General features: G+C 43.5%; 6 protein-coding genes and 1 pseudogene across 13 annotated transcripts in view; 6 read left to right on the top strand and 1 right to left on the bottom strand.

Annotated features, from left to right (window-relative positions):
* Positions 1-6034, top strand: part of sf3a3 (splicing factor 3a, subunit 3) — a 6375-nt gene extending 341 nt beyond the window's left edge. Inside the window, exons 2-17 of one of the 2 annotated variants that reach the window (XM_027009787.3) lie at positions 294-341; positions 458-510; positions 622-727; positions 890-962; positions 1071-1162; positions 1251-1333; positions 1648-1786; positions 2036-2104; positions 2302-2369; positions 2520-2627; positions 2706-2775; positions 2937-3101; positions 3306-3416; positions 4972-5062; positions 5390-5445; positions 5733-6034. In XM_027009787.3, the coding sequence (XP_026865588.1) occupies positions 294-341; positions 458-510; positions 622-727; positions 890-962; positions 1071-1162; positions 1251-1333; positions 1648-1786; positions 2036-2104; positions 2302-2369; positions 2520-2627; positions 2706-2775; positions 2937-3101; positions 3306-3416; positions 4972-5062; positions 5390-5445; positions 5733-5810 (1410 nt within the window). In that variant the 3' untranslated portion in view covers positions 5811-6034. The remainder of the gene's footprint in view (positions 1-293; positions 342-457; positions 511-621; positions 728-889; positions 963-1070; positions 1163-1250; positions 1334-1647; positions 1787-2035; positions 2105-2301; positions 2370-2519; positions 2628-2705; positions 2776-2936; positions 3102-3305; positions 3417-4971; positions 5063-5389; positions 5446-5732) is intronic. The other variant, XM_081716286.1, reaches the window with a different exon arrangement.
* An 8706-nt stretch (positions 6035-14740) lies between these two features.
* maneal (mannosidase endo-alpha like) lies at positions 14741-22476 on the bottom strand. 3 transcript variants are annotated; one of them, XM_027009750.3, is made up of 4 exons: positions 21098-22476; positions 20749-20877; positions 16675-16774; positions 14741-15814 (listed from the first exon to the last, which is right to left on the bottom strand). In XM_027009750.3, exons 1-4 carry the CDS (start codon positions 21603-21605, stop codon positions 15178-15180), a joined length of 1374 nt encoding a protein of 457 aa, XP_026865551.2. In that variant the 5' UTR covers positions 21606-22476; the 3' UTR covers positions 14741-15177. The 3 variants fall into 3 exon arrangements, with proteins under 3 accessions (XP_026865551.2, XP_026865552.2, XP_026865553.2); XM_027009751.3 differs by having other exon boundaries at positions 20761-20877; positions 21098-22475; XM_027009752.3 differs by having other exon boundaries at positions 16675-16751; positions 20768-20877; positions 21098-22475.
* Positions 22477-29516: 7040 nt separating this feature from the next.
* lin28ab (lin-28 homolog Ab) lies at positions 29517-38115 on the top strand. The gene is made up of 4 exons (XM_027009789.3): positions 29517-29553; positions 30407-30582; positions 35061-35239; positions 37392-38115. The coding sequence occupies exons 1-4, from the start codon at positions 29523-29525 to the stop codon at positions 37606-37608; spliced, it is 603 nt and encodes a 200-aa protein (XP_026865590.3). The 5' UTR covers positions 29517-29522; the 3' UTR covers positions 37609-38115.
* A 3500-nt stretch (positions 38116-41615) lies between these two features.
* On the top strand, positions 41616-52672 carry pdik1l (PDLIM1 interacting kinase 1 like). 3 transcript variants are annotated; one of them, XM_027009782.3, is made up of 4 exons: positions 41616-42070; positions 42348-42443; positions 43780-44076; positions 47595-52672. In XM_027009782.3, exons 2-4 carry the CDS (start codon positions 42348-42350, stop codon positions 48333-48335), a joined length of 1134 nt encoding a protein of 377 aa, XP_026865583.3. In that variant the 5' UTR covers positions 41616-42070; the 3' UTR covers positions 48336-52672. The 3 variants fall into 3 exon arrangements, with proteins under 3 accessions (XP_026865583.3, XP_081572410.1, XP_081572411.1); XM_081716284.1 differs by having other exon boundaries at positions 41616-42443; XM_081716285.1 differs by lacking the exon at positions 42348-42443 and having other exon boundaries at positions 41618-42070.
* Positions 52673-53191: 519 nt separating this feature from the next.
* On the top strand, positions 53192-55799 carry LOC113577231 (replication protein A 32 kDa subunit-like; annotated as a pseudogene). The gene is made up of 9 exons (XR_014124098.1): positions 53192-53224; positions 53313-53382; positions 53637-53698; positions 53849-53950; positions 54040-54320; positions 54477-54596; positions 54811-54900; positions 55147-55241; positions 55502-55799. The product of XR_014124098.1 is annotated as a replication protein A 32 kDa subunit-like (transcript).
* Positions 55800-56143: 344 nt separating this feature from the next.
* Positions 56144-62563, top strand: ppp1r8a (protein phosphatase 1, regulatory subunit 8a). 2 transcript variants are annotated; one of them, XM_081716283.1, is made up of 8 exons: positions 56199-56243; positions 56727-56787; positions 56930-57052; positions 57182-57335; positions 57634-57848; positions 58191-58335; positions 58672-58736; positions 61173-62563. In XM_081716283.1, the coding sequence occupies exons 5-8, from the start codon at positions 57705-57707 to the stop codon at positions 61533-61535; spliced, it is 717 nt and encodes a 238-aa protein (XP_081572409.1). In that variant the 5' UTR covers positions 56199-56243; positions 56727-56787; positions 56930-57052; positions 57182-57335; positions 57634-57704; the 3' UTR covers positions 61536-62563. The 2 variants fall into 2 exon arrangements, with proteins under 2 accessions (XP_026865597.1, XP_081572409.1); XM_027009796.3 differs by lacking the exon at positions 56930-57052 and having other exon boundaries at positions 56144-56243.
* A 5824-nt stretch (positions 62564-68387) lies between these two features.
* foxo6b (forkhead box O6 b) overlaps positions 68388-68748 on the top strand; it is a 27843-nt gene continuing 27482 nt past the window's right edge. Inside the window, exon 1 of the mRNA XM_035525747.2 lies at positions 68388-68748. This exon is cut by the window's right edge and continues 1038 nt beyond it. The gene's annotated coding sequence lies outside the window, so the exon portion shown is untranslated.

Genomic DNA, 68748 nt, shown 5'->3' with positions numbered 1-68748 from the left:
CGCTTCAAGGCATGGCTTGTTTTTATAAAAGTAATGTCGATTAATTAAGAATCTTAATGTAGTGGACCGTGACGCAGTGGTAGCTAATAGGTTTTTGCAGTCATTTAGCTAACCTAGCTAGTTAGTCATTGAGTAATGGGATTCACACCTAAGTTATATCTGTCGGCAGCTAGCCATGCAGTCAAGTTAGCCAAGATATGCTGTTTCCAGTAGACAACGGAGCTGTTCGCAAATAGTAATTTTAACTTAGACGATCAATATACTATTATTTAGCTCGTATCCCTCTCTTTCAGTTGCGCGACCAGATTAATTCCGATCATCGAACACGAGCCATGTTGGACGTAAGTTTCTTTCTGCTTTAGCTAGATAACATTCATAATGTATTTGTATTTATTAAAAAACGAATGTCCTAATTTTATTGAATAGGTTAATTGTTAACGCTGTTCTACTTATATAGAGGTATATGGAAGTATGCGGAATCCTCAGAGACTCCTACGAGGACAAAGATGGGTAAGAGGTTTTGTTTTTTTTCCCCCTTGACCGATGATTTATTTTTATTCCTGTTACCAAAAAGTCTAGCACAGCATATGCAGTGTATCATTTTATCTCCTTTTGCATTAGTATGAGAAAGGAAGAGCTCGGTGCCATATCTGGTCCAAATGAGTTTGCTGAGTTCTACAACCGACTGAAACAGATCAAGGAATTCCACCGGAAACATCCCAATGAGGTAATGCACCAGCTGCTTGCTTGTACATTAAAAAAGTGCTCTACAGCACTGTAAATTCCACACACTCCTGCAAAATAACTGTTGAAAAGTACGCTGCAGGTTGTGGAGGTTCACGTTCACCTTTTGTTTTTCTTGCTTGTGTTCACCTCCTCATGCACACAGATCAGTGTGCCCATGTCAGTGGAGTTTGAGGAGCTGGTAAAAGCCAGAGACAACCCCAGTGAGGAAGCGCAGAGTGAGTCATACTTGCCTGAGTGCTTAGAATATTCTGTTTAGGTATCTTTTGTCAGGTAGTGCCACCTGCTTCCTGTTTTAACTTGTCAGTTATGTGGTGTCCTGCCAGATCTAGTAGAATTCACTGACGAAGAAGGATACGGTCGTTACCTGGATCTCCACGACTGTTACCTGAAATACATCAACCTGAAAGGGGCAGAGGTAAAGCATCCTTTCCTCTGTGATGCACTTGTGTTTAAGGGAGCCCTGGTGGATGGTTCTTTGACATCTTGCTCTGTTAATCTCTTAGAAACTGGAATACGTCTCCTATTTGTCATCATTTGATCAACTCTTTGATATCTCTAAAGACAGGAAGAATGCAGAATACAGGAAGTAAGTCCAGATTTGATATATAAAGTTTGATTTTTCCTTTTTTGCATAACATACAAAGGGTTATTTATTCCAAGTTCCAAGTTTATACAGTTATCAGAGCAATCAATTGTAACAGCTGAATGGGAGTATTGTGTTTCTGTTTATTTAATGCCCTCTGTGGCCAGTTGGTTTTCTTATTGGTTATCTGAAATGTATGTCATTGGTTATTATTTCTTTTGTGCCAGTCAGTTTTTCATGCCTTCAAGTATAATTCCACCCAGAAGAGATGTCCCGACTGGACTGATTTCCTGAGCTGTATGTTGTGTTCTGGGCAGGTACCTGGAGATGCTCCTGATGTATCTGCAGGATTACACCGACCGTGTCAAACCCTTGCTGGATCAGAACGAGCTGTACGGGAAAGTGCTGGTTGACTTTGAAAAGAAGTGGGAGAACGGGACGTTTCCCGGCTGGCCGGTGGGTTCCCCTCTGAGGGCTCGGCCCTCAGGTCTGCCTGTTTGGCACTTGCCAACATTGTGGTGGTGTATAGCTGCGGAGTGCAGGCGGTGCTGCCCGGTTTTTGATGTGTCTGCAGATGATGTACTACATAAACGTGTCTCTTGAGGTGAAAGAAAGCACTGTGCCCAGTTCTATAATAGCTGTCTGAAATGGAATTTGTGGAATGTAACTATTTTATTTGTGTGTGTGTGTGTGTGTGTGTAATAGAAAGAAGCTAGCAGTGCTCTGACCCATGCTGGAGCTCATCTGGACCTGTCTGCATTCTCCTCCTGGGAGGTAAAGCTCCCAGCCATGAACAGACATGACCCTATTCATCATGCCTGCAGTTCTTCCTGGACAAACCCTCCTTTATTTCATGTTACATTTAGACCCAATGACATTACCCGCACAGATGGACGCACGTACGGATATCTTTAAGCTCATGGCACGGCCCGGTAGGGAGTTGACATTTGTTAACATCTGTCTCTCTGCAGGAGTTGGCCTCCCTGGGTCTGGACAGATTGAAGTCTGCCCTCATGGCTCTGGGATTGAAGTGTGGGGGGTGAGTGTCCGCACGTGAGCGTAGCGCCGTTTGCCTGATCAGCATCCGTTTTCAATCCATAGCGGAAAACAAATTCGGCCGATTTTGGTACATGCGTTTTATTCTCGTGAAGCTGGCGTGTCCCTAAACGGCTGTCGTCTCTGCCGATAGCACACTGGAGGAAAGGGCACAGCGACTGTTCAGCACTAAAGGCAAATCTCTGGAGGCGCTGGATCCCTCTCTCTTTGCTAAAAACCCTAAAGCTAAAGGACCAAAGAAGTAGGTGTCACAAACCTCTGGCATTGTGGTTTAGTTTGACTGGCACTCTGCACTAAGCCCACAATCCTCCATTCACAGAGACACAGAACGCAACAAGGAGATTGCTTTCCTGGAGGCCCAGATTTATGAATATGTAGAGATCCTGGGGGTAAGTGGCCAGTACTGACGGTCATCCTGCTTTGTGGAAAAGCATGGCTGGTGAGGGTGATGGTTTTGGCATGCTCACATGTAAGAGCAAACCCGCAAGATGATCACCTAGGAAGTAGTCGCAAGGTTTGCCACGCTAATGTGGCTCTCCTCCCTGCGCAGGAGCAGAGGCAGCTGACCCACGAAAATGTGCAGAGGAAGCAGGCGCGCACGGGCGAGGAACGCGAGGAGGATGACGATGAGCAGCCCAGCGAAAGCGAGAGCGAAGACGAGGACAACGAGATCATCTACAACCCCAAGAATCTGCCGCTGGGCTGGGACGGGAAGGTAGCGGCCGGCCAGAGCGTTGGGCAGAAGGGACAGTTAGATGGTTGTGAAACGCGTGTACTGGGGGAAACGAAGAAATTTTGTTATAGGATGTTGGGCGAAACCATGTTCCTCAGGACTGTGGGCTGCTGTAGAGTGTTTTTGCTATTGTGCTTGTTCAGTGCTCTTGTTATCTTGAAATTCTCTCTTTTTTTCCCTCTCTAGCCAATTCCATACTGGCTGTACAAACTTCATGGCCTGAATATCAACTACAACTGTGAGATCTGTGGGAACTACACATACAGGGGGCCCAAAGCCTTCCAGAGGCACTTTGCAGTAAGTGCATTACTTCCTGCCTGCCATCAAAGCTTTGCCCCTCTTGTGGCATTTACCCCAAGGAGCCGTGTGTCTGCCGAGCCTTACCGGAGCAGCAGAGCTACTCAGCTCTTAGACTGTGTTTGCGTTCCAGTGAGACAGTGAACTTCTGAAATTTAACTGACAATTCAAACTTTTTATCTTATTCATGAACTTACTGTAACAAATGATCTAGAAATTAAGTGTTTATGTTCATTTGAAATGGCATATCCATATCAATTCTCACATGTCAATATACAGGGATGTTTAGGCAGTAGATCTTTTCTCCCTTATTTTTTCTTTATCAGATCTCACATAGTGGCATTCATAACATTATCATTGTCCTCCATCCTTGCTGATTTGTTCTGGTGATCATTTAAATCACAACACACACACAGTAAAATGTACTGAAGTAGCCCTAAACTAAAAACAAGGACATATTTGCGCTCCACCTCTCAGGAACTGCTGCGTAGCCCATCCAGTGGCGAGACATAGCCATCCTCTCTTCGATGCCAAGAAGCCTGGCAAACACAGCCATAAAACCTTTTGTGAACCTCTCCCTTTCAGTCCCAGCGCTGATTTTCTTTTCAGTGAACACGTGTGCTCGCGGACTTGGTTTCTTAAAGGGGATGCGAATTTGAGGGGTAGCAGAACTGAATGCACCACCCAGCCTTCTTGTCCCCAGCACTTTTCAATGCTGTTAGACCTGTGGACCAACATGACTAAACAGAGTTAAAGCCAATAGACACTTGCTTTGCAGAATTGGCCAAAATGAGTAACCGAGTTTACAAGGGATTCGAATATTGTTCAGCCAAACAGGTCTTGCATGCAGACCCTGGAATCACTTCCCTTGGGTGATGAACAACTTTGAACATTTTAGTCCTCCAACCTTGGCAGTAAATTGGGAAGTGAATAGCCTTCCTTTTTCTTTGATTTTCAGTTGTCCAAATCACAATTTGAAATTGTTTTGGGACCCAAAGTTCAAATCCATCTGTGTCTATTACTTACCACAACAACAACCCCTACAGTGAATCTGATCGTGGCCTGGCTGACAAATGAGATCTATTTTAATGGCTTGTGTAAGGCTGGGTGGCTTGAACTGCACTGTCTGACTTGCTCTGTGCAGTAGTGATTGCACAGCCTAACGTCATGACCATAGAATGCATTCATAACAGGCCTCATATTAAAGTTTAAACAATATAATAGAGAAATATGTGATGGAAATGCATTATAAACATACATGAGGTTGGTGTTGAACTCCTGTCACATTTTAGGGACACTTACCCTTGGCTTTCAGAGTTGCCTCTGCTGATTGCTAACTTAAAATTCTTAATTTTGTACAACTGTATATACAGAAATCCCAGATTTAATGTGCCAATGTTTGGACAGGATTTGAAAACCCATCCATGATCGTACTGTCTGCTTAAGGGTTCACTTTGGCCTTGTTGTGCTGTTAGCAAGCGCTCCTTCGTGCAGTGGGGTAGACTGGCAGACAGGAGCTGTATGGTGATTTCTCCCTCTTCTCTCTGGTACTCAGGAGTGGAGGCACGCGCACGGAATGCGCTGTTTGGGCATCCCCAACACTGCCCACTTTGCCAATGTCACTCAGATTGAAGACGCTGTGTCCTGTGAGTAGCACACACATGCAGCTCCAAATGCTGACAATTTATTTGTTGTACCTCCTTTGTTAAAGGGGTGGGTGTGTGTGTGTGTGTGTGTGTGTGTGTGTGTGTGTGTCAGTGCGCGCGCACACACACACACACACACACACACACACAAAGTGCCAGTGCAAAGGTTATATATTGGACAATCCTTGGCCATGGTAAATTAACATAGATTTTAATTTTAAATAATTGGTTAAAATGGAAACAAATTAAGTGTTGATTGTATACACTAATTGTGGCCATGTAAGAAGATTTTTTTTTTTTTTTCTTCTTCTTCTTTAAATCTCTTAGTGTGGTCAAAACTGAAGTCACAGAAGGCATCAGAGCGCTGGCAGCCAGACACAGAGGTAATTTGTCCTGACGTCAATGCAACCTGACCAGCATATGTTGAATGGAATTTACCTGCATCAGCAGATAGGCCAGTGTTCTGGATTGTGGTAAAAACATCCTTATGAACCAGGCCATGGCAACAGACCACAAGAGGGTCTAGAAGCATCTATGATCACTGATCTCGGTCCTCTCTCTCTCTCTCTCTCTCTCTCTCCCTCTCTCCTCTCCCTCTCTCTCTCTCCCTCTCTCCTCTCTCTCTCTCTCTCTCTCTCTCGCACTTACTTGCTCTCTCTCACCATCTCAGGAAGAGTATGAGGACTCCAGCGGAAATGTGGTCAACAAGAAGACCTATGAAGATCTAAAGCGTCAGGGGCTGCTTTAGGGCTCTGAGACTGAGGCGCCATCTCAAGAAGACAAGTGTGTTGTGAAGCCAGGGGATGTCTGTTTTCCCTTCTCTCCGTTTTGGACTTGTGTACCTTTCTCAGAAAAATAACCTTGTAGATTTTTGTGTTTTCATGACTTGCTTATTTTTCATTAAGCCCTCTGACATATGAGAGAAGACAAGTATAGATTTCGGTATTCAATAAATCTCAACGTTTTTGTCAAGTGTGTAGTTTTTGTGTGGAACATGATTTTAAAGAATTCCAAATTCGCAGTGCTTTGTTTCAGTGTTGGTTTAAGGTTGATTACATATGTGTATTTGCACAATAGTTCTTGCTAGTCTTTGATAGTTCCAAATGATCAAAAAACACTTTATGCTGCCATTTTTCAAAGAGGGAGGGTTCTTGACGGACATTGAGGACTGCGTGTTTGTTCCTGTGAGGTTGTTGTCATTTTTAATGAAGAGTTAGAATTGTTTTATCTTCTTAATGACTAACAATATTTGTAAACAGTAATAAGTGAAACTAGCCTGAAATTTTGCTGCTCACGTCTAAACGACCCTGAGAACTCGCTGTGTCTTCACCCGAAAGACAATGCAATTCTCAAAGTGTAATACTGAATTCTGTTCAGTTTTGTCAAAATGCCAATAGAGCCTTGACAGCTGTCGTTTCTCTTCTGCTCGATTTTAAGATGTAAGCTGGCTATTTCCCCACGGAGCCAAAGCGGGCCAAACTAATGGCGGGTGTACCGAGCGACTGTCTCGCCTAATTACGGCTTCGCACTGGCGGGCATGCAGGAATAAACATATTGGGTTACAGCACACTATCGTCAACGAGTTTTTATTAGTATATACAAATCTCGATTCATGTTGCATAGTAATATTTTTGTAAAGGAAATGCGTTTTCTTGACGTGGAAGCAGCGACAGCTTAACCCAGTGCCAGGAGGTGTCTCTGGCCTCATCAACACGCAACTTGGAAATGCACCTATTAATTAGTGATCATTTGTCGGTAAATTAGCAGCCAGTTAGTTTTATCCATACTTATTTTATATTGTATGAGGGGCATAGCAGAGGGAACATGTTTGAAAGTTGTAAACTACAAGTGAAATGAGTGAAAAACAGGAGGCAGTCGAGTTCAACACAACCCAATGAGCTGGGCTCTCAATTCTGGTATGTCCCTGCGACGTTTACGAAAACGAACTTCTATCATTGTAATAAAAATAAAGTCAAGGTAATCCTACAGCTATAGCTGGGGCTTATGTGCAGGCATCATTTTGTCATCCTCGCTGAATCCTTCGGCTTCGTGGTTTTGCACTAAGCCGTTCGTATCGATTTTGTAAAATACCTTGGGCATCCAAGCATTTCAGGAAAATGCTCTTTTACGACGCGATACAGTGAAGCTGTCAGTTGTCGAGAGCTCCAATACTTCACGTGTCACCCGCTAGCCGTCGCTGTTTTCCTGCTCAGTTTCCAACTAACTTTCAGGATGCTGAATTTCTTCAACAAAACAAATCAATTTATTTGATCGAGCTCTCCTTTAACTTGCCTTTGACTGCTTTGCTTCTCTGTTTGTTTGCCAGTTTTCCTTCGGACGGCAGTGTTTAGCAAAATGAGGTGTGTTGAATGTGGGATGAATCTAAACTATGCAGAAGGGTAGTTCTTCAGGATATGGAAAGACTTCTGCTGTAATCAAGGATGCAGCAACTGCGTCCCCGGTGACTGTCCAAGCCTGATGGAGGTGTGCGTGTGTGTGTGTGTGGGGGGGGTGGGGGGTGGGGGGGTGGGGGGGTGCACGCGGGCTGCGGCAGCGCCTGTGCCGTCACGCGTACCCGCTGCTGACTGTACAATGCTTTGTTTCGTCGGTCGCGCGCATCTACGCTTTCTTGTGACCTCTGGTTTGATGATATCTTGTAGCACTCATCATTCAATTTTGTTTTCCAGCGTAGGCGGACATGTGATAATTCATTGTAAAATATGGGAAGTGAAAATAGGCCCATGCGTATCTGTCAAAAACAAAATATGTGATCCACAACTTGCAAAAAAAAAAAAAAGCCATTGTTTACAGATACACCCAAGCTGCTAAAATTCCCGCGAGGGCACCCATTCATGGCATCGATAGGCTATAATTTATCATGTATATTCCGCAAATGACCTCAGGCATTGGCTACTTCCCTATTGTATGAAGCAGTGCTCATAGCAATAACATCTGTTAGTCATTGAACGTGATGTTTATATTGGTAATTTACACAATTTACTCTTCTCATCCACAACATTAGTTGGCAGCAGCCAAGCAATTAAACTATGTATGACTGCTAACTGCAAAGTAGCTCTGAATTACTCAGTTACTTGGTTACAAACACTCCAGCAAGACATTGTAAACAAAAAAAAAAAAGATAATTAAAAGTGTCTTTTGCGGTGGGGTCCTAGAATCGATCTACTGTAAACATGTGCCGCCTAGGAGAATCTGGGAGGACATCATAAACAAGATTTTCCAGTTTTCTGAAATGAAATTACTATCAGACATGCTAATGTAGTGGAGTGAGGGATTTTTTCTTTCAAAACGTACAGTAGATATACACATGAAATAGATGAAGAAGATGCCCTGTGCATTATAGTGTAACTCCACTGAAAGATAAACAAAGACCAATTCACTCCACTGAATGCTAAGCATTTTATAGTTAAAGCAACTTATCTTGATTTAATTTCTCAAGATTGCTATAGACTAGAACAAGAAATAATGTATTGGGCAAGGAAAATATACATGATGGCATACATCCCTAATACATTAAACATTTATGCATATTCAGGCTCAATTTTACTGATATCAAGTATGTAATGTCAGATTAATTATCATTTGAGGTACTCTTATACACCAGGTCTCTAGGCAGCTGAGTCTCTATAATGGGTTTTGTGGGCTGTTTCCTGGGGACTCCACCATTACAGTCCACCAGCAGGAGCTTTGCATTCAAAGGTTGGTGTGAACCAACCTTTCACAAGTAATAGCTGGTTTAAATCTCAGTGCCACAATCACTGAGTGAATTCAGCTTCAAATCCGTTTTACAGTGATCCATCTACACTATATGAGTGTGGATATTTACATCCGCCCCCCCCCCCCCAAACTCTCTATGTGTTAAATGGCAAACTAATTTCATTTCAATGAATCTTGACAGTTCCACGTAGTTGCTAAGTAACCAGTGATGACAGTTATTTTTTTCTCCATAAGGTGGTGCTATTGTGTGATTATATAGTCTACATTTTCAGCATTTGGCAGACACGTTTATCCAGAGTGACTAGTATATACTTTACAGTATGACTGTGGGTGTAGATCCTGGGAATTTAACCCACGGTCTTGCTAGCACCTTGCACTGTCTCTTCTAGCTGGTGAGCTACAGAGGAAGTACATGCTAATGGGCTTTCGCATGCTTTCACATGGGACAGGTTGAGATTGAAAACCTACTCCATGTCTGAAGTGTTTCTGATTTGCAGACCATTTTTATCCACTCCACTTAACTTTGACGGCATTAATTCATTGTTTATTATGCTACTACACCAACTCACATCACTGCTTCATGTATTCATTTGGTTTAGAAAAGATTGCATTCAATTCCCACATGAGTGAACCAAGTTTATCCACCTCTGTTTCATAATGTGATTTTGAGTAGTCCATGAAGTTATGCTCTAAGACCATAGACTGTATATATTGAATATACAGTCTATGGCTGGTACTCAGAACCTTATCCGCTGCCACCTCTCATACTGGCAGGAGAGTGCAGATGGCACTGTGTCAGAGAAGACTTTTTTTTTTTTTTTACTGTTCATGATTTAATCTAGAATCATGCAGTTAAACCTTTATGTTCCTTATACCTAATCAAAGCAATGGGCCATTCCTCAACTTTCATTGCCATCCAGTGCTTCTACTCAAATTAATAAAACCTATATTGTGTGGCTCCAAGCGCTTCTAGAGGACATCCTTATTCCAGCCTGGGCAGTGCACATCGACTGGCCAATTGATGATGTCCTAATTTCATGGTTGTGCCCTGGCTCTGTCAGGGTTAGTTGTGCTTTAATTGACGAGATGACACGTGGGTGTTGTGACATTCCTCCGGTGAGGCGCTTCCCATTTCCAATGAGTAAGTATGGTGGGAATTGATTGTGTGTCATCTTTCATTCATCTGTGAAGTCAACCACTTCCAACAGCACAGTGGTCAGCAGACAGTTCACGCTGGCCCAGCAGAAAACTGTCTGTCAGCTGCTTTCATTAAGGATGTTTTTAATTTCTGATATCTTTTGTAGTTAGATATATTTATATATGCATATATACCAAAGTAACTGTTTGAGAACATGTCAGCTACAGTCAAACTGTGCAGGGAGCAGTGAATAACAGTTTATTAGTGCACAATGTTAACATGAAAGTGTACATATCAATCACAATCTTATTGAGAGCTTCTGGAAATTTGAGACTTCTGGCTGGTTCATTATCAGAGAGCATCAAGTTAATGTCAGAGTTCATTCATGTGACTGCTGTTGATATTTCATATTTTCTGAAATTTTCTGAAATGTTCTGAAAATATCAATGATGTGGAAAATACCTATTCATAAAAGTCGTCAAATCAGCCAAAAAACAAATTTGGATTGTTAAACTTTACTTAGGTAGCTAATGTTACTTATCCTGATGTAAAAATTGGTTTAGCCATCATCAACAAATATTTGTTTTATATAGATATAGATCTAAAATATATAAATATATATTTAAATACATACATCTACAAAGTTCAATCTAACCACATTAACAATCAAAGGAACTGTCTAATTGCCTGACTGTCAAGAAAAACGAAAAAAGTAATACGAATATCCTCTGCACGATGATATTGCAAGGCATTTTGAATGAAAGAATTTAATCTCCTGCAACTCCCTTGACGCAAATCACATGATTAGTATGTAGGCAATACAAGGGCACTGTTTAGGGACATGCCTATCTTTAGCTCCGCCCACTCTCCAGTGTCCTCCCTGTCGCCCGATCCTCTGCCCGTAAACCTGTTCTCTGTTACTGCCTACATTTAAGTACCTCTCCGGTTCAAGCTAGCATTGTGAAGTCTCTTGTCCACACTTGAATTCTACGCCCTTGTTTCATGCCTTGTGCCGGATCACCGGTAGTGTTTGAGTTTCCCTTCATGTTATTTTTAACAACCAAAACATAGCAAACAGTACTTATGAAAGTGATTCAGGCCACTAAGAGTCAGTATAATGGATGTTTCATAACGTGAATAATTATTAGAAAAATGACTTATTGCTCCTTTAAGTATCTAAATTGTCATTACATGTTGTATGTAATGGCCTACACTGGAATGTTAAAAGCAACTCTGACGGATAATATACAGAGCAAAAAAGTGTTAATTTTCTTTGGACTTTAAATAATCACAGGGTTTATATATTTATTTATTGTGTTTAAATATTATGACGCCAAGAAACATGACTCCCCTTCCATTAGCTTAATAAGCCACATCATTAGTGAATTATTTAAGCAAATGATGTTAATGAAACAACACGCAAAGCCCAGTACGACAAAGAGTATTAGACTTACGGTATTGTAGCTCATAGATGAAGTTATACTGGAGTAGATTAATGTGCTCTCAAGAATCTGCGCACAGCAACCCCCCCAAAACAATAACAAACAAACAAACAAACAAAAACCTTACAGCATCAATATAAGCGCCGTTACGCACAAATGACCAACCGTAATGGTTAACCTGACGCGGTGCCGTGCTCTACGTCCCGACACTCTCTCCCAGTTTAGGGCCTTCGTATTTGACCGCCTCTCTGGCCCATCTATCCGAGACACAAAGCAGCAGTCAGGCCGGATGAGACCATTCATCTGCATCCTGCAAATTGCGATCAACTGAGATCAAACTCGTTTTTCAAACGGTGCTTGTCATTTTTTAGCCTTTGCCGCGTTCCCTCATCACCTGTCTGCCTGTTCTTGGACACGGAGGATGAAAACCGGCCACGAGATACTGGAAGGGCCCGCAGCTGCCGCGAGTGGTAAAGTACGGTGGATGGGCTTCGGAACCAGAAACAATACCGTGTGCTTTGACCTCATGCTGACGTCAGAGCAAAGCAAATTGAGGGTGTTTGAGAGCCTGTATTCATGTAGTCGAAAGCGCAGAACCGACTGTCGTGTTCCCTTAGAGAATGCTCCCTTGGTGATGAATAAAGTTAAGGGAGGGACGAGTATACTGAGCAATTAGTTTTTACCACGATTATTGACATCTAGGCTTATTATAATTGACATTTCTTGAAATGTACCCTAATGAACTACACTGTAAAAAAGTTTTAAATAGCCTAATTTATAGCCTCAGTTGTTTGATCTTTTACCCCGCCCTTCACTGTTGATCTCAGACGTGTAATTCGCTGAAATTAATCTCAGTGACAGAATATCCGTCGTCCTTGCGCAATGAATAAATGACTTATATTGTACTATTACCTCGGACCGAACTGTTCAGGCTTAACCGTTGCTATGGAAACCAGCGCATAGGACGTAGTTTGATGAGATGCGTGCGCTCCAATCTTAGGAAAAAGTCCAAGTCACCCCACGCCTTTCAGATCGCTTAAGCTTTTAGGCAACGTTCATTTTCTCTAGTGATAAATGTGAGGCTTTGGAGTCATAGTTGGCGGTCTGGTTCTGTTTATTTTAGTTAGTTTTGCTGGAAACCCTCAACAGCATCGTCACGTTTAATTAGTGCACGGGAATAGCTTTTAAATCATTTGTAGCCTCGACTCCAATGCGACAGCTCCTGACTTACTGCGGCTTTTAATTAAACAAATCTGCCGTTTTGCTGAGAGATAGATACACTGGAGAATAAGCTATAGTAGATATGTAGGTGTTTTGTGCCGTCGGCACTTCTGACAGGTGCTAGTGAGTCACTCTCACTCTGCGGTAGCCTTAGAAAATATTTAGCTCATAACTGGGAATTGGATAACAGATAGTGAAGGTGTCTTGGTAGTCGAATGAAATGGTGTCAGCTTTTATGAAGGTCGATGGACCTACTTCAGAACTGTATAGCTAAGACATCTAGCTATAAACAATGGACTCCGATAGGGTACGTACCGTAGGACACCAGGTCAGACATTTATGATGGAATGCTTGTGCAGCCTAGACCGGCGCAGGCAGTTTTATGTTCGAGGTGACAATTCATAAATGTTTATATATATTCGTAAATGTATAAACGTACATATGAGTGAGTTATAAAGGTGGAGCTGACCACTTCTACTTCAGCAGTAACAGTGACACGTGGTAAAGCTTCCAACATTATTGCTGTGCCTGGGTTAGGCCAGACCCATGCCAATAGCCCATCAGCAGCTGCCTCGCTATATGTTGAAAGGTCCACCGCCCAAATATTATTCCTTTAGGACGCGAGACTATTGTCCGATCAGAAACTGATCAGAGGTGAACAATGTAGACAGTGTCTAATTGTGCACGGCAGTAGGCTAACTGTGCACATATGAGATAAAAATGCACCTGTGCTACGGGTGTAGGCCTACCTAAATCAGCCGGAGTGTTAGTGCAAGGTAGTTTGACACTTCGATAGACAGAAACAACCAAGAAAAGCAGGCTGAGCTATTTTACTCTTTCACTATTCTATTTTCTGTGAGTCTGTTTGATATTTACATGCATGGCAGGGCCATGTTGAAATTAATTGTTCTGTGGTCACGCCAATCATTTGGTCATGAAGTAGCCATTTTGTTTCTCTGTCTACGGATTCGTTACTATGGCAATACGTTGTCTTTGTTATCAGTCAGCGAGATGCAGCTTTTGCCTTGCGCGTAAGAGAAAGCATTATTAGCCCTGTGGGATTCAGTGGACAGGCCACGTTCTTGATAAAATATTTGTTCCCTGCGTTCTGCATTATTGAACGAGAAAATGAAGAGGAACGTGTGTTTTTTTTTTTAAAGCGCTTTGAAATAATAATAAAAAGACCTTTTTTAAAAAAACAAGGCGTCATCCTTTACAAATGTCCAAAGGTTTTTGGTCTGAAGAAAAAGGACGGTCTGTTCAATGAAACGTGCTGAACTCAAATAGATAGGCATTACATTTAAAAACTGTATTTAAAAAAAAAGGAAAAAAAGAAACAATTTCCTGAGAAAGCTGACCGCGTTGTCCTCATTCGCGGCGTCACCTCTGCTTCACTGCTCCGCAGCAGAAAGTCCTACATTCAGGTCACCTGAAAGAGAATGTCGCCGCGAGCAAGTCGCGCGGAACCAGCACCGTTATGCCGTTATACGCAAACACTCTCCGACGGTGAACAAAGGCTACTATAGCACCCTATTTGACCATATCTGGCCATATCCGTTCTGTCCCATTAGATTTCAGGTTGTCAGAGTTATCATTAAAATGCAGCGGTAGCTTCGGGAAGCTATTCCTAGTTATCATTATAGTCTGGTAATTAGTTAAGGCGCAGAGTGTCGCTTGCTACCGGCTACAGTAATCTGGCCCCCTCACATTTCTGACAAAGCAAGCACAATTGCAAGTTTTATGATTTATTACAGTGTTGGTTTGTACTGAAAATGCTACCTTTTGCGCTCCTGCTCTCACGACTTACAGATGACAGCTTGGTTTATGGTGCTCTTTGCGCCCTTGTTATGCAACCTCTCTAAAGTGGATGAAGGCTTTCAGCGTCTCTTTTGTGCAACTTGGGCTGCCTTGCCGCGCTCAAACTGCTGTGACAGCAGTGACAATCACTCACCCGACAAGGAGCAGCGCCACCGCAGCCAAAACCTGTCGGAACCCAGCTTGATGAATAACTTCAGCTTAATGGATGATTGCGCCGAAATTTAATCATATTTCTATTTATTTATTTATTTATTTGATCAAGCCCAGCAAAAATAGTTCATATTTTCGGTGTGGCCCTTTCAAAGTAACACGCATTTCGGCCAATAAAACACTGCTGCGGTTTAATTCCTTTATCAAACGTTTTGTCACAATAAGCACATGTAAGGTTACAAGAACAAACACAGTAAACACTTCGCGAACCATCCCCCACCCCTCAGGACAAAACACCGTTACCAGAGCTCATAATAAAGTGATAGAGACAGTCTGTCCAATAACAAGGCAGCTCCTCTGTGCCTCATTTGCCCCATGTACTACACCTGCTTATGTCCAGAAACGAACATATGAGCAGATAATGGTCAGACAGAACAACGAATCAGTACCCATGCTGATTACAAAACTAAACATTCCATTTATCGGAACATGTTGATATTCCTTCCTTATATCTTATATGGTGCAATTATGAACAGTGGTAGATATGAATACAAGCTCATTTAAACCTGAAAGTGTCTTAAAATGCGGTGCTTTAAAACAGTTTCTTTCAGTCACATTAGCCACTGCTCCTTCTCCTTGTTAAACTGCTCTGCCCACTTCCTGGTGAGCTCCAGGTAGAGGTCAGGCTCATGGGGTTTGTAGTCCAAATACAGACGGGCTACTGTCTTCTTGGGCACAGCCCTCTCGATCTGCGTGCCCTCGTGCCACTCATTAAATGAAGTCACTGTGATGACGTCCGGCCTGACTGACATTGCTGCCTGTAGGGCAGTCTCATAATAGCGCCCGTTCACGCGGTTCCGCGTGTTATGGTTGTTCCACGGGCGCACAGCTGTGTCCACATAGCCGGGCCCAGCACTTGGCACGAACAGCAGGCCATTGCCGTCGCAGAATGCCTTGAGGGCTTTCCAGTTCTGGTGCGAGGAACCAAAGGAGAAGCCGTTGGAGGCGAAGTATGTGTACATGCCGTCGAAGCCGCTGGCCAGGATATCGTGCTTGTGGCGTTCCTCAACGATGAGGGCAATGAAGATGCCATCGTAGGGCGTGCCGCGCAGGCTGTGCGAGCCTCTGGAGGTCAGCAGCTCTGCCCAAGCTTCTGGGGGGGTCAGGTAAGAGTCATAGATGTAGAACAAAGGGAGGACCTTCCCTGTGCTGGACTTGAACCTGTAGAAAGCGCCATGTTTTCCATATCTGCGTACAAGGAAAAACACTTAATTGAAGCAACACTGAAATAATATTAATATATTGCTACAGTTAGCTATGGTATTAGATTTAGAGGTAAAGGTGTAAGAAACAACAGACACCCATAGATTTTCCACTAAAAAATCTCATTTGTAAATACTGCGTGGTGTACTGATTTTATACAGATATTTGCAGGATAAATCTTACATGTAAAGCTAAAAATATGGTTGGTGTGCACTCAATGCTAATAATTAAACATCACTCTCTTCTTATGTTTGGATTATGTTGAAGGCAGGTGTCATGCATAGAGGGGTATCAAAGAAGCTGGCTCTAATCCTTGATACTCAGCACACGGGTCTCAAAAGATATCATACTTCACTTTGCATAACTGTTGCATGGAAGGAGAACACTTCAAGGACAACTCATGTGAAATGACTAATTAGGGGATTTGCTTGTTACTGCTCTCTTCTCCACATCTTTTCTCGGAGAACTAGAATTGTCAGAGAGGGAATCCTTTGCGTAGAAAAAGCCACTGACCTGGCAACCCCTTCTCCTATCAGCTCATCCTCTGATCTTTTCTGGAAAGGCCTACAGCAGCCACCTCAGGCCCAAAGCCACCCTATTGCATTATGAGTTATGTATCAAATAAAAGCTGTTTTTTAAAACAGCTGTTTCTCTCCTTTCCCTCCAGTCTAACCAGAATTTCAGAGCCCTGTCTTCGAAGTTCAAAGACTGATAGATATTCGGCATGAAAAGTGGAGCTGTTCGTGCTTGATCTGTAAGTGAGTGATGGGGGATTTTCCAATTTTCACCCCCTCGCTGAATGGCTGTAGGAAGTATGAGCCATGAGTGGAGGTGGTTTGACCTACTTGTCAATGATGTATTTGACATTGTCATGCACGCTCAGGTCTGTCCGGCCTCGGTAGGGCTGGATGTGAAACGCCACCTGCAGATGCGGCACAGGATGACCTGAATCCCCTCCACCAATGAGCAGACAGCATTACACACACAAGTTGCACAAGTCTCTGCATGAACATTCAGGAGAGCAAGACAAACAAAGTTAGATCAGCAAGAACAACTGCATGCATTCTGCTGGGAACTTTAGAGGCTTTGTGTTTGCTTATACTGGGAATAGTGTGGAGGTGCCAAAATCCAGTAGAAAGTGCCTGCTGCCTTTAAGAGTGGCTATGAAGCTTCAGGGAGCCATCTGCCTGTATGCCTGAGGTTGTCTGGAAGAATGCCTCTCTCCAACAGAGAGCAGAAAACCTGCATTAATTAGAGTTTGGGAATATCTGGCAACCAACAAATTACCAACAATTCTCTCAAAAGCATGAACATGCCCTCATCGGCCTCTTTATTAGAAACACCACGTAGGTGTACACAGTCTATAACCCAACTGTTTCCAGTCTGCATTAGCCAGCCTCTATATCTTCGTTGATGCTCTATTTACACCACCAGACATCTGATGCCTGTATAATTTTGGGTGGTGGATTACTCTCATCCAACAAGTAATATTCACTTTCCCCCCGTTTTTTCTCCCCACTTTTAGTCGTTAAACAAACTCCCATCCATCTACTAGCTAGGTCTCTCCGTCCTATGACAACTTACTGACTGTTGAGGGTGCCGCACGCAAGTGCTTCCACTGAGACACGAGATGACAAGCACATCTTTTCGAACTGGCAAACTCCCACTGACAGAGTGAACACTGTTCTGTTACGCCACTCGGGAGTCCTAGCGACAGTCACAACAACAACAACAACTCCAGCGACTTTGGTACAGCTTGCTGATGAACTCATCAAGCTCAACCAACCCTACCCTCTGAGTGTTAATGCTGTGTTGAAAATGGTTCACAGCTGTGAGTCCTGCAGACATTAACAAGAAGTGAATAATAAACTGAGCAAGCCAACAGACAACTTATAAATGCACCTATAAGATAGACGTACCTAATAATTTGGTCTGTGCACAGTTCAAATGCACTGTTCATATACACACTGAATCGCTATCACTGCCCGTGCAGTTTGCTTTGCATAGTCAATGAGAGCGACAACCCAGGAATCTATTAAGCATGACTGTCCCTTTTTAGCAGAATAAAACAACTGAGCTGCTGCAACATTTTTGCTAACTGCTTTACCAGTTAAAGAGTACATCATTACATCGCTACACGACACGCACAATTTCAGCCAGGCTGTGATGTTCACCCTTATAAAAGATATCCACGGTGCTTTGTACAGTCTGACCTGCTGAGCTGTGTGCAAATATAAAACCATTCTGAGGACATTTAAAGTGTTTTTGCTCTTGTGGGCTGTGGTTTTCCCTGAGAAGTTGCTGTCCTTCCAGAACAGCAGTTATTCAGGGCACTTGGTTCATTATTGATCCTGTCATACAGAATCTCTTAGACAAACTGGGCTGGGAGGACACCATCAGTCATATCTAGGGCCATCACCTAAAAATAGCACTCCATCAGAAAGTGTTCTGGGTGGCGAGCCAGAGGAAAAGCTTTCACAACTATGTACATTATGAGCTTTTTGTCTTGCTAATTAGCGTCTTAATATTTTTAGTCTTAATATTTTTCTAGAGATTATTTTTAGAGGACACTAGAAATGAGGACATGCTTAAACATGTCAAGTTTGCAAAAAAGTCACACACTTAATATCAAGAAAACATTTTGGAATTGAATGGAAAAAAATCCCCCCACACATTCTACAAAGAATTTCCAGGGTCTCTTTGCACCGGTAAAAGATTATCTGATTTACCAGCCTATCCTCAATGAGCCAACAGAATCCTTGAAGCTCTGTAACAGGTAACACACCTGAAGGGCATTTATAACACAGCCCTCCAGGACTACTGCTCGACAAGGGATGCCTTCTGTATGAAAGCAACACAAAAAATGTCTCGTAGTGCTGCAGCCCCTGACGAGAAAGGGAGACGGCTCCTTGAACTCAGAGGCAGCGCGAGCAGCAGCCAACCGTCGAGCCTTTGGAGCTCGCGTGGCGACACAAGAGACCGGGCCACCCACCGCTTTTGCACTCTGCCAGCGCTGCCAGGCCTTTGCACGCCGTTGCCCTGGCAACGTGGCTTTCGGCGCCGGCACCCAGCGCTCGCCGCCTGCCACCAGCTGCCTTAGGAGTGCCGAGGCCGAAGGGGTGGGGGGAGGGGGGAGGGGGGCTGTTAATGTGGTTTGGTAATCCATGCATCCTGCTCCTCAAAGCCCTAAGGTCTGGATCCAAAGGGTTTCGGGACATTGGCTGGACGTCACGCATGTCTTATTGACAGTTTTTTTTCTGCCTGCATCTCTCTTTGTCTTGCTCCCTCTCCCTCTCTGCCTCTCTGGAGGTGGGAGGCTGGCAAGCTTGTTTTATGATACATGACAGGCAACCCGCACTCCCCTGAGCTGCGCTTTTTTGCTTTGACGTGTAAAAAAATTAGAGCTGTCAATTCTCCCTGCGCGCCTCTCGAGTGGTCAGACCACTTGGCACAGCCGGTCGCCTCTGAGCCCTGGCGGCTCCACGAAACGAAAACGATAGGGGTGGGAAATCCATCACGTCTGTCTTCTCCGCCATGACTATTCTCTGAACAAGCCAGCTGGCACTGCAGTCAGCCAAGAGCCATGGGCTACCAAGCAGGAGGGTTGCCTTTAATCGCTCATGACAAGCCTTCTTTAGCTAAGGACAGTAGTTGTTTGTATGTTACCCCTTTCTTTCGATCTTTGTTGTAATTTCCCAAAGACTGTCAACCGGAGAGCAAAGGCTGCCTTGAACTGTTTCAAAAGCCATACAGGCAGTTTCAGAAGCCATACAGGCAGGGGTTTGTCCACCGAGAGCAACATCCTGTGGCACAGAAGTGCAGTATTTTGACAGAGGCCCCCTGTGGGCGTCCTTCAGAGCCCGGTGAATGGCGGCTAGATTTATGCGCTCGAACGCGGGCAGATCTTCAGAGGAGAGAACCAACCTCACTCCTCTCACAATCAGCATGGGGCACAGAGCAGGCTTCCTCGGGTGGCTCGGAGACACGAAGGCGTAAGCATGAGAGGAGTGAGGTTGGTGAGGTTGCGTGAGTGCAGGGCTCCACGCTCCCTTTCCAGTTGCCCCCCTGTTCACTCCCCTCGGAAGGAAATGAGAGAGTGCTGAGAGAAATGAGTCGTGCGACTGTTCACACACTTCTCATCGTTCCCCACAGAGGCCAAGCACATGACTCGTGACCCCTCTCCCCATGTATTCCATGCCACAGACGTAACCTATTCGTCCGGATGAGTGTGTGTGTCCCTGAAGCGAGGAAAACATCACAGAACCACCCGTCTGCCACTAAACACTGAACGCCACGTCGAGAATATCGAGCGGCACATGAAGGACCGATGGGAGGAAAGAATCAGGCTTCTGGAGGGCTCAACGCCACACACACGCACGCACAGCTCGGCCCTAGGACACAGCCCCGCAAGGAGCAGCATCTAGAGGGTTAAGAGCTGTGAAGAGCTGTGCACTACTCTCTTGCTCTGTCATTGGAGCCGATTAATTTGTGGTTGTTCCACACTCTGCATCATTTAGCCTTCTGCCCGCCACAGCACTTGGCAACTTCGCAAATGCCAAACACAGAACTAAGGGAGGTTTGATGAGCAGGAATTTGGTCATACCAGACATCACCTTATGTTATCATGATTTGAAGCAGCAGTGTTAAAGTGAACATATCATTATCTAATGGAATGTACTGCATTCACTAACAGATTTAACTGTGCTTAACAAAATCCACTGCGATAAACTAATTGTGCTTCACTAAATCCACCAGCGATAAGGGTTAAGAGACAAATCCTATAACAATACATGCAAAGCTGTGTATGTAAACACATTAATGTACACTAATGTAAACACAATAATGAAAACACATATGTTCTTAAAGTGTATTTTTCAGATGCTAGAACAGAAAGAAAGCATTGAGTAAAAAAAGCTCACCATATCTCTCACCAGTTACCTTGATACGATGCCTGTGGGCAGCATCCATAACAGCAGGCACTAGGTCCTCGGTGGGTTCTCCATGTTCATCTGCCACACCAGGTGGGTACCAGGACAGTACCACCACACCTAGTGTCCCAAAAACACAACAGGCGTGTATAGCTGCAAACCTCTCGCTGTTTTAATCAGTTTACTCTCCATTTGAACTTTTGTTTTTTTTCCCCCCTCCCTCTTACATGTTGTACCTACACTTGCCAAAGAAAAAAATAAATTTAGATTATATATATATATATATTACAAATAACTCGCCAACACGAATATATATCGGAAATTATAACTAGCTGCACACCTGCAGCACTAGATTCGATTTGCTCCATGTGCGATTCAAGAACGCTCGGATTCCTGGAGCTGTACGGTCCAAGCTCCGGGTAGAAGCTGGAAGCGATGTCTTCTGGGGGACTGTGCCTTCCTTTGGGGTGACTGGCAGCTATTTTGGGGTCCCAGTGAGGGACTAATACATGGTCCCAGTGTATGTAACCTCTGTCCATTTGAGGCGTACCATACCACAAGTAATAGAAAATGTGAATGTCGTAGAAAATGTTGTGTTCGTGGCCAGAGTTTGAAAAGACTATCTTAGTGTCGCTTGCACCGAGAGCTTGACCGGCCGATGCAACGACGTCGTTAGGCACCGGTCGTCTGTCAACCCTCGCGCCGACGAATGGCATGAGTTCCATTCCCGGCGCGAGGTCCGAGAAGCCGTCGGAGGGTTTGAGGCTCCGTAAGCCCATCATCGTGCCGAAGATAAACAGCGTGAACAGGAAAAGTGCAACACACGCTTTCTTGCGCAGTCTGGTCATTGTCGTTGTCTATGGTCCTGAAAAGAAAACCACGTAAGATAGTGTCTCCTAAGTACTCAGCGTGTGTTATGTGCGTTCATCGCTTTTTATATTTGTACAATCCACACGATCAGCAGAAACATAATCATCCATTGCTCATCCCTGATAGGTAGAATATGGGTTCTTGTGACAGGACATATTAAAGATCTTCTCGTCCACCTTTAACAAAAGTTTTTAACCGATGGAAAAAAAAACTTCACGTCTGTCTTGGTTCATATTCATACGCTATGCTTAAAAATTAAAACAACACCAATACATTTAGCCTTTCAAACAGTTCCGTCAACAGACAACGGTCTCGCTACAAGACATTCGTGCAACTCATCAGATGTTTGTTGCATTTACTCAAATCCCGTGGAAATGCTCTATGGTTTTTACTGTTAAGAAAGCTCATCTAAGATACTCCGTCTTCTAGTGCACCGTTTCACCGAACTAGCCCACGGTTAGCTGCTCGCCCGTTAAATGCGCTCTTCTGCAATATCAGTTCGCAGATGTTGGCCTCCACGCGATGTCCGGGCTTCTCTCAATCGCCGTGCGCTGTGTCACATCTTCAGACTGGTCGTGCGGTCGTTAACTCATCACATGATCCAGCACATTCGTCACCATTGTTCGGTCTGGTTTCCTCGATTAAAAGCATCCCGTCGGCGCTCTCGCCTCTCATCCTCTCCCGCACGCAGGCATTTTTAATCCACCCATGCTGGTGCAAATAAACCAGATCGATCAGGCCACATCGAGTCCAGCTGCCGCGTCTAAAAAGTATCGTAGGATTTGCGTGTTTCTACCCCGGCGTGGCAGTCACCGAAGCTCTCGTAAATCATATTCTTGTTACTGGAAGGAGGAGCCACATCCGGCTGTCCGTTGTGAGACGCGCGCGACAGAGCGGCGCGAACGCGCATAGGATCCTTTATGGAAATCTGGAAACGGGTTTTAAACAGTTTAGCACATGCTAGTTTCAAGTACAAGTAAATCTGGACCTCATAAATATGTCTACGAATAATTCTGGGTATGAGTATTTCATTCTAAACTAGCCTCACCACAAAGCAAACCTGACAAGAAGCATGCACGACTAGCCTACGTTGTATAGAAAGACGTTAAGTTATGTACTGTTGTCAGTACTCACAAGTCATTTGATTGTCTATACTGAGTCTTGTACTCTACAAGTACCTTTTATTCTGACCACATGGAAGGGAAGGTATATCCAAATTCAAAGATATTTGTAAATATTCCTTAGGTAAACGTGTACAAATTTCCCATAACTAACACTTCAACTAAATTTCCACTTTATTAGTTATTACTCCAATTTTAATAGTGTTTCAACAATTGCAAAAGATTGTATAGACAATTATCCCCCACACGCTGTGCTACGAGTATATGCAGTTCAATGGGAGTAAATGGGTTTATTCCTTTCTACATTGGATCATAAATAGTGATAAATCTTTTGCTAGTGACAGCCCCTGACCCATTACTCTCCACGCCCCTAACTACATCTTAGTATAGATGTGTAATAATAAAGGCCTACTAGAAAAAAGGAAAACAAATCTGGTTGACTTTCACCGACAACCCACGGGTAAGCTGGCCATCCACAGAGATTTTTCACATTTAAACATTATCAGCTAAACTCACCATCCTGGCCCTCCTACATTTTATGGGATAAGCACAGAGGGAATTAGACTCATGGGGGTGTTAATCATGGTGAATTTGCTTTACTGAGAGATAGCTTTGGAACCCATAATTGCAGCTTAATGTGAAAGGATTCCAGCTTTGAATGGTTTAAATTTACAGGGAATCGGTTTGGTTTTGGTTAAAATATAGTTACTGAGACACACACACACACACACACACACACACACACACACACACACACACACACACACACACAAAGAAGCAGAAAGAATTTTGCTTATGGAATGTTTTACTTGAGCACAGCTGTATATTTTTTGTAGATGTTTACAGACATTTGCTTGGGATGTTCTTGTCTAATGAATGAATGAATGAATTAAGAAATTATTATTTTCCTTGGCACATGTCTGCACTCACAGACATGCATTTAGCACATTACATAATACTTATTGGTTGTTTTTTTATACTAAAAGTGGCCTGAAGTCATTCTCTATTGCACTGACTGTCATATGGGGACATCTAGTGGGAACACAAAGCAAGGATTTTTTTTTTATTTTTATTTTTTTTGGAGTCTGTTTATAACCACTCAGCATCATAACTGAATCACACTCACATGCTGACTCATATGCAAGGCTGTTATTCTGCATTACACATATTCAAGTTGTAACAAGCATATTCTCTTGATCTTTTCCCAAAGCCAAAGACAAAGCTTCTGGAGTCTGATTCTGGTCTTATCTGCCAGTGTACACATTCTGACAAATATCTATCAAACCTCTGAAATTGGTCATAATGCTACATAAGCATTCCAGTTATACATGGGTATCTGACCTTGCATTTGTCTTACCACCAGTTTATATTGGCCAAGAAAAGTTAGGCTTAAGAATATGATTGTGTGTTTTGTTTGGTCATAATTATTTCCCCTTTCTTTCTTTATATACCTATGACCATTTTAGCTTTAACCTTTCTTGCCACACTGATAAAGCTATGTTTTAGTACTACCACCAGGGGGCAATGGCATTTGGTATAAAGAGTTCTCTGCAGTGAAATCAGGCCTAAATCTAAAACAAAACAGCAATAAATTTCAGTTCAGTTTGTGACTAAGGGTATTTCTTTCTTTCTTTCTTTCTTTCTTTCTTTCTTTCTTTCTCTTTTTTAATCAAAAGGTTACCAACAATTCAGTGTTCTGGGAAAATTATAAATCTAACTGATCAATATGACACAGAAGCTATGCCTGCTGTATCAGATTGACGGAGTGGAGCCGTCTTCTGCAGTCTCTATTAGACAGCTAAAGCCTTCTGGAGAGAGCTGCACTATATGGAGAAAAATATTTTCTTTTACACAAATATGTATAGATCAATAAAGATGACTGGCATATTTTTATTTGGATTTCAGAAGAAACAAATATTTAACAAAAATAATTAACTCTGTAGTCTGTGGAGACAAAGCAGTTTATTCGTAAAAGCTATGTAAAATGCTTTACAGCATCTGACCTATGTGATATGAGATTTGCTTTTGTATAAATTTGAAATGTCATGCACTGAATGTCAGCAGCAATTGTTCCATTGATATAGCCTGGGCTTCGTCAAAGCGTATGGTAGAGCTGTCCAAGGTGCTGAAACTATTTTTATATTTTTAGACATTGCTCTCTAATCTTGTATTGTTGCTCATTGTTTTAGTCTTTTTCTGCATCTTTCTTTGTTCCTTTGTCTATCATTGCATGTGTGTCTGTGTGGCCAAATCTCTCTCTCTGTCTCTATGTCTTTCTTCCTCAATCCCAATACATATTTTTGTCATCATATACTATGATTGTAACAAATAGCAAAGGGAATATTCTTTCAAGCATGGCAGGTCTTATCCTACAGCTGGATCCCTAGGAAAAATGAAGAGTGACACATTCTGTTGCTTATAACTTTCAGCTCAGAGCGTTTCACACCAGTATTTTAATTATTGATTACTGATTCCACAGGGACCTTGGGAATGCACAGAGCTGACCCGATTCCCTTTAGAGATGCCTGCTCAATGCTCAGCCCATTGTCAAAGCTTTGCACATCCATTGCTGAAGAAGTGAGTGCAGGTATCAGGAAGAAAGCTAGCTATCTTGGTTTATTACAGCAAGCATTATGTTTTACACAATAAGTTAGGAAAGTGTATTTATGTTTGTCTAAAAATATTCACATAATGTCAAAGGGAGGTCATCATGCATAAATAGGCAGCTGTGGTACTAGACAAGAAAAATCTTTTTATAAAGCAAATGAAATATAGACAACACAGGACGCATAGAATAGGTTTTGTGTGTGTGCCTCTAAGAATGAGAGAGTGATGCTTTCTGGAGTGTTGCGACCACGTGCCAGACCATTGTCCTCAGGCACCTCTGACTGACATGGGTCACATCAAGGCCTGCCCCTTTAGTTGCTGATGGGGGTGAGGGCAATTCGTCTCCATGGTGATCTCCATAGTAATTCTTCAATTGACTGATTTGACTCAGAACAAAGCATACAAATGCAACCAGCTGCTGGCGTAATCACTGGACAGCAACATACGTAGGCGCTTTGGGTTTCTGAAATTATGCTATGAGTCAATCACTGAAGGAAAGTCCAGTTAGACTGCTCTGTGCACAAGCTCGAAAGTCTAAGACGGGAGTGCTTTATGACTTACAGGAGAGATTTTATATGTGCCAGCAGACTTTTATGTAAAGACAATGTGGGTCATTCTCAAGAATCCTTGACCCAAAAGGTCAAAAATGTGAACAAAGTACAAGCACGTGCTGCTGAGCATTAACCAGGCAGCCCAGTAAACAGCTACAGTGGCCAGAACATGCTGCAGTGTTCCTGAAGTGCGTACAGCAGGGGGGGTTAGCTTCCTGGGGGACTGGAGGAGGGCTGGGGACTAGCAAACATTTGCCAACTTTGAGTGATCACTCAGCAGTGCTTTTTAAACTCGGACACTCTCTGGTCCCTCTCCAACTCAAGAGATCACTGACCCAGAATCAGGCACACACATTTGCACAGGATTGTCTCTAAATTTTTTAATTCAGCTTTGTCTACGTGCACACACACGTATTAACACAAATTAATAATGTTTTTACAGATAAATGTGTATAAGGCCTGTTTGTTTGTTTGTTATGACAAGAAGCCATTTTGGAGAAAAAGCAAATGACATTCAAACCACCCGGCCAGGGCCATAACTAACCATGAGGACACTGAGGTCAAATAAAAGTATTAAATGGGAAAGGAATAAAGGGTAAACAACAACAACAGCAAAAAACCAAATAGGTTTAATTCTGTAGGTAGTGAAAGTAGTGAAAACATGAGGGGGATTAGAACATGCCATTGACCTTCAAGCCGACACATTCTACAGTGTGATTTATTCCATTGTGTGAAGTAGGCTGGGTCACATTTCTACAGCAGCAAGTCCAGTCCTGCTGACCTACCGCCCTGCATAATTTAGTTTCAATCCTAATCTAACACACCTGAAACAATTGATCAAGTACTTCAGTAACATCTCCATATTAGAGCCAGGTGCACTAGATTAGGGTTAGAACTAAACTATGTGGAGTGGTAGATCACCGGGTCTTGGACACCACCATACAGTATGGACTTCACAAAAATATTAACCATAGTTGATGTCTCAGTTTACCATACTGTTACACACAGTCCTATTGTAATTTGTGCTGCTTTTTTCATTAGCTAGTTTAGTCCTAACTATAGCCTAATTAGTGCTTTACTCCCCACTCATTAAACATTTGAGGCTTATTCTATTCTTCCATAGGTCTAGTGTAACCCATTACAGCATGTAAATAGAAGAAAAAAAGCTATTCTTACACTGCATATATGGCCAGTAAAAATCATCCTTTCAAACCATAAAGAGACAAAGGAACTTTGGGGAAAGGGAAGACGATTAGGAACTGACTGGTCCTTTCCTGAAAACCACATTATGTGTGTCATACGACCACCCAATCCCTATGCGTAATGCCTTGCCTGGCTTGGCTTGCTCGGCCGAGACCGCGTATTTGTAACTCGTCACCACGACAGGTGCGCTAATGAATGAGTCAGCAACCTGAATCCTTTAAGTAGTAAGTTTGGGATGGTGATTAATAACAACCGGGAATCCGGCATGAATGATTAATAGGAAATGGGATGCTATCTTAATTGTGCTTATGAGACAGATGCGTTAGGTCATCCTCGTAAGAAAGAGATGGCTGCCACCTGTAAACTTTAAACGCGTTCAATAGGATTCTTATAAAGACTCGAGGAAGCTGTAGTCTCTGTGCGCCCTGACTCATTGCTGTTAATGAATTTACACACAGTTAGCGCAGTATAAAAATGTCTTCTGAGCAGAACGGTGCTGTCGGTGAACTCACACTGACGCGATATAAAAGCAAATGAATAACATTTGATGAAGCTGGGCAATCGGGTATATCTCGTCTTGGGGATTTCTTGTGAGTAGCTTCTCATGTACCTAGGTAAGTGTTGAGTTTTTCCGCATATTGTGGAACATTTGACGAATAAATAATACCAAAATATTTGAAGATTAAATTTGTACTTTGTCCAAGGTTTAAACAGTGATGAAAAAAATAAAATCGGCTGTGAACATATGAAGGTTATAGTATATCTCTTGGAAATACTGTGCTTAATTCATATGTGATTAAAACTATTTTAAAATACACATTTGCTTTTTATTGTCTTTGCATTTTAAACATTGCTTTGTAAAATGACGAGAGAAATGCACTAAATTAAAATGACCACTGTAATCATGGAGTTACAGGAAAATGCATGTTTAATTTTTCCCCACAAAGTGGCCCCGTATGTCACGTTATAGAGAGAAGCTATTTGTTTGTGACACTTCATACTTATCAAAGCGAACAACCAAGGAGCAGGTTGTTCTATAATTTAACACTCATTGCTCGTATCCCTCAGCGATTTGCGGGAGGAGTGGTCAACTCTGAGGCTTTTATACTCCCTTCGCATACACACAACCCCACACAAGACCGCAGTAGAGGCTGTACGGTCGATATTCGGCAGAATATAGAAATTGATTTGGAAAGCTGATACTGACTTATTTGGGTTATAGGTAAACGGAACTGAATTCATACATATATTTTTGACTGACTGAAGCCTAAACAACTTGTGGTTATTACAGAACTTTGGTCTCGTTATGGTTGTGGGCTTCTTTTTGTATTTGTTTTATCCTATATCTTTATATACTTCTTTGCACAGTCCAGTGGCTGTGCTTGTATATTTATCGTGTTAGAAACTGCACGCATTTCAATAGTCCAGTATAGCGTTAAAAATGATGTCTCTTAAATGAGTTCAGAATGAGCCGAAGCACCGATTAAAAAATAAGTAAAAGGTATAATTTAAAGAAAATGGCCTGCTTTAGGACTTAGTAAGACAGGTTTACAATTGAAAATGCTGGTTTAATTCAACAATCTTTTGGCGCCGGTTCGTACACGGGTGTGCTTTTACTAGGGTCGTGCAGGCACTGTCCGAGTGTCCACCCACACCGAAAGACACTCCGCTTTGCGGGGGGTGGGGGGCCGAGGGTCATTTAATACTGTCCCAGAAGAGGGCGGGGAGGAGTCATGGGTATATCCCCAAGGCCCTGATAGTTTAGGTAGGTGTTCTCCAACTCCGATTGGCCAGCTGCCGAATATGGGACCTATCACTCCTATCACCATGGAATGCGCAATTTATCAGCTAAATGATTGCAATTCAGCATCACGTGGACTTGACCGAAAAGGTGGGGGAGGTTGCTGAGGTGATTAGGGTTAGGACTTGCAGTAGGCTATTGTGCGAGAAATGTTACCTATATTACTTGACCCACCCAAAGAGGATTACTGACGAACATATATTTTGCTTTGATCTGGATTAAGACGAAGCTCAAGATACTGTGGATATCATAAACCATGGCTGAAGGTATGGTCTTGGTCATCTTCTGGGGGGGGGGGGGGCTTCCGAGATGCCTCTTTTGGAGGAGGAAATAAAATGGGGCTGGGTGGGCTGGGTTTGCTTCATTGTCTTTCAGATTTGGGGGTTCTTTTCTTAAAGAGCTTCCCACAAGCCCCTCTAACTTTCACGCTGTTGGGTGTAAAATGTCCCCAACGCCTTTTGTTTCTTCGTTTCCACTGGTGGTCAGTTGGAATGGAATGTTTTAAGGTTCTAAACAATTTGTGTGGGGGAAAGGCATATTTCTGAAGGGGCTCTGAGGGCGAAGAAGAGTGGCGGCCACGGAAATTTTGGAATTTAATTTGAAATGGGCGAAATGGGATCAGTGTATGATGAGTATTATACAGGTGAGCTAATATGCAATTTCAGTAGTGGCTAACTACTTCAGAATTATGTTGTATAAAGAAATGAGGCTGTAGCACAATTTATTTAACAACTTTAAAAATATTTGTTCTTGTCTCATTCTCTCTCTGTCACCGGCGAGTGAGTTGCAAAAAACAAACCAAAAATAAAAAAGCCCCATCATAAAATTGTTGGCTGGATCTAAGAATTCGTTACATGTTTATATGTATACACGCGATGTTGGGCTACTAGTCTATTGATGGGCTAATTGCAGTTGAAGGAGTTTGCGTTTAGGATGGGAAAGCGCCAAATAGCCTGTTGCTAAACAGAAGCCTATTTGTACATTATAAACAACTTTTTTTTCTAGGATTTCATGTAGAAAATGCATTGTTATTTATGTGCTGCAATAATTAATACTACTACAAATATAACTATAAGAGCATTATTTTTAATATATCGTTTTTCTGTGTAGGCTATTTACTGGACTAACATTTATGATGCGCCTCCATGTTTGTTTGCCTACAAAGGGGAAAATTGGAATGTTCCGCATAAGATTTAATTTAAAAAGTAAGGAAGAAGTAAATGCTTGTTTATGTACACAGGCAGGATTTAAATATATCGGGCAACGCTTCCAAAGCCTCTTGCTCGCATTATTCGTAAATGTCAGACTCGCACAGTACATTGAGAGTCAACTCCATGTCGAACCGGACCGGTAATTCCGAGAAACATCATCGTAAGATGTCCGATAATGTTCGCCTGATGATTAAGATGCTATTATGTTCGTTTAACATTCAGATGGAAAACATGACTTACACCCTTCTGCTACAATTTAAATTGTTGCGTCCTTTTTTTCTGAAGGGGGATGTGTAAAGACTGAAGAGGAGGAAGCGCCGAGCTCTGAGGAAGAGACCGGTTTCTTTTACGGTACCGGGGTTTGCAAATGGTTTAACGTGCGGATGGGGTTTGGATTTCTGTCCATGACTAACAGAGAAGGTACTCCTTTGGAGTCGTCCGTTGATGTCTTCGTCCATCAGGTAAGTTCGATATATCGACGCAGAAGATTGGCGTGTTGGTATTTCGCGTTTGCAAGGCCCTCTAGAATTCACATGGTGCTCGACAAACACATGCTTTTGCACAGAAGAATAATATTTTTAAAAATAACTTTTGTTTAAGGAATTTTCAGGAATGTTTTTTTTCCCTGCAAAAATAACGCAGTTTCAAATAACCACGCACCGATTTCACCGCGTTCTACATAATTGATCATCAGTCTTGTAGCATTCAATAACATTTGCATGGGACTTAAAAAATAATTCTTAGTAATTTGTTGCAAGAACCTGATTCGGGAATAATGCATATACGCCTAGATAAACCTTGCCTAGGTTTCATTTTTAATGGATTTCAAAAGCAGTCATGGACTGTTCACGTGTATATCCACATGGAACGTTATTATTATTTTTTAGTTTCTGCTAGTGCACAAGTCCGTTTCGATTTAAGTGAGAAATCCTTTACACACAGCTGTCGAATTCTGTGAAAGTTTATACATTACTGCAAATGTTGATTCAGACCTGAAGAGGTACGCCCGCGTTTCCTGGTGTTTGGTGTTTTCCAACTGTTTATGCACGCGCTTTTATTTTTCTTCTCTTCGTTATATGAGCACGGGACGGCATCAGTCATTGATGGTCCAAAAGTGACTGTGGACTTAGCATTTGTCTTTGTATTCTCTTTACCAGCCATGATGATGCTCATGTGAAGGACCGGGCTAAAATATTTTTTTTTAAAGTCTTCATTAACAGAACAAATATGTTCACCTTGTTTACCTAGTGAGCTATAAATCAGCAGTGCTTTGTGGTCTTTTAGCTGAAGGTTTTGCGGTGATTGGATGAAGGGTTGAGCTGCATTACCATTTCGATTAAGGGCTTCTCCTTGGTACTTCGCCAGATTTGCCCTTAAAATCACTAATAATTAAACACCCCCTAGTCAAGGAGGACCAGCTACTCTCCGTGTGGCTCGACTGTCGTATATGACCAAATGAACCACTGCTCGCTGACTCCCGGCTGCTGTGTAAAATTGCACTGAGATTAGAAGATCACAAGCGAATGGCCCTACACACTGTCAGGTGATATCTTCCTTTTTCGGAGTGAGACGTCTTCGGTTACATCCACAGAGGCTGCCTAGGAGGCTGATTGTATAGTGATGAGGCTTAACATGGATAAAGAGGGCTGTTTGCACCCCACAGCCTATAGGGCTCATTCTTTTCACTCCAGACTATACCATTAAAGTGAAGCATGAAAATTGGACAGGCACTATACACAATTCCTATCTCAGGTGGGTTACTGAAGACAATCTACTGTTGGGTTTGAGAGGTTTTTATTTATTTATCTATCTATCTATCTATCTATCTATCTATTTATTTATTTATTTATTTATTTATTTAAATGGAATTAGTTTTTTAGATTGGGCCTGAGCTGTATTTATAAAAGAGAAGTCTCTCAATTTCTAGCTGTTTTTAAGTTTTGTTTTTTTTGTTTTTTCCTCTCAGAAGAATTTTATTTTGCCCTTCTGTGAAATAGCCTCCCTCATCTTTTGCACTGGGTCGTATGCATGTGAAAAGGACACAGCCCATTTGAAATGTTCCCCTCCACTGCTGCCCCACGGGTCCATGTACTGGCTGTCCATTGAGCCTTTGTTTCCATCCAGTGTAAATCAGCATATGCATTGAGGACCCGTGGCTGCATCAAACCAATTGCCTGTCGTCACCCACAGATTGACAGCTTGTCGCTGGCCGTTAACCCGCCCTCCTCCAGAAAGGTCTGGATTGGAGAGGTTCAGCTTGGTGGTGCTCTGAGGAGAAAGCTTGGGCATTTTCAGGAAGTAGCTTTTCGAGCTCATCGGGGCAGGCGTTCTCACGGTGCTGGCAGGATGATTATTGATCATACTCAGAGCGTGGCTCTCCATGCAGGGGACCTGCTCCTTTTGGGGGACAATGCGTGCCATTGTTGCGGCAGATAGAGGAAATCCTGCCGGCTGTGATCTGTTACTGAGCGGTGAATGAAGAGTGTGTGTGTGTGTGTGTGTGTGTGTGTGTGGGGGGGGGGGGGGGGGGCGAGGAAGAGAAGGAGATATTGAGAAATGGAGAGCGCAGAGAGGGGGAGAACAAGAGGAAGGAAACAAGGCAGATACTATAATGGGGGGGAGGATTTAGGAGGGACGAGGGGGGGTGTGTGTGTGGAGGGAGAGGTCTCGTTAGCTGGGCTCATTCATAAAAAAAGTCCTCCATAGTTAAAGGGGTGGAGGTGGGGGTGGGGGGGTTAGTGGTGGAAAAGGTCAGGGGCTGGAGGGATGGTTCCAGGAAGCCTTACTGGGGGGTTGGGGATGGAGGAATGTAGAGGTTGTCAGGCAATCAGGAGGGAATTCCTTTCCCACTGCCCTCACTTCAAAAGACACCCCCTGCCCCATCGGACTGCCACCCCCGCCTTGTGAGAGAGGTGTCCGGGTTAAGCCTGACGGCATGTGAGGGTCGTAAAATGGCCCACCCTCCAATGAGATACTGGGTGGGAATGCCCAAGTCAACTTGATCTCATTTAAATAAATAAATAAATAAATAAATAAATAAATAAATAAATAGGAAAAGTGTGATTATGTAGTAACCATGTTGGTTATCTTATGAGTTTGGATATGCATGACTGAGAGAAACTTGGTATTATTTAGTAATTAAACAAAAAGCACTTTTTTTTTTTTTTCCTAAAGAGATCATTATTTAACCTGCTGTTATTGGTGAAGCCCCAGCTTCTATTAGCCACTTTGCTGAGGAGAACTCCAAAATTTGAGAGAAGTCAGAGTAGGGGAAGCAACCCCCCACTCCCCTCACTTTGCACATTCCCAGGACCTGTAGTCTCCACTGGTCCTTCAAAGGATGTTTATTAAGCAGAGATTCCAGGTGTTTGTTTTCAGCGTAGGCTCCCTCTTCTCTCCACGCTCCCGTAGAGCAATCATCCCAGGAATGCACCCCCCCAACCTCTCCTATATCCCCCTGCCACTGGTGGTCAGTGTGAGATCCTGCAAGATGGAGATATTTTGCAGATTTCCAGCATTTTCCACTGGGTCCCATGCCATCTAAGTCTAGGCTAGAGGCAATTTTTGGGTTCAGATAATTAGTAATATGTAAGGGGAGTGATGTATGAAATGAAGTGTTGGGGATAGTGGTGTTTTGGAAAATCCAGCACAGACTGGAATTTGACCAAATGTAAAATGTTTTTAACCAGGACCTGCCGAAATAGGATTTTGTAGTAATAACGTTCTTAATGTATTGCCATCCAGTGACTCTGGTAAATGGTTTGCCCTTAACTTGGTTAAAGACTGTGGGAGGTATGAAGAAGGAAGATGCTGAATGCTGGTCTTCCAGTTTATTAATTTGTATTTTTTAAATATGTTTACAAAACACATTTCAAAGGGGTAGAATTCAGGCCACTTATAAAGATAATTTTGTGTGGACCTATCTGAATATTCAAATTTGATTTGAATATTAAGGGCAATAACTGATTCTTGATTGTAATCAAGGCGACATGGAAAATAAATTATTTTTGTAAAGTAATTTTGATTGCTTTGTAAAGATTCACTCACTCTGCCTTGGCTTATGATGAGTTGAAGCAGTTAATCTACAGGGGGTCCTAACTAGCATTTCATTATTTGCATCCCAGTCTGAAATGCCTTGACTCCATTTAAGAATGTGGTGTTTGGGCAAAATATAAATATTTGCAAAAACCTTTCTAATCCGAGTAGATAAGACCCCGCATATTGCATGGATTTCCATGCTCTCAGCCACATAGCTCAGTACAAAATTCTCATTGTAAATATTTTTGCTGTATTAAATCTTAATAGACATGGCAAATTTGAGTCCTCTCACAGTTTAAGCTTAAATCTTGCATCTCCCTTGAAAAACTTTTATCAAGTTTAATTGTTCCAGTTTTGTAGATTTAAATTGTAAGTCATTTTTAGTCAGTTGCGTGTGTGTGTGTGTGTGTGTGGGTGTGTGTGTGTGAGCTCCAGGAGTTGATGCATATCAGTCGTGCATTCCCACTACTGGGAACAAGCACATCTGGTAAGATGCCTTTAGTCCTTTCATTCTTTGCTTCACTTTTAAAGTAGTGATAAAGTAATCTCTCAGCACTCTCTGATAACTGTGAGTGAATAAAGAAGTGAGTGCTATTTAAATAATGTGCTGATGAAGTATTTATAGGGTAGTTAAAAGCTGGGTGGCTATAGTGTTAAAAGTACTTTTTGTATTTGCAGGTTATGAAGAACTGTGTGTGTGTGTGTGTGTGTGTGTGTGTGTGTGTGTGTGTGTGTGTGTGTGTGTGTGTGTGTGTGTGTGTGCATGTTTTTAAATTTTTTATATATATATATATATATATATAATATATATACATGCGCGCACATGCACAATAACAAGCATTGTGATTTGTTGGAGCGAGCTGAACGACAGTAATCCCTAAGCGTTTCTCTTTCCTCACAGAGCAAGCTCCACATGGACGGCTTTCGTAGTCTCAAAGAGGGTGAGCCAGTGGAGTTCACCTTCAAGAAGTCCTCCAAGGGCCTGGAGTCGCTTCGGGTGACGGGGCCTGGCGGGGCACCATGCGTGGGCAGCGAGAAGAGACCCAAAGGCACGCAGAAGCGACGTTCTAAAGGGGACCGGTGAGTGGCTGTCACTAGCAGAGTCTTAGCAGAGTGCCTTATGTAGGAGCATTTTGACTTTTTTTTTTTTTTCTTTCCTACTTTCACTTCCTATGACCAGCGCTGACCTGTCCCACACACACGTTTGTGCTGTTTTAACCCCACCACTGATGGTTCTCAACAGCTTTGCACTCCATTTCTGAAATCCGATTGGACATGCAGATGTGATTTGTTATCTGGCCCCATACCTCTGCTTTGATGTTAAGTTGAACAGTCAGAAAAAGAGTTCCAATGTGGCATGACTCATGATGTTTACCCATGGAAGATGGCAAGCACATCTCGGGTGCCTTTGTACCCCCCTCCCCCGCTAGGGTGATGACGACTTGACCCGGATCAATAGGTTGGTTAAAGTCTCAGGGATTGGGAGTTAACCCTGCAGAGCTACTGACTCACACCAAGACCACTGCCCCCAACCTCTGGCTGTGGTGTAGCTGTCACAAAAGGGGCTGGGCCTCAGGTTACTGATAGCCAGAGCCCTCCTAGAGCGGGTGTCGTCAGTGTGGAAGGTGGGGGGCGCGTGAGTGCACGTGCGTGCTAGCTTGATCTGAGAAGTCGTGCAGTTGGAGAAGCTTCGCATGGACTGAGGTAGCTGATGTTGTTGTTGTTGTTGTTGTTTTCATTGGGAAACAGTATTGACTGACTACCACTGCCATGTCAACCGGGAGCTTGATGAGGAAATCTGGAGGCTTGGGAAGATCGCATGCTTGTGAATCTGATCTAATTTTAGCTTGTCTCCATGGATACACTGAAACAGACAGGCAGTTGATTAAGTTTTTTGCATATGTTTGTTTGTTTGTTTCCTTCATTTTTTTTTCACCGTTCATATTTCAGACAATCTTGTTTAAGCAACTTATGCCTGTGTAAAGGAAGAAGTGAATTTGATTTGATCATTACATCCTGCTTTGTGCCTCTTCCAGTAATTAGCGGAACACCCTGATGCTTGTGAACACACCCGCCACTGAACTTTCATAATCATGCCTGCTTTTTGTTTTTTTTTTTTTTTTTTTTTTGAGGGGGTGGTGGAAGGCTGTTCCATGTGTGTACCTTTGCCTGCTGGGAGGCACTGACACACAGTTGTCGTGAGAGTGGGTCCCGATGAAGGATTGAATCCTGTCCATTTTAATTAATAACAGATGCAGATGCCTGCAGAGGGTCATAGGTGACCGTTGCCATGGCAACCCCAGGCTGTGGCATGAGCAAGCAGTGTTAGGAGGGGGTGGGGTGTTGGAGAGCAGGGGTCAGAGTTCAAAGGTCGCAGCGCTGTATTGAAACAAAGGGCCAAAGAGATTCCCCTCTCCCTCCTCTGGCTCTGAGCGCCTGGCCATGCTCTCGCAGATCAATAGCTGGGGGAGGGGGGGTGGGGTTAGATGTGTGTGGGTGGATTTGTTTGTGGGGGTGGGAGGAAGGAATTATGGCTTAGAGGGGGGGGACAGGGGGACTATATTATTATATAGACATTTATGACTGGAATTAAATATGTAGCTGTACTGTGGTGTAGAGACTAACATTTTATTTAAAGGAGAAATAAGTAATTATTTTTTTCCAGTGATTCTTTATCACATTATGAAATGGCCATTATGTTCATACCTTATGGCCTGGATGCTTCAGAGATTCTGTAATAAATCTATCTTAAACATGGCTACCTCCATGTGGAAGACTGGCTCTGTGAGCATAAACTGGTTAATTTGAGGACTACAAAGCAATTTGATTCTTCATCTCATGTGAGCTACAATTTAAATTAAAAAAAATTATCACTTTCAAATATTTTGCTACATAAATTGCATATATAGGATTTTGTCCTCTAGTATTCGATTTATTTTCAGAAAGTAATTTTCTGATACATATTGTAGCGTCACCTGTACTGTGAATGTATTGTGTTTACAATGCATCATCCTACACTCTGACAGGAAGGACTTTTGGGGTGCAAAAAGACAGAATGCTTCTAACGCTTAAGTATTGTGGTTTTAATGTTTGTGTCTTTTAAATATGCTGTGAATTGGTGTTAAATGCAGTGAGAGGCATTGACCATTATAGTCCATGATCTCAAAAGTTTCACTGCATTGCCCTCTAGTGGTAGCCTAAAGTCATAACTTCTCTCCGTGCTGTTCTGTAGGTGCTATAACTGTGGCGGCCCAGACCATCATGCCAAAGAATGCCAGCTACCCCCTCAGCCAAAGAAGTGCCATTTCTGCCAAAGCATGTCTCATATGGTAGCCAACTGTCCAATCAAAGCACAGCAGTCTTCACCAGGGTCTCAGGGAAAGCCCACGTCGACATCAGGCGACGAAGAAATGAGCCACACCCCCTTGCCTCCCGAGAGCTCTGATTGAATGAAGGATGTGAACATAGGATAGTTGTCAGGGAAAACACACGCACCAATCAAAGTCTTGTTGGAATGCTGCTTTTGGAACTACCTCAGGTTCTCGATTTTTAATTTGCAAACAACATATATGAATGTCATCTCACTTAGCATGGTGTTGTAGTTGAAATTAGTCATTGTTAAATGTCGAGAGAGAGTTGAAAATGGTTTGATTTGGCTAAAGATGATGTACTTCTATTGCTCAGATCCTCTGCTTTTCTGGTGTAACTGTTTTGTTTGGTTTTTTTTGTTTGTTTGTTTGTTTTTGGGCGTTTTTTGTAGAAGGAATACAAGCTGGCTGAGTTCTGTCTTGCCTTCTATGATGTTTGAAACCTGCTGGATTTTTCAGCAACTCCTCCACACAGTCCATTCTATTCACACAATAAGGGGAGTGACCAGCTGATCTGTTTTAAGTGTTATTCATTTGGAGTGATTATTGTTTGTTGCTTTGTGAATAAGGGGGACTTTGTTTATATATGTTTTTATTCTCTGCTGTAGTTATTCAAGTGTCTTACATTTGTACTGAAACAATCAAAATCCATTATGTTTACAAATTGCAATAAGCCGGGATGGTAAACCATGTTTGTGAATTGTTTTTTTTTTTTTTTTCTTTTTTTTTTTTCCTTTACATTTTAGAATTATAAAGCCAGTATTGACATTGCATGTATCAAAGCTTTCTGCCAAAGAACCTAAACCTCATTGATTTTTTTATTTTATTTTATTTTATTATTATTATTTTTTTTGATGTTGCAGCAAGATTAAGGTGAATGAGGTTAGTTACCTTGATTCCAGTGGCCAGCTGAATGTGAATGTGTTGACTGGTGTGTGTGCCACACCCCTCCGTGCAGTATGACTCTCCCCTTTTGAATGAGATTGGGCCTGGATACCAAAATGCATTGTAGCGCATTAATTACTGCAAGCAAACAGAGTGAAGTTCCTTTTTTTGCTTTTGAATTTCGGGCTATGATGTGCATGTGAGAATCCACATCCAAGTTAGATGGTTGCACTGTCACTAATCATTTAATTGGAGAGAGCCATGATATTAGAGTTGGTAATTTTTATAAACATTTGCTTAATTATTATATTATACAGTACCTCTAGTTCCAACAAATCAGGCCCAGTCAGAGAAACTCCCAAAAGGGGGTGCATTGTATTCATACAAACTGTGCACATACATGGCTAGTGTAGGAAATATGTTTACCTTGGTTGTTTTATTCCAGTTTTAAAGTGAATGTCAAGTTGTCAGAGGCAATTTTAATTTTTCTAGGGTGTCCATAGGAAGCTGACCTTGATTTTAATATAAGAACAAAGTGTAATCTTTGTAAACATGATTATTTATTCGTAGCTTCCAGGTTTACCTCAGTTAGAACTCTTGTTAACTTGGTGAACATTGTATGCTTTCAGTCACAATGTCACTTCGGTATCTGGGCTATTAAATTCTGAGTTTTTTTTTTTTTTTTCCATTTCTTTTTTTTTTCTTCTTTTTTTGGCAATAGTTCCTGCAGTAGAAGTCTCTTGTGGAGTGGGGAATGTCTAGAGTCTTTATGATTGGTCAATGCCAAAACTAATTGCAATGGAAGTTCTGCACTAACCATAATTTAAGAGGCACCTGCAGTGGACCAAAATTTCAAGTTAATGTTGAGAAATGGTTTCAACCACTGTGTTGTGCCATGACTGCAGTCAGGGTATTGAGTTCCTCCTGTATGCTTGTTTCTGTCTCAGGGAAAATCACAATTATAAGCTTTCTGGAAGGGGTGGGGAACTGGGATGATTTGCCATTTTTGTAGATTCATGTTTCAGTGGCATTCTTCTATCCTGGATTGAAATCCTTGGCACAACCAAGGGCTGATTTACAGCTTCAATAAGAATAAAAAAAAAAAACAACAACAAAAAAAAACCATGCACATTTGTACTAGAAAATCAATCACTTTCAAAAGGACTACCCAGAGCTACTCTGGTCATTGTATATTGTTCTTTTATAGTGCCATCTTATCTTTGCTGTCATAATTGTATAACCATTTTATTCTCAAAGTGCATGGTAGCTGGTGGCGGAGTAGAGTAGTCTTCTGTAGGCAGGGAGCAGGGGCCCAGAAGTCACCATGAAACTTCTCGGTTGAGGGTCACTGTTTTGCTGGTAAGATGGTATTCCAGTTGAGCATTTACTGTCTCTTTTCTTGGTTATTTTATTAGGTTTTTTTTTTCTATTATTTTTGATAAGGCATAGAACTATACCTTGTTCAAAGTCTATACAAGTCTACCTCAGGATGTTGAAATGTACAGCGTGGACATTGACAGAGTGTGTTCTACAATGATTCAGAGGACCCACCTAAACACTGCATTGTCCATGTATATGGAGAAGGTTTGAGAGTGTGTGTGCGCGCGCGAACATGTATGTATGATTGGGGGGGAGGGGGTGTTTTAGGGAGATGTGTGTACTATTTGTTTTTATTTGAAATATAATTGCAATGGCACTGTTATGACTCAGTCCAGATGGTCTTGAGATATCAGTGTGTTAGAAATTTGTTAAAATTCTCTTTGATGTTAAGGTACACATAATTTGAGTAATTTGGGTGAACCACTTAAACTCTTTATCTTTTTCACCAGAACAGACAACTCCCAAAAGACAAACTTGACTATAGCCATTTTACTATTCAAGCTGTCTCGTGACGGCCCACAGAAATATGAAGAAAATTGGCCCATCCCTTTTTTAAACCAAAGAGTTTATTGGTCATCAGTATATTTAAAAACTGCATTGTGTGCTGCTTCTAACTGTTTGGTAGACAGATACAGTCAAATCTAAAATCCATCTTTTTAAAAATTGTTTTTAATGAATTCCAGTTTTTAAATGGCTTCTTTCTCTGGCATTATGGTAGCCAATTTTCAGTGTCTTTATTCATATATGATACTCAGGGTTTTGTTTGAGGCACAAATGGGAATTGCATTTAATTTCAAGAGATTTATCTGGCCTGTGTGTTATTTTGCAAATTTTGTTGTACTCAAGATTGTGCATTACATTCAGTGTTTGATAAAAAGATAGACTAAACAATTATTTTGTATTCAAGTGACCAAAGAATGTAGCCATGTGGCAAGAAAGTGGTTTCACTGTGGAGCACCATCTGAACGGCCTCTGCAGTTAAGAAGTACATGACATCAACTGTCAACGTTTCCCGTTTTTAACATATTGTGACAAAGCATGCAAAGAATGTTGTGACCAAGAATGTGTTTTAGTGCGACTATTCACTACTTGTTTTCTAGTGAATAAATATCTTTAAATATTATGCCGTTTCTATTTTTCTTAAATACTTTTATTAAACATGTCATAATGTAGATAAACTGTTTACTGTGGATAGGGAAGGTTTGATTTTTACATTATAAATTTGAACTTTTCTGATGGGGTGAAACATCTTTTATAGAGGCGGTTTTCTTGTGTAGTGGGTCTTCGATCTTGATAGCCCTTTAATGGAATGATCTAATTCAAACAACTGTAGGGGGCACAAATCTTGCGTAACTTTATTTATTTATTTATTTTTAGAAATAGTCGCGTAAATCACTAGTATCTTGTGGAAATCTGATTCATGTATATGTTTTCGACTACTGTGAGATCCTTGGCCGTATAAGTGGCTTTTTTTTTAAACATCCAAGTAGGGCTGTTGCTAAAGTGGCTTCCTGTTCTAGCTGACGTCGTTTTAAAATGTTGCTTCCAGAAGTTGTCTAGCCTAAATCTTTACATATTACGTTATCCACACCTGACCATCTCTAAAATGTAGTATTTTAATTTTAAGACGAACAGGAGCTAGTTTATAATGACGGGCGACAGCGATCCAATTTCCGAAAGCGCTGCCTGGGGTAAACAGCAACTCCCCTGCGAAACGGCGCAGATGGGATTTCCCAGCGCGTGCACCGAATTTGAAAGTACATACAAAAGGCCAGTGCGAGCGCGAGCTACACGCCCCGTGGTTGTTGACTCGCGCTTGTGCAGAGCTCCACCTGTCAGACCCTAACAGCAAGCTTGAAGACGCGTTAATTGTATATTGTCCATTTGCTGCACTCACTGAAAGGAGCTTAGTGGCGCTTTATATATATATATATATATATAATATACACACACACATTTGTTTGTAGTAGACAGAACAGCATCTCGCACTGAACGTACACCAGAACGTTGTAGGGAGGGGGCAGTGTTTCCCACTTTGCGAGGCCGCGACGGAGTCGCTCGCGCTTTTCTGCGCTCGTGGAGACGGTGAGGGCGCGCGCGTGGGCGCGCGCCGGGCCGAAGGGGTGAATCTACTCGCGCAGCGAGCGTCTTGGCAACACGACAGCAGCGCGAGAGCGTGCGGTGGGGGGAGGGGGGGGGGGGTTTGAGGCTGTGTAATGGCTGCCAGAGAAAGCGAAGGAAGAAACAAATGAATTTGGGATAGACTCGACGGAGACAGGTAAACACATCCCCTCCCCTCTTTGTTCGCTCGACTATAGGCGGCAGCGAGGCTCTTTGTCTTGCTGTGCGACGTACTTGCGCAGGTGGATGATGTGTGGCGAATGTTTTGAGGCCAGGGCCCTTTAACTGTCAACCTTGCCTCTTGGCATGTTAGTAATGTAAGCTAGGGTGATGGGTAACATTGCTTTGATCACATGTATGTGGGAAGCTGTTGTTGGACACTAATATAGATTTAAGAGAATTATTTAAGTAGAATCGCATACTATCCTGTGCAGATGGTGGTGGTGGACCTTACTGGTGACAGACTGGCCATAACGAAGCCGAACGTCGCGGCTGGCTGGTTGCTTCCTCAAAGCGGCAGCCAAAGACAGGTTAGCAAGCTAGCTAACTGCGTGTTTAGCGCAAGGTTGTTCTAATATCACGTAATCAATAAAATATAAACTCATGAGCGACAGTATCTGGTTGTCTCGTTAATTTCTTTTCACTTGGCCTAAGATTAGCTCGGTAGTGGCGCTGCAAGTTTCACCAAGTCAGCCTGCTTCAACCGCCATGTGTTGTCAGTGTCCAAGAAGCCGTTTGTTTACGTTTGCGAGCTAGTTGGTTAGCCACAAGGCTACATGATGGATTCACTATGTTAAGAAGCAGGAACAACTTTCATTCTCTGGCCATTTCATTTATTGTTTTTCGCTTACAGCGTTATCACATAAAATTAGGATATAAGGGTTAAATTTTTCGGAATCCCCACGGTGACACCTTTAACGCTTTCTCCATTTGTTCTCATTAAAAGTCTTTGATGAAACCAAGGTAGGGAGAAAGACTGTCCCGAATTTACTAGACATTATTGTCAACACTGATCCTACTTTTTAAAATATTTTAGTAATGCTTCCCAACGTTTTGCGATTACATCAGATTACCTAAATATTAGAATTATCTAAATTGCGATAGTATTTCTGTGGAAGGTCTGTAGCACACTGATTGGCCACAATAGACTACGCCAGCCAAATGAACGTGTCCGGCAGGCTGGCTTCTTCATTACTTGGATTACGTTTAGTAATCTAATGAAGGTTGCGTTCTAAGGATGACAGTGACCTTAAAGTTTAAAGGTTTCCCTGCAATTTGTTTAATGAATTTCGATCGAGCTAAATTTAACCCTTTACATTAGGTGAGCTTATGATGTTGAAAATAACTTGGAGATGCTTTGATTCCACAGTGTCTAACAAAATATACTATTTGATGGAATCGTAGTTGTCAATATTTTTATGGTTTAGGGGAATCCAAATATGGTGGTGTTTCAAACTGCTCATAGTTACTTACAGTTTTGAGAGATAAGTGATTAATAATGAATAATTTATTGACTCAGTAGGCTTGTACTGAGTCAGTTTATCCCTGGATCAAGAACATTTTATGAAGTGGAGAACAGTATATTAACTAAAGCTGCCAGATAAAGTAATTGTTTTTTATTATATTTCTACATATGTATTGCATACTGGCTCACTCAAAGAGGTTTGGTCCGAAAAGCTCAGGCAAATTGTGTCAGTGTTGCAGGGTCAATGCAGACCCTGAGCAGCCACACCTGTAACGTTTCAGTGAACGATTAACGCTTTGCTCACGTGTGTTTACCTCTGTGGTCGCACGGATGTGCCCTCTCTCTCTCTCTCGCTCGCTCTCTCTCTCTTTCTTCCCCCAACCCACCCCCCATCCCTGCAGCTGAGGACGAGGATGGTGAGCAGCCAACCTAAGTACGAGCTGATCCAGGAGGTGGGGCGGGGCAGCTACGGTGTGGTGTACGAGGCGTCGGTGCGGCGGACGGGGGTCCGCGTGGCCGTTAAGAAGATCCGCTGCCACTCGCCGGAGAACGTGGAGCTAGCGCTGCGCGAGTTCTGGGCACTCAGCAGCATCCAGAGCCAGCACCCCAACGTCATCCACCTGAAGGAGTGTGTGCTGCAGCGAGATGCCCTGGCCCAGAGAATGAGTCATGGCTCTGGCTCCTCTCTCTACCTGGAGGTACGCATGTGGGGATGCAGAGCCGGGAAACCGCTGGGATTTTATTGCCTGTTGTTGCGCTTGCAGGTAGAGCAGTGTAGCTCAAAGTACCTTCTCCCGTTTGGGCTACTGTAAGTGGTATACGGTGCCCTCTTTTTTTAGTGACCTTGTGATGATAAGTGACTAGCAGTGAAGAATTTCAAGACCGTGCCTGTGCAGATAGCTGTGACGGTTACAGACTACTCAAGTGGTTTCCAAAGACAGCCCAGAGTATTTTCTTGTATTGTGAATTTTTAGTTTGTTGGCGCATTGGCTATTTAGCCTGCTGAGCAGAGTCAGGAGAGGGAGCAGGAAGTGCCCGCAGCTCAGATCGCCACCTACTGGACTAGTGTGCAATGACTCGAACCAGGGAGACACTCCCCACAGTTCGGACCAGGATGGACGGCTCAGGAACTGTCCAGTCCCACTCGCGCTTGCCACGTTCCGCACATTGTCGTTTTTGGCCTCTTTTTGCGTGCCACGTTTCCCTCGTTAATCAAGTTGCCACTCTGTGAGTTCACATAGCAAATAATCAGGTTTGCAGCACATCTTGCTTGCCTCTGCTGCTTGCCAGGGGCAGTGGTAGCTCACTGGTTAAGGTACTTATCCGTCGTTATGGTACTAATGGGAAGGTTGCTGGTTCAAGCCTTCTGCTGCCAAGTTGCCACTATTGGGCCCCTGAGCGAGGCCCTTAACACTCAATTGCTCAAGTTGTACTCAGTCATAATTGTCAGTCACTTTGGATAAAGGTGTCAGCTAAATGCTGTAAATGTAAATGTGTGGGGAGAGCGCATCGGATGCTGGGCAGCTGTGCGCGTCCTGCCAAACAAACTTGGAAATAGAAGCGGCTCAGAGAGAAAAGCCTTTGCCAGACAGTAATATTGTCTCAAATACGCGCAACAAAATGCTCCGCTCACATGTCTAGGAAATATTTGTCCTGGTTTTCTGTGTTTAATATTAATAAATTATTTGCTGTTGGGTTATGATAGGACGCCGTGGGGTTTTTGGTTGTGTTGCCATTCTGCAGAGATTTACAGACACATGCTCTTAATGAAGTTGTAGAATAACTTTACCCAAATGTTTGTCTGTTTTGGACTTAAAGATGTGGGTTATTGGCGTGCTCTATTTGCAAGCTATGCTATGTGTGTTAGCGTTAGCATTTGTTTTACTTCAGTGGGTCCTGCTTTCTGGACAATGCTGTCAGTGTGTGTTTTTTCCAGCTGAAAGTAGCTAATGAATGTACTGGATCAATTGGTGCTGTCCAGTGCCTCCTCTTTTGTGCTGGTGAAATAGTCCGGAGAAACCCAGCATTTGAGCCATTCTGTCTGGGCAGATCGTACATCCGACAGGGCTGTGAGCCACTTTTGTCTGTGTCTTAATTATTTTTGAGAAAAAGCCAGATGCAGATTAATCCTGATTCTGATTGAAACTGATGCCTAATAGAGATTCTCTATTTATACTAGTTTTTGACATAAATTGTCCTTGGACTTGATGCAGAACAACTGACCTATGTCCTGCTCTCTGCGTCAGTGTTTCATTTAACATGCATGAACATGAAAGGTCTTGCGGCAGAGAGTTCACGTACTCGTCACAGAAATGTTTCATCTCTCGCCAACCTCACCCGACTCGAGCTGGATGGTGGATTTAAGACGCTTCCTATGCGGCAGGATGTGGTGTTGTGTGCCACGCTACCATTCTCCTCCGGCTGCTGCTGCTCGCCTGCTTCCGATTGGTTTGTGATGCCACAGTAAATGGTGCGCTAATGCCTGTTGGAGGAGGCATGCGTTGCAGTCTACCCAGGCTTCTGATGCTTATGGCCATAGTATGGGAAATACTGCATTTGGTTGGTGTTTGTCAAAGCTGGCATGTGGAGAAATGTGGCCGTGTGTGTTTGGTTGTCTCTCAGTCTGTGTGGGATGTGTGGAGGAAGGCCAAAGGGCTGACGGGGCGGATTATGACCCGTCAGCGGCACGGGGGCCGTTGTCCGACAGCTCGTTAAGCCGCACTGTCCCAGGACCCCTTTATTCCCCTCTCTCGGTCACTCTCTCTCCCTGTCCATTCTCTTTTGTCCACCCCTGCTTCCCTCTCTTTGTGTCTCTTGCTGTCTCGTTGCTTGTCCTGCCCACAGATAACAAACCCTAACGAGCTGGAATCAGCAGTCAGGAGTTTTTTTTTTTGTTTTTTTTTTAAATAATGGCTTGGTCAAACGGATTCTGTGAGGCAAGCTGGCTATTGAGTAAACAGCGCGCGTGATGCTATGCGCCTGCCAGAGAGCGGCTACGACTCCATTTTGGCCTCGATTCAAGCTGAGCCTTAAAACCATGATCTCAATAGCAAACAACAGCATCCTGTTGTATTGCCCTGCGTCCAAAGTCATTTCTTGCGGTGCACAGTTAAATAACAGATGTTAATTGTGCGCCTTGCAGTGGTAACGTGTCAATAAGACTGGACAAGTCTCAATTAAAGCCAAGTCTTAATTAAAGCGGGCGCCGTCACTGCAGACACGGTCAATGCGGTCTGCGTTTTGCTAGACCAGTACCTCAGAGACTGTTGTTGCGTGTACAGGTTGAATTGAATAGTAATGGTCACACGGTTGAATTCAAAGCCAAAGACTGGGGTTTTGGCGTTAAGGTTGTGTTGGGATGGTGATGATGCGTTTTGGACTTCTTTGCAACCATCACTGCTGTATGCCTGCAATGTTGTGGAAGAGAAATGGAAGAATGTTGGTACTCCTGAGGGCTGTTGAGCATAGGAAGCTGGTTGTCGGTCGAGGTGAAATGGAACAGGCGCATCACAGACTCCCAGAGTCCAAGCTTGCCATGAACACGTGAGGACGCAGACAGCAGAATCGTTTTTCAAAAACACATGTGAATATGTCAAAAAAGCAAACAGGAATATGCACGTGTGTGTTCTGTTCTATTCTTCAAGGTAGTTTTGAGAGAATGTTCTTGTTAGCATGCATGTGCATAGAATGCAAGTATGTGCTTTGAAGTAAGTCCAATCAGGTCATTTGCTCAGTTGAAAATGTTCTCAATGTATAATTTTTTAATATATATATATATATATATATATATATATATACACATTATATACATATGTGTGGGTGGGTGTATGTATGTATGTATGTGTATATATGTGTGTGTGTGTGTGTATATATATATATATAATATATATATGTGTGTGTGTGTGTGTGTGTGTGTGTGTGTATGTATACATTTTCAGGGGTTTTTGGGTTAAAAGATTATTGAATTGAGATTCAAATATTAGCATAACAATATTTTGACTATTGAAATTATTCAGGCCAGCCTGACTGACTTTTTATTTTTGGGGGGGGATTGCCTCTTTAGCAGTTTGAGCTCATTAGAGATGATTATTTATTACTGCTGGCAGTCATGTAAGTATTAAGAGGAATTAGAAGTATTAGCAGGATTCAGCCTGCCATTAACTTCACTGGAAGCATGCGCAGCTGCTGGAACTAACGCCCTCCCCCTCTCCCTTAGCTGGTGGAGACGTCGCTGAAGGGAGAGATTGCATTCGACGCACGCAGTGCCTACTACCTGTGGTTCGTCATGGACTTCTGTGACGGCGGCGACATGAACGCCTACCTGCTGTCGCGCAAGCCCAGCCGCAAGACCAACACCAGTTTCATGCTGCAGCTGGGCAGCGCGCTGGCCTTCCTGCACCGCAACCAGATCATCCACCGCGACCTGAAGCCCGACAACATCCTCATCTCGCAGGGGCGCACGGCGGCCGGCTCGCCCGAGCCCACGCTCAAGGTGGCCGACTTCGGCCTCAGCAAGGTGTGCTCGGCCTCAGGGCTCAACCCCGAGGAGCCGGCCAGTGTCAACAAGTGCTTCCTGTCCACGGCCTGCGGCACGGACTTCTACATGGCGCCCGAGGTGTGGGAAGGCCACTACACGGCCAAGGCGGACATCTTCGCACTGGGCGTGATCATCTGGGCCATGGTGGAGCGCATCACCTTCGTGGACGTGGGCACGCAGAAAGAGCTGCTGGGCAGCTACGTGCAGCACGGCGAGGAGATCGTGCCTCTGGGCGAGGCCCTGCTGGAGAACCCCAAGATGGAGCTCCACATCCCAGCGCGGAAGAAGAGCATGAATCCCGGCATGAAGCAGCTGATCCGCGAGATGCTGTCGGCCAACCCGCAGGAGCGGCCCGACGCCTTCGAGCTGGAGCTCCGGCTGGTGCGCATTGCCTGTAGGGAGCTGGACTGGGACACGTGAGGCGGGCCGCCGCCAACAGCAGACAGGTTTTTCCCCCTTTTATCTTTTTTTTTTTCCTCACGCCACCAAGCAAAAAAGGACACCTCCCCCCTCCCACACACACCTAAGGCATTGTTATACAAATGCGACTGTGTATTTTTGAGGAGTAATTTGTACACACACATATATATATAAAAATATGGTTGTCCACAAGCACATAAGGATCAGGAGGTGTGTGGGTCCTTACCGGGTGAGGTTAGCTCAACACCATGCCACGTGTCTCTGAATTAAAGCAGTCTTTGTCTGAGGTCTAACCCCCCCCCCCTCCCACCAGCTAATCTCAGAGGCACTGAGCGCGGCGATTTAATTGGCCACATCAAACGGCACTCGGCAAAACAAGGCCCCGACAGCTTTTCCCCTGATACTGCCCGCTTCTCTGGGGAACACTGCTTTTGTCCGCTCCAACAGCCTGAGGCAGCTCATCAGCGTCTGCCTGCCTCACTCTTGGTGCTAATTGAACTTGTGATGCAGTGCATATCCAGGCACAGGGACAGACACTGAATGCTCCTCATCTGGGTTTTTATTGTAGTTTTTTAAAAATTTTTTTTACCATGATTGTAATGGTAAAATTCAAATTGTCTCCTGGAGGATCAGTGTGGGGTTTTTTTTGCTGTTTTTTCTTTTACTCTGCACTACTCTTGTGAACCTCAGGCTGGTACTTACGTGTCCAGATTTTACAGTATCTTACCAAGTACCACCTTTTCTCCAGAAACCCCACAGGACGGTTGAATGAAAAGTTCGCTTTTAGCTTTGCAGGAAGAGGAAATGTACATTTGCAGTTGCAGACCAGACTGCTCCAGATACAACCTGATTCTTATCTTCCGAAGCGAAGAACAACACTCGATCAGTAAAAGGAAGAGTAGATCATGAGTGTGCAGTAGCCTCCATACTTTAAAGCAGACAGCTGATGGTCAGGCTGGGGCCAGCTGCTCAGCTACACCATTACCTCTCCTGGATCCTGTTTGCAGAGCTACTCAGCCTGGCACCTAGCCCACTGATCAACACTGGCAGTCTGAGGAATGTGTTTGTGGGTGTAGACCACGTGAGCGAGACCAAGACTGCACGTCTGTCTGTGTCCGTCTGTGTATCGCTGTGTGTGTGTGGGTGTGTGATGAAGGTGACAGGGATGCCTTGTGTTGGACCAGCAGGTGTGTGGTTGTGCGATCCCTCTCTCTGGCTCCTTCCCAGCTCTCTGAAATCGGCTGAGCTCACGTGTGATCGCTGGCCGAGAAACAGCCCACAGTTGGAAAGGTATATACTGACTTTCAGAATTAACCAGATTACAGAATTGGGGTATCTCTTTCCACTCTGGAATGTGTTCAAGATGTCTCATGAATAAAGTTGTATTAAAAAAAAAAAAAAAAAAAAAAAAAGGCAATGTGCTGCTTATTCAGAAAGTAGAAAATCCTTCAGCTGCTGCCTAAAGAGGAACTGATCTGCTGCACATCCTGCTTCATTTAATCTTAATATCACTATGACTTGAATATACAAACTTGAAGGCCAGTCTAGGATGGCGGTGCATCATTTAGCTGGACTGTGCCAATGGCCCTTGGCGATAGTTGACGGCACTCATTGCCCCTCCACTCCCAAACTGTCCATGTTTGTTCAGCACTTTAAAGTCTCAGATATCCACCCCCAACCCCTGATGTGTCCTGCCTACAGAATTGTGATGCATGCGCCCTGTCCTGCCTTCAGGGAACAACTGTGCGGGAGACAGCAACACCAGCACCCGCACGTATACACTCTCAAAGTGTGCATCGTATGTCTATACAGCCAATATGCCTCTGTGAGCCAGGGGACTGTGTGTGTGTGTGTGTGTGTGTGTGTGTGTGTGTGTGTGTGTGTGTGTGTGTGTGTGTGTGTGTGTGTGTGTGTGTGTGGTGGTTTTTTTTTGGTTTTTTTTCTTTTTTCTTTTTTTTTTCCTTCACACCTCACTGAGGTGAATTTGATCTCCTCTCACTGTGTCCTTTCGCGTGGATTCTTTGGGTGCTGAATATGACCAGTAATCCCCTGTCCTTCGACATGCTCCAGACAGATGACCTCCTAAGCCTGTTAAGTTGTCAACACTTTAGGGAGCGTGCATACCATGCAGGTCAGCGTTTTGTATCATACTAACTGAGACGACAGCTGTGCGAGATGACGGGGTCTCATCGGCAATAAATCTGGTCCCTATTCCCTTTTAAACATGGTGCATATATTCTGAAGAACTAAGTGAGAAATTTAATATTTTATGCTTTGTGGAACAATTGTTCAGGGTCCTTTCTAGTGGTGTACATTTCCTGAACCGGCAAGCATTCAATCCAGGGGGAAAAACACAATTTTATTTTATTCTCTTTATTTCTTTTTCAGAGGAATCTATCCATAAAAGTGCTGTGAGAATTTTTTAATACACATTACTGCAAGCGCAATGGCTAACTGGATTATCATCCCAAGGCTCCCACTGATTCTGCACCACCAGAACATTCTTTAATCTGCCTTTTCTTTGAAATTACCATAATTTATGCATTATTTTAAAAATACCGCTGCCCCTGTAAGAAGATGGTGTGACAAAATGAATTCTGAACAACGGCCTCAGTTCTTTTCTAAGGGAAGAATTTTTTGTCTTGAAGCAGACAGCTTTTATAGAACTTGTGATGCCTTCATTTGATAGCGTTCTAATTAATCAGTGTTACGGCGCAGTCTCCCCTCAAATGGCTAAAGTACCTGACAGCTGTTGTGAACAGCTCTGTTGAGAAGGCCACCCTCACCCTCTAAGAGGTTGGCAGAGGGTGAAGTGTGAAATGTTTCCTAGGTTCTGCGTTATGACTACAATCAGCCCTAGTTGAGCATTTGTCGGTTTTTTTTTTGCTCAAAATGTAGGCGGTTCTTCCCAATCGTGTAAATCCAGTACTTTAAAAAGTGACAGCAGGGTGGTGAAATAGTTCAGACATTTGTGAAATCTTATTTTACAGAGGCTGAACAATTTCCTTCCCAGCCAGTGTTTGTAATGATACTCCTCTGAATGCCCCTGACTCTGGATGCCTGCCCGCCCAAATATATTAGGCCTTAATCAGAAGACATTGTTCATTGCGCTTTCATTTGCTTCCTCCCGAAGATTTCTTTGCACATGTGTACATACTGTATATGAACAGTGCACACGGAGCCAGATGTGCAATTGTGTCTGATTATTGAAAACGTGGTGTTTTATGAATGGCGAGAGGCAGTACTGAGTGTGTATTGTAAAAAAAAAAATAATTCATTACCCATACAGGGTGCAGCGGCTGTCTCGAATTCGTTTCAGTTGTTGTGATATATGTATGATGACACGATTACACAGCTTCTGTGTATGCTTAGATATTTAAGCAGATTTGTTAGCCAAGTTTCTTTGGGCCTATTTGTGTGATTTATATTTTTTAGAAAAAAATGTAGAATGGGGAACACAGGTGTTGTTGTTTTTTTGTTTTGTTTTTTTAAAGGAAAGCCAGCTACCTCCACAGCATTTAAAGTGTAGTTCCACTCCCCAGGTTGAGCCTAAAACTGGATTAATAACCATTTAGGATGGAGTAGGTCCATTAAAAGCTGCCTTTTCTGATCAACATGAGGGGGTTTAACTGGGTGTGGGACACTGATCCACTGAGTCCTTAGCATTACGACTGAACCACTGTAATAGCTTGTCAGGAAAAGCACCATCACAGCTGTGTAAGAGGTTGCTGCGTTCATACCTTTTTTGCATTTGCATCTGCCACTAAGTAGACATGAAAACAAAAGAGTAGAAAAGGAAGGGGGCTAAACGCTGGTGCTGACAAGCCACAGCACTGCATGCCCCTAGTTTCTCACACAGCCAGCTCATAAGAACTCCTAAGAAGCAGGACATTGGCTCATGCGTTGAATCGAGTATGTTACAACACGGAAACCTCTAAACTGTGAAGTTCTATGGTGCTCCAGGACTTCAGAGCTCTCGACTAAAAGAACTTTGTTTCTAAGACCCGTGTCCTTGCGCTATGGAAAGAGGTAGACTTGTGAAATGTATGTCTGAGGTAGTGAGATCAGTGGGTTTAAGGTTTGACGGTCTGCTTGTACAGGATACAACCCACTCCAGGCAATGTGCCCTGCTCATAGAAACAGCCCTAACCCACCTCGCGTCATTTCTGACAGCAACGTAAGGAAACATATCAAACTGGTGTTGTGACTTTTTTTAACTAACAATTTTCTTTTGTTGTACAGTATTTTGATGAGATTAACTGCAATTTACAATAAGATGTAAATGAATGTGTAATTTATTGTTGGGATTGGCTTTATAAATAAACATTGGACTTGCATTACTGTGTCCTTCAGCCATTTCATGAGTTGTCCTTGGGTAAATCCCCAAGCACTAAGTGATGACCCATTCTGTTGACTGATTTGTCATACCACTTCAAAATGATCTGGTCTGATTTGTACCAGTGTTTCACTTCCAGTAAAATGCTGCTCCACTCTACCGGTGTCACCCCCCCCCCCCCCCCCCATCTAGAGAGCTATAAAGAATGTGGCAAACACTATTCTAAGTGTATTTGTCAATGTAGTGTTTTAACACTTGTTTTCACCTGCTGGCACCATGTTTACAGTATTTAGGGATGTGCCACACAGATGGGAAAACATTTGTAGATGGATAACAGATGCATCACATCTCGTACATCATCTTAATTGCATATAGACACTCTTGAAGACAATTGATTTAGAGATGCTACACCTTCAGGGGCTGGTATAGCAAAGTGTAATTTTACTGTAAAAATATCTGCAATTCATTGTTTTGCCTACAATTCAAATGATGTATTCTACCGAGAAAAAAGTGAAGCGAGATGGACGTTTTCGTTTTTGGGAGTGGAATTCGCGTAACATTTGTCAAACCAAGACCAGAAAAGCCCCACCATGTGCTCACCTGTCGAACAATGATGAGCACTTACGGGCCTCAACCTTCAGGGACAACAGCTGAATGTGGAAAAGAGACGGAGCTGTCCAATCACATCATCGCGCGCGCTCAGCATTGCAGGTACGGATATAATGACGCAGTTACCGGTAGAACTTAGTGGAGTTTGGTTTGACGCCAACGACAGCTTGCGTTTGGCCATCTCGACAGTATAACACACTAATGGGCAGCCAAGGTTTGTGACGCTTGTGATATTTGCCCTAATGCATCTTGGTTTTAATTTTGTAAGTTTTTTTTTGTTTTTTTTTGACCTGATCGTCTTACTCTGACGTTTAAGCAGATAATGACAAACGTTAACCTACTCTAATCTAACTCAGTTTACAGATATAAGTCGTCTCCCGTTGGATTCTCATCTTCAAAAAGTGAAGGCCATTTAAAGGTAATTTATATGCTAAATCTGTAGATCTGCGTTAACTTAACGGTATAGCATGTATGTTCATTGTAAAAAAAATAAAATAAAAAAATTTTAAAAAAGGAAAAAAAAAAAGTCACCCTTCGTGATCTTTAAAATGCTAATTTGTGTCCTCAGAGATCACGAGTATTACGCTTACTACCGTGCACGGTGTCACAGCTGAAGTCAGCAACGGAGCACAAAGACTCCTTCTTTATACAAGGGATGGAGATTAACGAGGTGCGTCAAATAAACGCTAATCATAGCAAAGTATAAATAAAGCAATCATTTAAAAGAATTTTTGTAGCCTTTACAGTGTCTTCATATAGGTGACTGTTGTGGGTATCATCAGAAGAACTATGCCAACTGTTACGCATGTTGTGTACTGTCTGGACGACATGACTGGACCCCCTATGGATGTTCAACAGTGGATGGATCTTGAGGTTCAAATGCTAAAACAAGTACCTGCTTGTATTGGACTGATCTATTTAAATGCTTACAGTGTTAACCACCAGTCATTACCCCCCCCGAAATGCAGGATGACAATTTGAATGAGATTATTCCTCCTGGCACATACATCAGAGTAGTGGGCAGCCTTCGCTCCTTTAAGGTGCCGTTAACGTACATAGTTTTGGCGTTGTTCACTGAATATCTTACTCTGAATAAAATATCTTTAAACTGTTAATGCTAACAGCCAAGATGGATACATGCCTAGATATACGAAGGAGCTTCACAGCTTTGATGCATAGTTTTTCTTGCGTGTTAGCATCATCGCTCCATGGTAGCTTTCAGCATTCGCCGCATAGGGGACCTCAACGAGATCACCTCACACATGCTGGAGGTGATCCAGGCCCATCTGCTCAGTGACGGGAGCTCCTGTGGCAGGGTGAGGATGTGACCTCGTGATGCGCTATGATGTTAATGTTGGCTTCACTGTGGTTCTGAAATCAAATAACACTTATGCAGCGGATAACAACTGTTGACTAGGAAGGTAATATTATTTTTTCAAGCTTAAGCCAGTGAACTCTTGTTTAGCTTGACATTCCAGATTTCGACTTTCGTATTCGACTTCCTGGTTTTGATGCAATTTGTTGTCCCAGCTGAAGAACAAGGCCATGACTTCATCAGTAACGAATGTGTCACATATTGGGGAAGCATCAGCATTTGGTTTTACTGCCAGTCAGAGCCAGGTGATTTGAACTTTCTTTTAAATTTTATTTTATGTACTTCTTAAAATGTTTCTTTCACAAAAAAATGTAAGAAATTTTTAAATGAAGCTAATTCTGACTGATGTATCTTCTCAGCGCTTTTTTAAAAACCTCAAAAGCAAACAGAAGTCTGGTAGTGAGGCCATAGGATAACTAGAATTTAATAAAGCGTTCCAACAGCATGCAGAGGACAGTTTAGTGCTGTGAAATGCTGTATTTGCTCTGCAGGTTTTTAATGTGATTAAAAGCAGTCCTGCAGCTGAGGGCATCAGTGTGCAGAACCTGAGAACCATACTCAAATCGCTCTCCTCCTATGACATCAGGTAGAGGGTTTTGTTTTAATTTTTTATTATAATTGGCTCTGTAGTGGCTTGAAGTTCAAGATGTAAAAGTAATGAATTGTGAAAAGGTGTTTCTAGTATGTTACTGTTGACTAATTTAAATCCTGGTTCCTGACTTTTTATTCCCTAAACTAAAGGATGATCTAATGGATAGTGAGAGATTCCTCATGTACATGTCAAATGGGGGGGGGGGGAGTCCAGTTTTAAAGTTGTTATAAGCTGTATTTTTCCTTGCTTTATAGGAGCAGTTTGCAGTTTCTTATAAATGAAGGTCATATTTTTTCAACCACTGATGAGAACCACTTCAAGTCTACTTATGGCTAAAGCCCCGCTGGTTTAGCTAGTTTGTGTACAAAAGCAGTATCTAAATTTGTAATTTTTCTGTTTGTTGTAGTTGGTTGCAAACAATTTGTTAGAATCACTTGTAAATGGTCATTTGTAATGCTTTCAGTTTTTTTGTTATTGTTTAAATTGTAGTTTCCTTGGTTATCCTTACAGATGGTTGAGTTCATTTGTAAATGGCAATTAAAAACAAGATGATTAAACCAAATTTTTATAACTTGTCACGTCTTGTGCAGATCTGAATCGGACTTCAGTAGTTTGGATGTAATGAAGAGCACGCTCAAAAAGTGTTTCAACTGACACAGAACTTGTAAATCATTGGGACACTAAATAGTAGCCCTATCCTTAAATAGAAGTAAGTTCTATGTAAATTGTCTAACCTACTTAAATTAAATATATAATTTGTTTCGGCTATAGGTTTTCCGGGTGTATATTTATTTTGATTCTAAGAAGAAATTATTCTAAACAAATTATTCAATTATGCTAGCTAAGAGAAAGCCAAGCGGACGATCTAGAAACTACTACTCCCAGAAGCAGGCTTCCCAGTCACATCCGGGGATCACCCCATACTCGCGAGCTCGAACCAACCAACATGGCGTCGAATCCCAGCACAAATCCATCCCATTTTGACTGTCCGTCTTGGTAAGACTCAAGATTATGGAATTTTATCCAGTGTACATTGTGAAGGCGTTCATTTTTACAAGCCACGCGTATGCTATCGAAACTAAAGTGGAAATGCACACGGTGGCATGTTCTTTAGAGCAGTCGTCACTTAGCAAGTGCATCTTCTGCAGCGTAGCCACTTAAGGCTAGCTAGGTAGCACGCAGGCTAACCTAGCGCCTGGTCCCCTGCCAGCTAGCTGTGCAGCCCTTAGCTAAGCAGCTAATGGTGGTTGGTTAGCTATCTACTTGGATATGTGATAGTTAACTGGCTCCTAAATCGATTTGTTGATATTGCCTGCATTACGGCAGTTATCTTAGCTCTGCGGTTTTAATCGCAGTGTCTTATTAATTTTGAAATTGGACTAAAGCCCTGCAAAACTAGAATGCCACAGACATATGCCTTTTTCATTGTTATCTGACACTTATGAGTAGTGTGTTTAACAGCTTCTTGCTTGCCCTTAGGGCAGGGAAACCACCCCCTGGTCTCCATTTGGATGTAGTTAAAGGAGACAAGTTAATAGAGGTAAGAGTTGTTTGCTATATACTGATCAACTGTTATCTGTACTTGGGCAATGAGAGTACTTTTTGTGCCATTTACTGAGAGTTGATTGAGTGCACTCTGAGCACACAATTGGTGTAAACTCAATGAACATTTTGCTGCCCAGGGTTTTAGCTGATTTGCGTTTTGTAAAGATGCACTGGAAGTGTCAAGTAGGCCTCATATATGCACAGTCCTTTGAGACTTGACCTGCTTTTGGTGTCATTGCATTTGACTGCTCAATACCAGGGTGAGTTGAAGCAGAATAGCATCTCATATCAGTAATCATGGCTGTGCAAATGGTTTTTAAGTGTTATTTCATGTCTCTTACTAAATCATACCTGCGGTTCTGACCATAATGTATCTGGTTTGGTTCTAGAAACTGATCATTGATGAGAAGAAGTTCTACCTGTTTGGGAGGAACCCGGATCACTGTGACTTCACGATAGACCACCAGTCATGCTCCCGCGTGCACGCAGCCCTCGTCTACCACCGGCACCTTAAGAGGGTCTTCCTCATTGACCTCAACAGCAGTGAGTGCTGGGACTCATCTGACCCCTGAAATGCACAAAACACGGACTTCTTCAGTGAATGCTGAGAATACCTAGATGATTCATGTGTTCACTGTAATATCTACATAATCTCTATATAAAATGTCATCTTTATATTCCAGGCAGCACATGCAGTTTTCATTATGTCAAAAACTCTGTAGACACGCAGGATGTTTAGGAATGGCTTTATAGTGAACGTGAGTTTTAATGAGTTGTTGGCAGTGCTTGTTTGAGACGCTCCGATGAAACTGCAGCACTGACTGAGTCTCTCCCCCTCCAGCTCATGGCACCTTTTTGGGCAGGATTCGCCTGGAGCCCCACAAGCCTCAGCAGGTGCCCATCGACTCCACTATGTCGTTCGGGGCGTCTACGCGGGTGTACACCCTGAGGGAGAAGCCCCAAGCACAGCCCAGTGCCGCGGCGGGAGACGGCGGGGTGGAAGACGAGGAGCTGAAAGGGCTCCTGGGCCTACCGGAAGAGGAGACGGAACTAGATGTGTGTTTGAGGAAGTCAAGTCAAATTTATTTATCTAGCGCTTTTTTCAACAGTTGTTGTCACAGAGCAGCTTTACAAATGTCAGAGTCCAAGCCCCCAGTGAGCAAGTCAAGGATTACAGTGGCAATGGAAAAACTCCCTAGAACGTGAGGAAGAAACCTTGAAAGGAACCAAGACTGAAACGGGGGGCCTGTCCTCCTGTTTAGGCAGAAAGGGTTGGGGTTGGGGGAGAAGGGGGAACATTTTTGAAAATAGTTACTTTTTTTATTCTGGGTGATGGGCTTGTTAATTTGTGATGAAGTGTTATTTTCGTCCGCTGTATGCCCTCATGTTCTGACGCAGAACCTGACCGAGTTCAACACGGCCCACAACAAGCGTATTTCCACCCTCACCATCGAGGAGGGAAATCTGGACATTCAGAGGCCCAAGAGGAAACGGAGGAGCTCTCGAGTGTCTTTTAGCGAGGAAGAGGAGATAATTAACCCAGGTATGGGTCCAATACATTGACACACTTGTCAAAAAATATGAAGAAGTACTGGCCGATGCCATATATTATAAAAGCAAAGTTTTTAGTTATATGCTGAGTGCAATGAGCTCAAGTCTCAATATAGCATTTTGTACAACCATAAGACACAGTAACTCTCACTTGTGCATTTGAACACCAAATGAGCCGTTTCATTAATTCTACTTGCCAGCCTCTACTGCGGTGAAATCTTTGGAGCGGTTCCATTTTTTGATGCATCAGATTGTCTTTATTCCATCGAGTGCACGTTATTTCACACTGCTGCAAGTCCTGACTTGCTTCTGCCTTATGTATCCTCAGAGGATATCGACCCATCTGTAGGACGCTTCAGAAACATGGTGCAGACGGCAGTGATTCCACTTAAGGTAAAGCCCCTCATTTAGTAGGTTGGCAGAGATATTCTTTAGGAAAGGGGTGTTGGTCATCAGCCCTAGGCTACTGTCTAAAGTTACTGTTTTGTGCGCGCATGGGTGCACCCCCACTCTTTCGCCGCCTGAGAAGTTTTGCTTAACCTGAGTTCGTAGTGTATGGTTCTCACCAGTTAAGCTTACTATGTTAACAATGCAGCTCAACCACCCTTAATTTATTAAAATTACCAACAACACTGAGGGAAAGGCTTGGGGTGGTGGGTGCGGGGTGTACAGGTCATATGTTTCTGTATATGTTCCCTGTCACTTGGTTGTCTCCCAGTTTATGCTTTCCCTGCAAGCATCTTGCATCCCTCTACAAAGGGACTGTCTCAGAAGCTCCTATGCACAATCTGCATCTTGGGTCTTCTCTGGTGTGATACACTCCTGCTTCACTTGACCTGGTGCTTAGTGCTTGATCTTACGCTGCCGTGATTAATGATGAATCTGTGCTGTCCTTCAGCCCTGTCTTTTTAAGCCATCGATAGGATTGTCTTACATTAGCCACCTCTGCGATCACATTAGTGGTACATTCCATGAAGGGGCTTATCTTGCCATGGCACCTCCTCTGCTTCCTTGGTGATCATGTCCCTCACATGTCCAAGGCCTAATCAGATGATTCTTGGGACCTTCACTTTGTAGACCCCCGCCCCCTCTGGTACAACCTTTGAATGTTGGGTGGAGTGCCCCAATACACTGAAAGGAGTTTTCTGGGCTTGAAATCTGTATATTCCAGTTCTTCTCTTGGACAACATATTGTGCGTGCTGGATTTCTGATGACATACGTGTTTACAACTTTGGACTCATTGTTCCTATTCAACTGATTCTTGTGGACCAGCTTTACCATATGCAAGTACTTGAATGTTGTGACCCTTGTTTGTGCCTCATGGTTCCCATGTAATTGGACATTCCCCGGGTATTTATAGTTGTCCTCCAAGTCAGTTATACGGCCTTGCGGAAGTTAATTTCCCTCTGTCCTGATCACTTTCCCCATTCTTACTCTCAGCCGATCACTCTTCATCCAGATTGACATACCTTGCATGTCCTTGCTGTAGATCCTGGTCAGGCATAAGACGTGATGTCATCCATGTACAGGAAGTGGCTGCTGGTAGTTGTGCTCCACAATCTGTACCTGTACCCCCTCGTATTAATGATCTAGCTGTGAGGATTCAGGCTTATGCAGAACAGCAAAATAACAGTAAGGACAGTACATCTCCATGGTGTATACCATGCTTGTTGGTGACCTGGGCAGTTGTCAAGTCAATCAGTTCGGCTTCTGTGTTGTCCTGCAGAGGTCTGAAGTTTTTTTTATGCCTTAGTTATACATGGCTTTAACAGAGCTAGGCACTCGGGGTCATATGCTTTCTTGTAGTTGATCTTGGCAACATTTAGATTGGTCTCTCTGGTCTTGTAGTCCTGGTGGACAGCTCTGTCAGTAGATGTTGCTTCGAGCCGTCTGGTGGTAATTTGTGCTGCAAGTTAGCCATGTAGGGCTGTTAGCCTTTAGGCATAGAACATGTCAGGACCAGGGGCTGCCAAGTTCTTGTTTGTTTTTGACCTGCTCTTGGACATCTGCTGTTGTAATGTTGTTTCTGCTCTGGGAGATTGTGGCGCTCTGCTCTGAGATCTCTTGACCACAGAGCACTGGTGTTATGTGATGCTTCATTCTCCCATATGCTCTTCCAGTACTGTTCTGTTTCAGCCCTGGGTGGACCCACAGTCAGGGTTCTGTTGTACTGCTGCTGTGAGGACACTTTGGAGGGTTCATCGGCGAAGAGAGCATTTACTGTTTTGGTCATTGCTTCTTTTGCAGTCTGAATGCCAGTGCTGTTAACCTTTTTATTAGTGGACTCTAGGGCCTCACTTATAGGCTGCCCATTGTATTTCTTCTTTGTTTTAGCTTTATTTTCTTCTTGAGTTCTGCGAATTTGCTGACTTCAGTCCGAATTGTCTTTATCTTGGTTTCCAGCCTCTGTTTCCAAGGGGGACAGCAGGAGTGACCTGTGGCTTGTATTCCGTAGCCTAGCGTCTCGAGCATGATTAATGCAGTGGAGTATGCTAGTTTGTTGGTTTCAGTTGTACTGGTTGTTGGCGTGCTTATTGCTGCGTTCAGGTTATGTTGGCTTTCCACTGATTTGGATGAGTCTGGTTGCTGCCATTAGTTGATGTCTTAACCAATACACTAATGGTGTGTGGGTGTGCGCATGTGCTCATATGGCAGTATGTATGTATATATCACGACTCACATATCACCCGTTGTGAGCTACTCTGTAATAGCTGTCCCAGAAATTTTCCTGGAAAGACCTTTCAAGGTCGTTGTGTGATATGTTCCACTCAGCCCTTCACTCACCATCTGTTATTGTGCTTCACCTGTTCTCACCTGCTGCACCACAGAAGAAGAAGATGGAGGGCCACGGCGCCTTCGGCTTGGAGGACAGCGCCGCCCGGCGCATGCAGAACTTCCCCCCCAGCTCGGGCCTCTACGGCGACCTGCCACCCACCAGCCACGAGATGGGTGGGGTGCAAGGGAGCGGGGCCCAGGCAGGCTCAGCCATCCTGGGCGGGCTGCCTCTCCCCTTCCCCAACCCTGCTCCAGATGTGGACCTCTCACCAACCACGGTGCAGCCCCCTGCCATGTTGAACCCGGGCCCCGCCCCCGGACCCTACACGGCTGAGGCACTCAATGAGCCACGCAAGAAAAAGTACGCCAAGGAGGCGTGGCCTGGGAAGAAGCCCACGCCCTCTCTGCTCATCTAGCAGGGCTCGAGGGACGCTATGGCGACACACCTACCCCAGCACATGCAGTCAACATGTACGATCTCAGTGTCCATATGTACAGAACTCTTGAGCCCTCTGGTTCCAAAAAAAAAATGTATCGCCATCTTCAGACATATCACATAATCTGTTCAGGCAGTCTATTCATTGACTTTTACAATGAAAGCCTAAGATGGGAGCAGATGGCATTATCTCCAGTAGACGTCACCAGAGACGTTGTGGTTTCCAGAGAAGGAGAGCAGTTACATGAACACTTTCTCAGTGTTACTGTGGGGTTATTTGATCCTGTGCTGAGGCTCACTGAGACCGCCCCTCCTGGGGTGATCATGTGGCCTTGTGTTCCCTGTTGGTTAGAGCACCGCTCCATTCAGACGACGGCTTTACGTGAGCATGAGGTGGGCTCTCGAGGTTATGCTTTTGGTTGCTGCGACTTTGAATTACTGACATTGAATTTTGTCTTGGGAGGAAAACTAGACTTTGGCATGAGGTTGGGTCAGCTTTGTCTTTTCACACATTTTTAATGACTGTGTTGTGGAAACCCTTTCTGTTTGTAGACATTTGCAACACAAAGCAAATCACCACGTGCACATGCTTCACGAAATGGCAGGTGACTGTAGGACTATCAATAAGTCAAGTTCAAATGTCGTGAAATAACCATGTTTGGTAGGCTAAATGCTTACATGAATTGTAACCTTTGTTTTCCAAAATATCTCTAAAAAGTGTAAACATGTAGGCTTGAGGTCCTAGCGGAAAAACGCACAGTAGTGCGAGGGCAGGGAAAACCCGTTTAAATGGCTGCCACATCGGAGCGACGCGAGCCGTCGAGATTCGATTGGGTGTAGGCTTGTAATGTGAGTTTTATTTGTGCGTTTTATATTTTTATATCTGAATGTGTTTGAAGGAAAAGTGTTTCTCGCCTGATGTGTGTGAAAAGTGAATGAGAAAATGACTGGAGGAAGTCCTATGCCTTTGTTTGATATTTGTCTAATAAACAGGATTTCTTACTATAAGCCCAGATGTGTGTGTTTAATTGCAGATGGTTCTTGGAGGCTGGGCCGGATGTTTATTCCCTCGTGCAATCTCGCACTTCTAATGTGTCTCCCTCTGCCACTTGAAATGAATTAGTTATCATTTATCCTGAGGTAACGAGGCAAATGAAGGCTTACTGGGCTCCGCAAATACTGTGTGGACTATACAGGTTCAGTGAATGGGAGTTTGTCTATTGGTTTGTGTTGTTTAGATACTCAAGGCTGCTCAAAATGTATTTGTTATAGGTAGTAGCTGAAATTCATTTAAAAATTGGCTCACACTCTTGTGAAATGTTTTGTCCACTAGGGGGAGTAGTGGACCAGTGTTGTCAGCTGCAAAGGGCTGTAGCAAACAGTCCGAGGTATGAAGCAGAATTATATGCTACTGTTGGGGAGGGTTTCCGTTCATGTCAGGTTGATGGATAGGTCCACAGAAGATCGATAAGTAATCTTTTGATTCTTTCTTTTTATTTTATTTATATTATGTTGCTGCTAAAAAAAAAAAGTCAAGGCTCTTGTTATTACTTTCAGCTGAAAATGTGCTGATATCTATACTTTTGTACGAAGCCTGTTTTCTGAGTATTATAGTCTAGGTTAAAGCTGTAATTGTTGAGGGCTCAAAGAAATTCAGTAAACCATGTCACACTATTGTTACCTGAGATTTGCAAGTCATAATCTGCCCAGTAGGGGTCTCCCGCACTCCTTGGTGACCGTGTCGGCTCGCCGGTGCGGATAAATGGCACCTCATTAATCAAATGTGCATGAGTGCGCTCAGGTTGCCATGGCAATAATTATCAGAGCTGCCTAATTAACTTTCTCAATTGCTTAATGATATACGACCCTATGAACTCCCTCATTTCTTCTCTCCCTCTCATTCAATTTGGGTATTTTTCCCCTTTCTTTTTTCACTCTGTGTTAACCCATGACCACTGTTATATTAGACGCAAAATAAGAACAGATTGCCATTTGTGGTGATGTTAAAGTAGATTTGTGTCACTGCATTTGGCTGTAACCTTTGCTACTTTTTTATGGCTTGGCACATCTGAAATAAAGGCAGAACTAGGAGCTCAGTTCACTATTTTGTAGAAGTCCTTCTTGAAATAACTCCTACTAGCCTGTTACCTTCAGGTGTGAGTCTGTTGAAGGCGTGGTTGGAAGGCAGTGCCGTGTGTGTGTGGTGAGTGAGCTGTAGCGAGCCTTCACGTCGGGTGTCAGAGGCTACCAGGGTGGCCGCGAGTGACCTCGCCTGACAGGCTGAGTGAAGGGGTCTGGTGAGGCAGTGTCAGCGCCTGCTCTCTTGCGGAAATGGTGAGGGGAGGTTAAGCCAGCCAGGCGGAACCCAGTGCAACACCTGCCGACACCCTTCCTCCCCCACTGCCTGCACATGACACCCCGTATGTAGAACTCTTGATACACAGACGCACACAGAGCCATCACTTCACTCTCACAGTTCCATAGATCTTTCCATGAATGCACTCTGCTCGCTGTGCTCGCTCGTGACAGTTGCAGATCTGTTAACCCCCTGCCGCGTGCGCGTGCGCGTCTTCTCTCGAAACGAGCGCACTCCGTCTGCTCACGATCACACACAATTATCAAAGATTCCAACACTATTCACAGTCTACCACTGCCTCGTTGTATCAGTCTCTCTCTTGCTCTTAGTCTGTCTGTTTTTGCCTCTGTCTCTCTCCTTGAGTCACTCTCACACTTGCGCACACACAAAATCCAGCCATGTTGGGGGCGGTTGGCCTATTCACGTGCTACTGGCCCCGGATGCCCTCCGGACTTGATTGTGCACTCAGTGCATCTCATTTCTGCTGCTGGGGGTTTGTGGAGTCGCAGAGGAAGAGGTGATTATTGTGGTTGTGACATCGCCGGTGCGGAACGATCGGCGGCATGCATGCACCATCCTAACTACAGTCTATGGGGGTTTTGGGTCTCAGATGGGCTCGGCTTCTGGTCGTTGTAGGGCCCCACCTCCAGTGCTCGCCTCCTGGCTCGTGTCCTTAATTTCAATGTGATTCCTAAAAAAGAGGCGTGTGTTGGCGTGACTAGTGAGGAAGGAAGGGTGCCCTATTGGAGCACAGTTAGCACCGCTTAACTGGGGACAGGAAGCACAATGCAGGCGGCCAGGCAGGAAGTATTATTCAAAGTATCGTGCGCCGCCAACGTCGAAGAGAGTCATGGTGCTTGAGCCTTTGGCCTGCCTGCCGGAGTCCTGTGCCAAACACTCCTCTCTCTCCCTCCCTCTCTTCCCGATCCCTTGCTCCCTCCCTCCCTCTCTCCCTCTCTCCCACTCTGTGACATTGGGAGGCCACATGGTTGGCAGTGGCCCAGGCCTGCGGAGAAAGCGCATTCCTGTGATGTCCATTGGCTCTGCCAGCATAGGAATGAGTGGCCCTCTCTTGTTCACTCTATCTCTCCGTTTCAGTCTCTCCTGGTGTCTCTCCTTGTCTCTCTCTCTCTCTCTCTCTTCTCTTACCCCACCCACTTGGCTTAGTCTGTGCAGGCAAACAACCCAGACACATGACTTATGTAACACCAGAGAGACAGGGGAGAGGGAGGGAGGTGTAGAGAGGGGGGCAGGGGGTGAGTGAGGGAGGAGGGGTGTAGAGAGGGAGGAGGGGTGTAGAGAGGGGGGAGGTTTTTTTTTTGGGGGGGGGGGTGAAGCCAGGACATGACATGACAGAAATATTATAGCGGGATCACAGAGGACAGAGCGTGTGTCAGGATCAGAGAAGTATATGAAACAAGAGAGAGGCCAGGTGAACCATGGGAGGAAATGAGAAGGAGAGCTAGAGAAAAGAATCAGAAGGCGAGAGACAGAGATTGTATGTGTGTGTGTGTGTGTGTGTGTGTGTGTGTGTGTGTGTGTGTGTGTGTGTGGTGGGGGGGAGGAAAATGAAAATAGTGAAACAACGTAATTGACATAATGCTGTTTTAAAGAAAAGGTGTGAACACGGATACTGAGATACGGACTCGTGCAGCTCAGACACAAGTCTGACAATGAGGCGAAGTTGCACGGAGTAGCTGCCACATAAAAGGTTTAATAACATGTAGAACAGCTCAGCAAAGTGGTTAATTGAGTGCTAGCTCGGCGCTGGGCCCTTTCTGAAACTCGCAGAGCTGTCAGAGGACACGCTGATGCCAACATGTGCGTGCATCAGATCGAGGTGGAGCTACACTGAACATGTTAAGCTGCTTGCTCAGTAGACGGAGATGTCTTGGCGGTGCAAGGATAGTGGGCTGCCAGGACTCGGAGTTCCTGAGGCTACCAGGGTTGCTTAAGAACCCTGAGGGGAACGGGTGGGGTGGGAGAGGCATCACAACTATCTCGCAAGCACCCACCCAACACCACAAATGGCTGGGGGCAGGCTGTCCACCCCCGCCCACCTGTAGCAGGTATGTGCACGTGGGTTTGAGCCGATCCCAGTGACTCCAGGCATGTGCAAAATAAATTATATGGAAAACATGGAACCATTTAATTAAATTATATTCTCTATCTTGTGCTTTAGGGCAAAAAAAGAGAAATTGGTTAGCGAAAGACCTCCTATGGTCATTTCTATCTGACATACAGCCTATATGCTTCTTCGAAAATCTATATACAAGTACAGTATATTTTCAGGGACTAAGTAAGAAGCATTTGATGTATGTGATGTAATTATATATATATATATATATATATATATATATATATATATATATATATATATTAAAAAAACTGATATTGATGCCCAGGATCTCTGCAGCATGAAAAGAGCTGAAGGGAGCCGAGGGTGAGTTGTTGTGTAATCAATAATGAGACTCTCCAATTTCGGCCTCATAATCTTTTTCCTTCTTTTTTTAAACATAAGCAACAATGAGCAAATGTCTTCACTCGGTCATCTTCAAGTAATTATGCTAGTCCGAACCATTGTGCTTCAGGTATTAAATGCTTTAGGCGGCACAATATGATGAATATTAATAGAGGGGCGTGTCAATTTTGGCGTCCTGTCATCCCTGAAATACGGTTTGCGCTTGAGTCCACCACGCGACCTTGTACTTCTCTGGGATCTGTGCGTTGTTTTTCCTCCTTCCTCACCTTTTCCCTGGGAACGTAGTATTCTTTTGGTACCGGCAAGACGTCTGAGTGCTGGTTGCTCCCAGCTGGTAATCAAACGCGAAAGCCCGCTAACCCTGCGCACCGTTAAGCAGTGCTTTTCACAGGCGCGTCCCAGTGACGTCCATAGCGATGGTTGGGAATGAGCGACTGCTGAATCCTGTGGCTCCGGTGCAATTCATCAATGACTTTATAGGCTAATTAACCCCGTTTCGTCATTTCTCCGAAAATAGGATAAATGAATGCACGCATGATTAAAAATAAAAATAAACTGACACCCGTTAGCCAACACACACCGCGTGGTGTAATGACATAGGGGAGAATACACGAGAGCATTAAATCCGCTAAACTGGCGTGAGCACAGTGTTTTCATTCCATAGGATGGGAGTCACGTTGCATTCCAGTTACAACTACACTGCGGTGTATAAAAATCTCCTCTCCAAAACCACAAACCCATGTGTTCTGAATTAGAGCTCTGTTTGCTCTCATTTACAACATCTATTTTTCTACTCCCCGTCTCCCCTGCATCTAGACCCATCTTTCTGATCCTCCCGCTTCTGTCTTTCTTTTTCCTCATTTTGTGTTGTGAAAGCGCCATTTAATCGTGATGAAAGCATCCCACCACGGAGCTTGTGAGGATACGGTTGCCATTGACGACCAGCTGTCAATAGTCACTCGTAACGTCACCACTGGGGGATTTTCCACCAAAAAGGGGGTTAAGAGCTTTTATATTTGAGAATTATTCACGCCCACTTTGGCTAAATAACAACCAATACACACAGCAGAGTGTCAAACGAACTCCACTGGTTGGAGGGGATGGTGGTGGAGTCCCTCCCGGCTGTCATGTTAAACCCAATCGGGTCTGCACGCTCTGGCTCGCGGCGTGGGCGGAATCCCCCCGGTCAATTTATCAGCGAGTCACACACATGGGGAGTACACGGACTCCTATTGAATGTGACATTCACAACCGTCCCGCCTACTATACTTGTGAATAGGCATGAAAACAGAGGACGTGTGACATAAATCGCTTGCCAATGGCTATCTTCAAAGAAATGTGTCACTTTCTGCCCCCCTCGCCCCTCCCGCCTCTGCATTTCAAACACATTTGGCAGGCAAATCTGGCGCTGAAGTGACTCACGTGGTCAATGTGGGCTTAACCCGGTGAATTCTCTCCTAGCAGGAATCTCTGAATACTTCTTCAGGAGTATTCTGTCAGCGGCACTGTCATCGCCAAGCCAGGAACAACGGACACAGCGGAAGATGCACTGAGGTTTTAACACTCCGGTCACATCACAACCTATCAGTGCAACAAGTTGCAAGCGTTCCCACATTGAAAGAGTGTGTGTGTGTGTGTGTGTGTGAGTGTGCGTGTGTGTGTGTGTGTGTGTGTGGGGGGGGGGGGGGGGGGTTGTTAGATGGCAAACATAGCCCAACAACCGATCAAATATATAGGCCTATTTTTGATAAGTGGCTGTGTATCATATTGTAATCAATTAAAAACTACATCTAATATGTTGTTCTCATATGCTGGCCACATATCCTATTTAAAAGTATTTAGATACATATCATATGTATGCATATTTGTTTTGTTTTTTTAATTGTGTTTATTATTTCTGTGGGAATTGCCTTTTAAATAACTCGTCATTACCGAGACTGAAACTGGAATATAAAATGATTCGCGTCTCTCCGGGCAAACCTGTTCCAGAGGGAGTGACTTGATTCGAGCATTGTCCAATTATCTGCTAGCAGCATTTATCCAGCGCTACGACCCGTCTCGTCATCGGCAACTTGGAGACATGGATGAATACGTGTAAAAAAATATCAATCTGGAATATTAATTTGACGGAAAAAGATTTCTCGTTCATCAAAAAGCATCGCTCGTTTTTCGAAAAAAGGGAAGAAAACACTCGTTTGGAATTTTGCGGCTCCGTTAAAGATTCACGCAACCCTATTTTGAGGCGCTAATTGCGCTTGTGTGTACTATCAGTTGCGACTGTTCGCGTGAGCGCTTGCGTGTGAATCTGATTACAAATCTGCAGAAAAAAACGGAGACCTCCACACAACGGAAACT

This window comes from Electrophorus electricus, chromosome 6, assembly GCF_041902795.1.
Source record: "Electrophorus electricus isolate QZ-2024a chromosome 6, ASM4190279v1, whole genome shotgun sequence".
NCBI classification, from domain to species: domain Eukaryota; kingdom Metazoa; phylum Chordata; class Actinopteri; order Gymnotiformes; family Gymnotidae; genus Electrophorus; species Electrophorus electricus.
The sequence above is the reverse complement of the archived record's forward strand: the minus strand, read 5'-3'. Positions and strand labels throughout refer to the sequence as shown.

What these genes read in the sequence shown, in the direction of transcription:
- maneal (XM_027009750.3), bottom strand. Translation starts at nt 21,605, where the DNA reads ATGACCAGACTGCGCAAGAAAGCGTGTGTTGCACTTTTCCTGTTCACG. An exon ending in GGTAACTGGTGAGAGATATG is followed by an intron (nt 16,775 to 20,748) that starts GTGAGCTTTTTT and finishes GAGGGGATTCAG; the next exon opens with GTCATCCTGTGCCGCATCTG. An exon ending in GTCAAATACATCATTGACAA is followed by an intron (nt 15,815 to 16,674) that starts GTAGGTCAAACC and finishes CCTTGTACGCAG; the next exon opens with ATATGGAAAACATGGCGCTT.
- pdik1l (XM_027009782.3), top strand. Translation starts at nt 42,348, where the DNA reads ATGGTGGTGGTGGACCTTACTGGTGACAGACTGGCCATAACGAAGCCG. An exon ending in AAAGCGGCAGCCAAAGACAG is followed by an intron (nt 42,444 to 43,779) that starts GTTAGCAAGCTA and finishes CCATCCCTGCAG; the next exon opens with CTGAGGACGAGGATGGTGAG. An exon ending in GCTCCTCTCTCTACCTGGAG is followed by an intron (nt 44,077 to 47,594) that starts GTACGCATGTGG and finishes CCTCTCCCTTAG; the next exon opens with CTGGTGGAGACGTCGCTGAA.
- lin28ab (XM_027009789.3), top strand. Translation starts at nt 29,523, where the DNA reads ATGGGATCAGTGTATGATGAGTATTATACAG. An exon ending in GTATGATGAGTATTATACAG is followed by an intron (nt 29,554 to 30,406) that starts GTGAGCTAATAT and finishes TTTTTTCTGAAG; the next exon opens with GGGGATGTGTAAAGACTGAA. An exon ending in TTGATGTCTTCGTCCATCAG is followed by an intron (nt 30,583 to 35,060) that starts GTAAGTTCGATA and finishes CTTTCCTCACAG; the next exon opens with AGCAAGCTCCACATGGACGG.
- ppp1r8a (XM_027009796.3), top strand. Translation starts at nt 56,194, where the DNA reads ATGGCGTCGAATCCCAGCACAAATCCATCCCATTTTGACTGTCCGTCT. An exon ending in AAGAGGAGACGGAACTAGAT is followed by an intron (nt 57,849 to 58,190) that starts GTGTGTTTGAGG and finishes GTTCTGACGCAG; the next exon opens with AACCTGACCGAGTTCAACAC. An exon ending in AGAGGAGATAATTAACCCAG is followed by an intron (nt 58,336 to 58,671) that starts GTATGGGTCCAA and finishes ATGTATCCTCAG; the next exon opens with AGGATATCGACCCATCTGTA.